Source organism: Amblyraja radiata, chromosome 8, assembly GCF_010909765.2.
Source record: "Amblyraja radiata isolate CabotCenter1 chromosome 8, sAmbRad1.1.pri, whole genome shotgun sequence".
Classification (NCBI taxonomy): domain Eukaryota; kingdom Metazoa; phylum Chordata; class Chondrichthyes; order Rajiformes; family Rajidae; genus Amblyraja; species Amblyraja radiata.
The window spans coordinates 64,227,878-64,297,406 of record NC_045963.1 but is presented as its reverse complement, the minus strand read 5'-3'; the positions used below and the strand labels follow the sequence as shown (position 1 = coordinate 64,297,406).

General features: G+C 45.6%; 1 protein-coding gene across 1 annotated transcript; it reads right to left on the bottom strand.

Moving 5' to 3' along the window:
- Nucleotides 1-26,468: 26,468 nt before the first annotated feature.
- LOC116976514 lies at nucleotides 26,469-51,701 on the bottom strand. The gene is made up of 4 exons (XM_033026406.1): nucleotides 51,437-51,701; nucleotides 36,330-36,677; nucleotides 28,697-28,945; nucleotides 26,469-26,494 (listed from the first exon to the last, which is right to left on the bottom strand). The coding sequence occupies exons 1-4, from the start codon at nucleotides 51,699-51,701 to the stop codon at nucleotides 26,469-26,471; spliced, it is 888 nt and encodes a 295-aa protein (XP_032882297.1).
- Between the last annotated feature and the right edge of the window lie 17,828 nt (nucleotides 51,702-69,529).

The following is a 69,529-nucleotide window of genomic DNA, read 5'->3' as shown; positions in this document are numbered from 1 at the left end:
CCCCCACTGCCGGGTCCCCCTTCATTCTCAGTGGCCCCCCCATCAATGTCCCCCCTCCACCGAGTCCCCCTGTTTTACCCTGTCTTGGCAGCCTTCCTCGCTCAACGGCGGCCTCCCCTTGCTCTCCGACGGCTATCCGACGGGTGAGACAAGAGAACTCTATCCAAAGCAATATCCTTCCTGGCGGGGATGGAGATCAAAGGTGACAAGGTCATCGAGACTGAGCTGCTGCTCAAGGTCACGTTTGGAGACACTTCATCACATCACGGCTAATGGGAATGTCTTGTCATAGATTCATAAGTTAATCAGCACAGACCCGCCCGTCAGCCCAACTCGTCCATACCCACCAGGGTGCTTATCTCAGCAGTCCCATTTCCCTGTATTTGGCCCATATCCTCAAACCATTACTATCCATGGACCGCTCGACGTGAAGCTTGCGGTCAATACCCACCTACCATTTCCTTTGGCACTGTCTCCACACATCCAACAACCTCTGCTTGAATACTTGCCCCTCTAAACCCTTTAATTATGTTTCCCCTCGTCCCTTAAAACTATGCCCTCAGTTTTACCACTCCCAGTTTTAGGAGTGTGAACCTTATCTATGCTCCTCCTGTCCTCTAGGAAAAACATCCCACATACCAATCTCTCCGTATCTCAAACCTTACAATCCCTTCACCTCCTTAGTAAATCATCCTACAACCCTTGTCCAGAGTTAGTGAGGCAGGTCAAATATCCCTGCGCCGCAAGCATTCTGAGTCCTACATGTCATTGTAAAGACATGACACGCGGTCTTTGAGCGGAAGTTTTGTTAGTTTTAAATACCATGCATAAACGTACCTAAAAGTGATTCTGTGTGTCTTAATATCATTACCGATAAGGAGAAATAGATCCTTTCATAGATTATCAAAGGAAGGTGTGATGTGTCACTTAAGTATTAGCATGGAGCAACGTTAAGGAGGAAAGGAGAAGTGGTGCTAAGATCAGAAATGGAAGAGGTGGTTTATTTTTATTATTAGAGATACAGCGCGGAAACAGGTCCGTCGGCCCACGCCGACCTGCACATTAACACTACTCCATGCACACTGGGGACAACTTTACATTTAGACCAAGACAATTAACCTACAAAACCTGTACCTCTTTGGAGTGTGGGAGGAAACCAAAGATCTTGGAGAAAACCCACGCAGGTCACGGGGAGAACGTACAAACTCCATACAGACAAGATCGAGCCTGGGTCTCTGGGTGCTGCAAGGCAGTAGCTCGACACTACGACACTGGACTTGAGAAAAGATAACGGGACAGAACAATATTCACCCTCCAAAGATGAGACACGATGCAAGCAAACACAAGAATATTGGAGCAGCTGTAGGGCCACATGGCCCTCAATCCTGCCCCACCATTCAATATATTCTGACCAGTGGCTCTCAATCCCTCACACATTCAAACCTTCCTCCGACATCTACTTTAAATAATCTGGCCTCTGCAACTCTCTATGGTAAAAAACCATTGACCACCCTATGTGAGAATAAGCATACCTCAGCTTTAAACAATCACGCTCTGACCTTGAAACTGTGTCCCCTTGTTGAGATTTTCCCTTTGGTGAAAACATCTCATCATCCACCCTCCTCTCCATCCCCTCCCCCTTCCCAGTTCTCCCACCAGTCTAACTGTCTCTCGAACTACATTCTATCTCTGTCCCCCCCCCCCCCCCCCCCCCCCCCCCCGCCTAATCTGCAAACCCGCATGTCTTTGGGATGTGGGAAGAAATTGGAACACTTGGATGAAACCCACACAGTATCAGGGAGAACGTACAAACTCCACACAGACAGTACCCGAGCTCAGGATCAAATCCAGGTCTCTGACACTGTGAGGCAGTATCTCTACCAGCTGTGCCACTGTGCTGCCCCAATTACATCCAACGTGAATAAAGCCCACTTATGCCAACTTCCTGTTTTCTATTTGAGGACCAGCTTTAAATCCTTCTTAAAATTCACCCTGTAATACAATGTGCACCATCTTTAGTGTCAAATGCCTTTAGAAATGTAAATACTCTCCATCTACAGGGTCTCCTCCCTTCCCGCTGCTTGTAACATCCTCAAAAAATACAAAAGTATACACACAAAATAAGATCATGTCGACATGGATTAATTAAATCAAACCTTCCTAAATGATGAGCTATTTCTTATTTTACTCAGTGAAGAGATGAGGGCTTTGCAGGCTGAGATAACATTTTATTGCCCATCCCTCATTGCCCTTGAGAAGATGAACTGAACACTATGATCCTGGAGGTCATAACGTCATGTGATCGGAGAAGATGGCCCATCATGGCTACTCCGCCATTCAATCATGGCTGATCTATCTCTTCCCCTCAACCCCTATTCTCCTGCCTTCTCCCCATCGCCCCTTTCACCTGTACTAATCAATGTACACCCACAATGCTATGAGGGAGAGAGAGTTCTAGGTTGTTGAACCAGCAATGGCGAAGGAACATCGTTATTTTTCCAGGTCAGGATGATGTGTGGATTGGAACACAACTTCTAGGTGAGTGGCGTTCCCATGCTTTTGCTGCACTTGTCCTTCTAGCTAGGAGAGATCGAAAGGTCCAGGGTTTGGCAGGTGCTGTCGAAGGAGTCTTGGCGAGTTGCTGCAATGTATCCTGAAGACGCTACAAGCTGCTGCTACTGTGTACCTGTGGTGGAGTGAGTGAATGTTGAGGATGGTTCAATGGTTTTTTTATTCAAGATTCTCCATCACCCTCAAACAGCTCGGCCCGCCGACCAAAGTCCCTCTCCTTGCCCGCCGTCTCTGTGTCTCAGGGAACACTTACTTCAGCCGACCCTGAAGGTGCTGGAGTCAACATCCCGACCTCTCTGCTACCAGCCCAAACCATTCTATTCTCACCCATAAGGTTAAAGGCAAAGTGCTGTGAATTGGGAGAGATAGGGATCTGTGGCAGGTATCCCCATTACCACCAGAGGGCAGTGTTGTTCCATTATTCCATTTGAATTGTTATTTTTCCAAAGATACATTTTATTCTGCTTATCAATTTCCAAAGTAATCTTAAGTGGTTCTCCACTTACCAATGAAATTGCAATAGAAGCATTTTGGATCATAGTTTTTCCCTATTCAAAGCATGATATTTTAACCTTCCTAATATAGGCCGGGACTGCAATAGTTTTAAAGGCTTAGATGGGATGGAATGTGTTGAGTGTGTTCAGAATGGTTTCACCACACATAATAGAGGACTCTGCTATGGAGAGGGCAGAGCTTAACCTACTCTTGGGAAATAAAGCAGGGCAAGTGATTGACGTGTCAGTGAGGTAGTGCTTTGGAAAAATGATCAGATGTCTATTAGTTTAGTTTGGTTTAGTTTAGACAGTGCGGAAACAGGCCCTTTGGCCCACCGAGTCCGCATACTAACACAAGCCTACAAACACTGGAGACTATTTACACATACAGTGACTTCAGATAATATTCAAACCCCTTCACTTTTTCCGCATTTTGTTATCCTGGATATCCTTGTTTCCGCAGATTCCAGCCCTATTCTAAAATTCATGAAATTCATTTTTGTTATCATTTTGTTACCATTAAAAAAAAACAGGTGTTTAGAAACTTTTGCAAAGTAATTAAAAGGAAATAACTGGATTATCACATTTACATAAGTATTCAGACCCTTTACTCAGTATTTTGTTGAGGCACGTTTGGCAGCGATTACAGCCTCAAGTCTTCTTGGGTATGACGCTACAAGCTTGGCAAACCTGTATTTGGGTAATTTATCCCATTCTTCTCTGCAGATCCTCTCAAGCTCTGTCAGGTTAGATGGGGAGCGTCGATGCACAGTTATTTTCAGGTCCCTCCAGAGATGTTCGATCAGGTTCAAGTCCGGGATCTGGCTGGGCCACTCAAGAACATTCACAGACTGGTCACGATGCCACTCCTGCGTTGTCTTGGCTGTGTGCTTCGGGACATTGTCCTGTTGGAAGGTGAATCTCCGCCCCAGTCTGAGGTCCTGAATGCTCTGGAGCAGATTTTCATCAAGGATCTCTCTTTACTTTGCTCAGTTCATCTTTCCTTCAAACCTGACTAGTCTCCCAGTTCCTGCCGCTGAAAAACAGCCCCACAGCATGATGCTGCCACCACCAAGCTTCACCGTAGGTATGGTATTGGCCAGGTGATGAGAGGTGCCTGCTTTCCTCCAGACGTGACGTTTTGCATTCAGGCCAAAGAGTTCAATCTTGGTTTCATCAGACCAGAGAATCTTGTTTCTCATGCCTTTTGGAAAACTCCAAGCTGGCTGTCATGTGCCTTTGACTGAGGAGTGGCTTCCGTCTGGCCACTCTACCATAAAGGTCTGATTGGTGGAGTGTTGCAGATATAGTTGTCCTTCTGAAGGTTCTCCCATCTCCACAGAGGAACTCTGGAGCTCTGTCAGAGTGACCACCGGGTTCTTGGTCACCTCCCTGACCAAGGCCCTTCTCCCCCAATTGCTCAGTTTTGCCGGGCGGCCAGCTCTAATGAAGAGTCGTGGTGGTTCCAAAGTCCTTCCATTTAAGAATGACGGAGACCACTGTGTTCTTCGGGACCTGCAATGTTGCAGAGATTGTTTTATACCCTTGCCCAGATCTGTGCTCGACACAATCCTGTCTCGGAGGTCTACGGACAATTCCTTCGTCTTCATGGCTTGGTTTTTGCTCTGACATGTACTGTCAACTGGGGGACCATATATTGACAGGTGGGTGCCTTTCCAAATCATGTCCAATCAATTTAATGTACCACTGGTGGACTCTAATAAAGTTGTGGAAACATCTCAAGAATAATCATTGGAAACAGTATGCAACCAAGCTCAATTTTGAGTGTCATAGCAAAGGGTCTGAATACTTATGTAAATGTGATATTTCAGTTATTTCTTTTTAATACTGCAAAAATTTCTAAATACCTGTTTTCGCTTTTTTATTATGGGATATTGTGTGTAGTTTGATGATTAAAAAAATAGAATTTTAGTAGAAGGATGTAACGTGACAAAATGTGGAAAAAGTTAAGGGGTCTGAATACTTTCTGAATGCACTATATACCTAGTATGCAAACCAAAGCCAATTAACCAACAAACCTGTACGTCTTTGGAGTGAGGGAGGAAACCGAAGCTCTCGGAGAAAACTCATGTGGTCACGGGGAGAATGTACAAACTCCGTAGGGACAGCACCTGTGGTCGGGATTGAACCCGGGTCTCCAGCGCTGCAAACGGTGTAAGTCAGCAACTCTACTGCTGCGCCACCGTGCCGCCCTGTTTTAAAATAGTGATGGAAAATAACTGATCTGATCACAATTTAAGTTTTAAATTAGGGCAAGGCTAATTTTAACAGTGTTAGATAAGAGCTTGCAAAGGTTAATTGGAGTAAGTCCATGCAAATCATACCACACATGAGTACAATCACACCAGGCACAAGTACAACCGGGAGTGCAAAAATATCAAGCGTACAGAATACAGTGTTACAGACACAGAGAAAGTCCAAATAAAATTGTACAAGGTACCTACCGCAGTGAGGTAGGTTGGGAGATCAAGACTAACTTTATTATGTAGTCCCAAGCTATCTTTGAGTCCTGGCAAAATCCTCGTAAATCTTCTCTGCGCCCATTTTCAGCTTGATAACATCTTTCCCATAACATGTTTACAAAAACTGGAGACAATACACAAAATGCAGCCTCACCAACGTCTTATACGTGTACAACATTACCTCCCAACTTCTATACAGTGCTCTAACTGATGAAGGCCAATGTGCCAAAAGCCTTTTTGACCATCCTATCTACCTGTAATGCCACTTTCAATTACCTATATACCTGTGCTCCTAAATCCCTCTGCTCTACCATTTACTGTGTAGATTCTGCCCATGTTAGTGCTCCAAAATGCAACACCTCACATTTCTCTGTATTAAATTCTATCAACAAATCCTCAGCCCACCTGCCCAATCAACAAGGTCCTGCTGCAACTTTTGATAACCATGTTCACTATCTACAATACCATCCACTTTTGTGTCATCTGCAAACTAGCTTACACCATGCACGTTCTCGTACAAATCATTGATACAGATGACAAACTGCATTGGGCCCAGCAGCAAACCTTGAGGCACACCACCAGTCACAGGCCTCCAGTCTGAAAAAACAACCCTCCACCATCACCCTCTGCTTCTTTCAATGACGTCAATTATCCATCCATTCATCAATATCTCCATGAATCCCATTGGATCTAACCTTCTAGAGCAGCCTACCATGCGATACCTTGTCAAATGCCTTACTAAAATACATGTATACAATGTCCACAGCTCTACCTTCATCAACCTTTTTGGTCACATCCTCAAATAACTCAAACAGATTCGGGCGACACGACCTCCCATGTACAAAACCATGTTGACTAACACTAATCAACCCCTGTCCATCTAAGTGCAGATATATATATCGTATCGTATCCCTCAGAATACTCCCCAGTAACTTTCCAACCACAAATGTTAAGCTCACTGGCCTGTAGTTTTCAGCCTTTTCCCTGCAACCCTTCTTGAATAGAGGCACAGCATTTGCCTCCCTCTACTCTTCCGGCAACTCGTCTGTATTGAACAATGATTCATAAGTCTCTGCAAGGGCTCCTCTTTTCCCAGTGTCCGAGGATATAACTGATCAGACCCGGGAAATTTGTCCATCTTCATACGCTTCAGGTACCTTTAGCACGTCTGCGACATGTTCCCAATGTTGGGGGAGTCCAGAACCAGGGGCCACATAGAACGGAGACGAGGAAACACTTTTTCTCACAGAGAGTTGTGAGTCTGTGGAATTCTCTGCCTCAGAGGGCGGTTCTCTGGATACTTTAAAGAGAGAGCTAGATAGGGCTCTTAAAGGTAGCAGAGTCAGGGGATATGGAGAGAAGGCAGGAACGGGGTACTGATTGGTGATGATCAGCCATTGAATGGCAGTGCAGGCTCGAAGAGCCGAATGGCCAACTCCTGCACCTGTTGTCTATTGACCATAATACTGACTGCTCTCAAGCCACTTCCAGTGACTACCCCAAGATTCCCCATCCTCCTGTCTTTCTCCACGATAAAAACACTTGTTGAAGACCTTTCCTAGGTATGTTACAAAACTTACCTTCAGCGGCGCTGCAGTTCTGCCACTGGCTGTGTGCGCGAATTTGGCGCCTTTGAGAGGAGGGGCGGGATTAAAATACCATTTTCTCCTGCCTGTCGGAGTCGATCTTTCTCAGCCTGTTCAGCTGCTGCAGAAAAATCGCTCCGAGTTCCGTTCTCTTAAGTTTTTTTAAAACATCGCTGGACAATTTAATGGCTGGAGTAAAATAAAATTCGACTTCTAACGCCGTCAACGCCGACAACAGGACAGATCTCCCGTACAGGACAAATAAAGGTAAGCCATTTCTTTTACATATAAACTTGCTTCTTAGGATTACTTTAATCCAAAATTTACGTTGCGAAAAGGTGATTTAGGCCTCATATGAAACAGCAGTGTTTTTCCTGCCGATATGGGGTTTAAATTCACCGCAAACCGCAACGTTCCAAACGATCGCGTTCCACAAAAACCCACTCGCAAGATGATTTAAATGGCCATTAATTTACGGTAATTAAACACTAAATTCCTTCCATTTGGCCTATAAATTCATGACAATGAGATTTAAAAATCATGTTATATTGTGAGTTCTTGTGTGAATGTTACTCGGGCTATTTAAAAATGTTAACCTTTTCTTAAGAAATGGATAGATGTTTATATCTAGTAATTGAATTTTGTAATTAGCTACAATTTCAATTCAATTCAATTCAACTTTAATGTCATTGCACAAATACAAGTATGGGTACAACGAAATGCAGTTTAGCGTCAGTCTGTAGTAATAGTGCAATATAGAAATAAAAATACAGAATAAGCAAACAATGTGGACGGAGAGACTGGAGAAATCTATCGGTGGGACTCCGAGTTCAGCAATGTGATAGTGTTGTTGTAGAAGCTGTTCCTCATCCTACTAGTACGTGACCTGAGGCTCCTGTACCGCCTCCCTGATGGGAGGAGGGCAAACAGTCCATGGTTGGGGTGGGAGGGGTCTTTGATGATCTTCCCGGCCCGTCTCAGACACCGTTTTCGGTGGAGGGCATCCATGGCAGGGAGCGGGGCACCGATGCTGTACTGAGCGGTTTTCACCACCCGTTGTAGTGCCTTCCTGTCCGTTACGGTGCAACTGCTGTACCATACCGTGAAGCAGGTCGTCAGGATGCTTTCGATGGTACAGCGGTAAAAGTTGGTCAGGATCTGGGGGGACAGGTGGGCTTTCTTGAGCCTCCTCAGGAAGTAAAGGCGCTGCTGCGCCTTTTTGATCAGCTTGGAGGTGTTGAGGGACCAGGACAGATCCTCTGAGATGTGTACCCCGAGGAATTTGTAGTTGGAGACGCGCTCCACCTCAGTCCCGTTTATATGGATGGGGGTATGTCAGCCCCCTCTGATCTTCCTGAAGTCAACAATAATTTCCTTCATCTTCTTGGAGTTGAGGACGAGGTTATTGTTGGCACACCAGGTTGTCAGGTGCTGGACCTCATCCCTGTAGGCTGACTCGTCGTTGTCACTTATCAGTCCTACCACCGTGGTGTCGTCGGCATATTTAATGATGGCGTTGGAGCCATTCTTAGGGATGCAGTCATGGGTGAACAGGGAGTAGAGAAGAGGGTTGAGCACACAGCCCTGTGGCACGCCGGTGTTAAGTGTTATAGTGGAGGAGGTGAGGTTGTTGTACAAGTGTTGTACTTCCGGTGGCGCTGGTACCAGCAGCCTCCACCTACAGCCCGGTATCTTTTTGTTTTTTTGTTTATTTAGTTATGTAAAAGTGTGTTTTTTTGTGTTTTTTTTGTGTTTTGATGTGGGGGAAGAGGGTACGGTGCGGGGGATACCGTCCTTCAGCTGCTTCCTGGTGAAGACGCGACTATTATTCGAGTCGCGTCCTCGCCCCCCCCCCCCCCCCCCCCCCCAGCGGCCTACCTACTGGATTGGCGTGGACTTTCCTGCCAGGATCGACCAGAGCTCGAGCAGCGGCGGGACAGCGCTGTAACATCGCGGGGCTGGCGATGCCTTACCGGGGGTCGCCGTCTGGAGCCCGGAGTGCTGGACCTGTGGCACCGACATCATGGAGCTGCGGTTTGCGGGCTCCAAATGCGGGCGGCGCTGATGGACAGCACGGGGTCCTGTGACTCTGCCCGACTCGGGAGCTGCGGACTCGGGAGCTGCGGACTCCGGCTGCGGGAGGCGGCTGATCGGGAGGTCCGGGCCGCTGAGGAGGAGGATGTTCACCGTCGGGGTTCGGCGTCGGCGTTCCACCAGCCCGGCGTGAGGGCCTGAACATCGGGCCACCCGGGGCGGCGACTGCGGGTGCTAGGAAGGCCTCGACCACGGGTGAACATCTGGGAAGAACGGAGTGGAGGCTGGCTGGACTATGGTGCCTTCCTCACCTTGGTGCCACTGTGTTATGTTGTGTCGTGGACTTTCAGTGTTTGTGCTTTTTTTTAAATTCTATTTTAGTTTTAATATGTTTTATTATTTATTATTATTTATTTATTTTTATTTTTATGATACTGCCTGTAAGGGAAATTCATTTCGTTGTCTCTAACTGAGACAATGACAATAAATTTGAATACAATACAATACAATACAATTGTTGACCCTAACAGACTGTGGTCTGTTGGTGAGGAAATCCAGTGTCCAGTTGCAGAGGGAGGTGGAGATGCCAAGTCCGCTGAGTTTGGTGATCAAGCTGGCGGGGATGACAGTGTTAAAGGCAGAGCTGAAATCAATGAACAGCATCCTGATGTAGGTGTTATTGCTGTCCAGGTGGTTCAGGGCAGAGTGTAGGGCCGCCGATATGGCGTCCTCTGTAGACCTGTTGGCCCGGTAGGCAAACTGATGGGGGTCCAGTGTGGGGGGGAGGCTGGCTTTGAGGTGAGCCAAGATCAGCCGCTCAAAGCACTTTGCAATAACAGGGGTGGTAATTAGGTAACTTACGAATTATATGCTTTAATAACAGGTCATCCAAGTAAGATTGTTTCATATTTGTTTTAGAATGCTTCAATCTACAATAACTGAAAATTTCATTCAGTTCTCTTAATTTTTAAGAAAGTTATGGGCTTTTGAGTGTCCTTGATCACAGCTTTCGAGTTAAGTCAATGGAAAAGCAATAGGGAACAAGATGCTAATTTCAGAGTATGAAAATGGCCATAACCTTTTTAATACTGAAGATATGAAAGTGAATTAGGTGTCAAATTTAACTTCTTTTTATGCTTTATCTGATGGGATAAATTTCAGACTTGATTTTTAAAATCTCAAAATTTTGTAACATTGGCTCCACACAGAATTGACCACTTTGATTCCTGAGGGGTCCCACACTTTCGCTGGTTACCCTTTCTCCTTTTATGTGCTTTTAATATCTCTTGGGATTATTCTTAGTGCTATCTACCAGAGCTATCTCCTGTCCCCTTTTTGCCCTTCTGATTTCCCTTTTAAACTTAGTTCCCGAAACTCCTCCATGAAAACACTTGATCTCAGATGCCTAAACCTGTCCAATGCCCTTTTCTTCAAACCCCTGACCATTACAAAAGTACTCTTGACCATATAAAAAAATTGGGACATCAGGTCTCCCGAGGCTGCGTGCTTCAGGAGAGTCGGGGTTCACCAGTGTAGCGGCACGAAACGTGGTGAATAAAGCTGAGACGTCAGGCCGGTTCAAAGAGTAATTTATTCAGTGGTGACACGTTAGGTTGGTGCGCTAACTACATTACGTTGTTGCTGTAGCTGAGCGAGGTTGTTCTCTTGGGCTCAGCTACCGGTTGACTCCTCCTCAAGGTCTCGAGGTGAGATGACCTTAAGTACCAGGACACTACCTCTAGCCCATGACGTCACGTGCCCGCCCTCGTATCTCCTGACGAGGATTCGAGCATGAGTGGCCCGTGTTTAGGCTGACAAATTATTGGTGAGACCACACTTGGAATACTGTGTGCAGTTCCAGTCGCTAGTTATTGGAAAGATGTCACTACGTTGGAGAAGGTGCAGAAGATTCACCAGGATTTTACTGATCCTCACAGGCCTAAGTTATAAAGAGAAGCTGGATTGACTCTGACCTTTTTCCTTTGGAGCATAGGAAGCTGAAGGGTGATCTTTCTGAAGTATGTAAAATGACAAGAGGCATGGATAAGGTGAACACACAGTTTATTTCCCCATGGTACAGGTTGTAAAACTGGAGAACATTGGCTTAAGATGAGAGGGGCGATATTTAAGAGAGACCACAATGCAACATCTCACTCAGCCCTCTCCTATATTATCTTAAAAATAGCTTCACAGTTTAAGCTGCATGTTTATTAGAAAGCAGCAACATCTATATTCAAGCAATTGAACGATTTGAACAATCAATGCAATATTTTAAAGCAGTAAACAATAATGAGGAAGTCTATACAACCATTGCAATGTCTCCATATACTTGATTGTCTTTAAATTCTTATCTTACTTTGGGATGCAACTAACTAGCTGATACATGGCATCCAATCAACCAGCTCCAATGTAGATGCCACTTATTTTTCCTATACTTCTATCAATGGGAGAATGATGTGGAAAGGGATGTTTTATCTTGATGCACAAATCCCAAATGTTCCTTCGAATAAACCAGGGCTGTTTTAACAGCAATATAGGCCCCCGGGCAAAGCAGTGCACTGGGGCCACTACATTTCCAGTTTCTTTATTCCGAATCAAATATGCCGTCATGCACTTGCGATGTTCTTCTCCGTTTTCATGTTCTACAATAACATTCTACAATACATAGATTAGCATGGGGCCCCTATGCTCGTGGGGCCCCGGGCAACAGCCCAACGTGCCCAAGCGTTAAAGCGGCCCTGTAATAAACGTCTCTTGTGTCATACATAAAGCAAATGGAACCTCTGGGACTTATACCTTTACATGTCTGACGTGTCTGCCTGTGCAGAGATCATCCAAACTTCTTTCACCTAAACGAGGACACCGAGACAGTTCAGCTGTGGGATGCTTGTTTGCTGCCTGTTTAAAGAAAATTAAACAGAACCCAGTTACAGAAAGCAAAATGGTGAAGAATGCATGTCTGAATGGTCATCTATCTGTTCATGTTCTCCAGAGATGCTGCCTGACCCCTTGTGATAATACAGCACTTCCTGTGCTTCAATGCATGAGTTCAAATCAGTTCCAGACATTGCCCGAACTGTTCCGTTGAGTGTCTGAACACAGGCCCAATCTATAGTATGTATCTCTGTTCTTGAATAATGTTGAACCCCATGGGATCTTAAAGTCATGGTCACAGAGCTATATAGCATGAAACAGGCCCTTAAGCCCACCTTATCCGTGCCAACCAAGTTGTCATCCTGGGCTAATTCCACTTACCTGCATTTGGCCCTCTTGACCCTTTCTATTCAAATATCTGTCCAAATGTTCTTTGAAAGTCGTAATTGTATCGGATTCTATAGCTTTCTCAGGCAACACATTTGGGAAATGGACTACTGTCTGCATGAAAAAGTTGCCTCTAAAGGTCCCTCAAAAAGTTCTCACCTCTCACCTCACACATATACCCTTTAGTTTTACAATCCTCTACCATGGAAAAAGACTGTAAGCATTCACTTTATCCATGTCCCTCATCATCTTGAACACCACAATAAGACCGACCACCCCTCAGACTCCTACGCTCCTTCGAGATTCCCCACCAGTCCAAGTTGCTTCTCTCTGTCCAGAAAAGTCAGGTTAATTCCCAGGATGGTGGGACTGACATATGATGAAAGAATGGATCGACTGGGCTTATATTCACGCAATCTAGAAGGATGTGAGGGGATCTTATAGAAACATATGAAATTCTTAAGGGATTGGACAGGCTAGATGCAGGAAAAATGTTCCCGATGTTGAGGGAGTCCAGATCCAGGGGTCACAGTTTAAGAATAAGGGGTAGGCCATTTAGGACTGATCTGAGGGGGTGGAAGATTGCAACCTTCACGTGGTCCGCCCTGTTTCGACGAATGCAATCAATCCGGCATGCCCAATCAAATAAGATCAAATAGTACAAGTTGTCCTACAACTTTAGCTGTGCACGCTATGCGTAAGAAGAAGACTGATATCAGGAAAAACATTTTCACCCAGAGAGTTGTGAATCTGTGGAAATCTCTGCTGCAGAAAGCAGTGGAGGCAAATTCAATGGATGTATTCAAGAGAGAGTTAGATATAGCTCTTAGGTCTAATAGAATCAAGGGATATGGGGAGAATTGTGGAAAGGGGTATTGATTTTGGATGATCAACCATGATCATATTGAATGGCGGTGCTGGCTCGAAGGGCTGAATGGCCTACTCCTGCACCTATTTTCTACAGCGCATTCCGAAAGTATTCATATCCATTCACTTTTTCCACATTTTGTTATGTTACAGCTTTATTTTAAAATTGATTAATTTCATTTATTTTATCATCAATCTACACACATACCCCAGAATGAAGAAGCAAAAACAGGTGTTTAGAAATTTTTGCAAAGTAATTAAAAAGAAATAACTGAAATATCACATTTACATAAGACCCTTTGCTATGACACACAAAATTGAGCTTAGGTTCATCCTGTTTCCATTGATTGATTGATTGATTGATTGATTGATTGATTATCCTTGAGATGTTTCTACAACTTGATTAGAGTCCACCAGTGGTAAATTAAGTTGATTGGACATGATTTGGAAAGGCACACACCTGTCTATATAAAGTCCCCCAGATGACAGTACATGTCAGAGCAAAATCCAAGCCATGAAGACGAAGGAATTGTCCGTAGACCTCCGAGACACAATAAACACATAGAAACATAGAAAATAGGTGCAGGAGTAGGCTATTTGGCCCTTTGAGCCTGCACCGCCATTCAATATGATCATGGCTGATCATCCAACTCAGTATCCCGTACCTGCCTTCTCTCCATAACCCCTGATCCCTCTAGCCACAAGGGCCACATCTAATTCCCTCTTAAATATAGACAATAGACAATAGACAATAGGTGCAGGAGTAGGCAATTCGGCCCTTCGAGCCAGCACCGCCATTTAATGTGATCATGGCTGATCATCCCCAATCAGTACCTCGTTCCTGCCTTCTCCCCACATCCCCTTACTCTGCTATTTTTAAGAGCCCTATCTAGCTCTGTCTTGAAAGCATCCAGAGAACCTGCCTCCACCACCCTCCGAGGCAGAGAATTCCACAGACTCACCACTGTCTGTGAGTAAAAAAAATTCTCGTCTCCGTTCTAAATGGCTTACACCTTATTCTTAAATATCTGGGAAGGGTATAAAACAATCTCTGCAGCATTGCAGGTCCTGAAGAGCAAAGTGGCCTCCGTCATTCTTAACTTTGGAACCACCAGGACTCTTCATAGAGCAGGCCGCCCGGCCAAACTGAGCAATCGGGGAGAAGGGCCTTGGTCAGGGAGGTGACCAAGAACCCGATGGTCACTCTGACAGATCCCCAGAGTTCCTCTGTGGAGATGGAAGAACCTTCCAGAAGGACAACTATATCTGCAGCAATCCACCAATATGGTAGATTGGCCAGACGGAAGCCACTCCTCAGTAAAAGGCACATGACAGCCCGCTTGGAGTTTGCCAAAAGGCATGAGAAACAAGATTCGCTGGTCCGATGAAACCAAGATTGAACTCTTTGGCCTGAATGCCAAGCGTCACGTCTGGATGAAACCAGGCACCGCTCATCACCTGCCCAATACCATACCTACTGTGAAGCATGGTGGTGGCAGCATCATGCTGTGGAGATGTTTTTCAGCGGCAGGAACTGGGTGAATAGTAAGGATGGTAAATAAGATGAACGGAACAAAGTACAGAGAGATCCTTGATGAAAACCTGCTCCAGAGTGTTCTGGACCTCAGACTGGGGCGGAGGTTTACCTTCCAACAGGACAACAACCCTAAGCACACAGCCAAGACAACGCAGGAGTGGCTTCGTGACAAGTCTGTGAATGTCCTTGAGTGGCCCAGCCAGAGCCCGGACTTGAACCCGATCGAACATCTCTGGAGGGACCTGAAAATAGCTGTGCATCGACGCTCCCCATCCAACCAGACAGAGCTTGAGAGGATCTGCAGAGAAGAATGGTAGAAATTACCCAAATGCAGGTGTGCCAAACTTGTAGCGTCATAGCCAAGAAGACATGGCTGTAATCGCTGCCAAAACGTGCCACAACAAATTACTAAAGGGTCTGAATACTTATGTAAATGTGATAATTCAGTTATTTCTTTTTCATTACTTTGCAAACATTTCTAAACACCTGTTTTCGCTTTTTTATTATGGGATATTGTGTGTAGATTGATGATAAATAAATGAATTTAATCCACTTTAGAATAAGGCTGTCACATAACAAAATGTGGAAAAAGTGAAGGGTTCTGAATACTTTCTGAATGCTCTGTATGTTTCTATGTTCTATGTTTCTATAGAGAACCCATTAAAAAACGAAAACACTTCAGTAAGTCCCCACTTTCACCACCCAAACTGAAGGCAACTTAAGTCAATTTGTGACTTTTGCCGAAAAAATTAACTCTGCTTCACCCTGACGGTAATTAAGGTAAGAATGAGGTTGAGTTCTTGCTTAGTGACAGATGCCCTCTCTCTGATATCATAGTGACCAATCACTGAAGGATGTGGTCAGGGAATGTGAGTTTCATCTTGATCAATATCGTCAAATCCCCAACAATTCATGGAACAGCTTTTGTTGGAAATGTCAGAGACAATATCTGAAACCAAGGTGGGATAATGAATTAGAAATGGAACTTGCTCTGGATCCTTTCACCCGGATTAAATAAAGTGTTACCAGGATTACAAGGATGCGTGTTCATAGCCAGATAATCCGACTCGGTGATGGGTGTTCATTTATTCTCTGAACCAAACATGTAGTCAGACTGAACTCCTGTCGGCCCAACTCCACGCTTGTCGTTCCTGTCTGAATCCTCAACCATTCTGCTGCAGTTGACAGATATCACATGGTGCAGATGCGCCATTGTCAACAGTTACTGGAACGTACCTCCAAGGTGACCGTAGATGGACTGAGTGGGTCTTTGCAAATCCTAGCAGAAAACAAAGAAATGTTGGAAACAGCAGTTTAGCAACTCGTGCTCATCGAAACGCTTCAACGTCTTAAATGTGACTTTTCTTACCAAGTAGATGGCGTTTGGATCTGCCTGGTGATCTCCTGAGTTCTGCAACACAACACAATCGAACAGTTACTTTGGTCAAAAAGCTGGCTTCAGAATTCACTGCAGTCACCATGTGTAAAAATATTATATAAATTATATTGAAACTCGTCAAGAACAAAACCTGCACATTTTGTTTAAATATGACAAAAACTTCCAATTTTCCGAGTAGAAATTATCCAATCAATGCACGTTTGTCATTGAGGTCGGATGCAAATTGACCAATCCCGCGCTTTGTTTTATGGTCGCTAGGTAGCGAGGACTCTGGGATCATGGCTGCCTCCTCATTACATCAACAGCAATAACAAGGTTTCCAAGGATAAAGGTAATGCTAACCTTGTTGATAATTTTGTTTTTCAATTGATTTATCTATATAAAGTTTGGATGTGAACTGTTAAATAAAAATTATAAATAACAAATGTACAGCTTGGATTAGGATTAGGGTCAAGGTCAGGGTCGGTCGGGCTTGTCGGTAGGCCGATGGATTCTGTGGAGGATTGGTCGGGCTGTCGGACCACTAGTGGATGCTGCGAAGGGTCAGTTGGGCTGCCGGCCAGCTAGTGGATGCTGCGAGGCTTCGGTCAGGCAGTTGATAGGCCGGTGAGTACTGCGAGGGTTCGGTCAGGCTGTTGGCCGGCCAGTATTGCAGCGAGCGAGCGGGCAGACTGACGGGGCTGGAGCTATGGGGGTGCTGAAGGCGGCCGGGTGGTGTGCTCCCCACCATTATCACCACGACGATCGAGAAGGGCATGCTGGCTGAGGTGGACTCGCTGAGCGGCCACACGTACGGAGCCCCCAGCCCGTCCCAAAGCGGCTCCAGCTCCAGCCGTGGGCAGCTCTGCAAGGGGGGCGAGTTAGGGTTAGGGTTTAGCATTTTCCTCAGTGGAAGCTACCTTAGCCTTCCACCAGCCTGGCTCTGCCCCAATCCCACTATGACCATGACCCACACTCTGCACACTGGCAGTCAGTGGGGTTCAGTAAATGGGGGAACCGTGTATATATATATCCGGGACCAGAGGATTTTTCCCACCGATGAAAAATCAGAGAGATATTAATGTTTAAAAAAATTAGCCATTATTTCTGCTGCCCCTGCTGGAGGGAGGGACTATAAAACCAGGAAGTGGTGTGCCTCACTCAGTCTCTGCAAGATGGAGGAAGCCAGAGGGTCACGTCTCTCTGAACTCTGAATAACGCTGAACACATGTTACCCAACTGTGAGTGCCCTTAATGTGGTTTGAAAATGAAAATATGGTTGGTTTGAAGTAAAAATGCACTGCTAATGGTTGTTTGGGTTGAAGTAAAAATGCACTGCTAATTGTTGTTTGGGTTGAAGTAAAAATGCACTGCTAATGGTTGTTTGGGTTGAAGTAAAATGCACTGCTAATTGTTGTTTGGGTTGAAGTAAAAATGCACTGCTAATGGTTGTTTGGGTTGAAGTAAAAATGCACTGCAAATGGTTGTTTGGGTTGAAGTAAAAATGCACTGCTAATGGTTGTTTGGGTTGAAGTAAAAAATGCACTGCTAATAGTTGTTTGGGTTGAAGTAAAAATGCACTGCTAATGGTTGTTTGGGTTGAAGTAAAAAATGCACTGCTAATGGTTGTTTGGGTTGAAGTGAAAATGCACTGCTAATGGTTGTTTGGGGGGGGGGGGGGGTTGGGTTGAAGTGAAAAGGCACTGCAAAGGGTTGTTTGGGGGGGGGGGGGTGGGGGGGGGTTGGGTTGAAGTAAAAATGCACTGCAAATGGTTGTTTTGGTTGAAGTGAAAATGCACTGCTAATGGTTGTTTGGGCGGGTTTTGGGTTGAAGTGAAAAGGCACTGCAAAGGGTTGTTTGTCTAAACTTGACAACTTCCTGTTTGCACTATATTGATTTTAGGTAAAATGCTATTCACACCATGAAGGCCACACCTTTTCCGGTGGAAGGGGGAGGGATTATAAAAACCGGAAGTGTGGGTGTGGCTCAGTCTCTGCAAGATGGGGAGGGAAAGGTCACATATCTGTCTGAGCTGTGAATCAACTGAACACACTGAATGTCTACTGAACTGTGTGGTGTTTTATGGTGTTTTTATGGTGGTTTCATCTAGCTTGAAATGGTATGAAACTGCATTTGAATGTGGTGTCGTTGCACCCTGCATGAAGGTATGAAACTGCATTTTAATTTGGTGGCCTTGCACCCTCCTTGAATGGTATGAAACTGCACTTGAATTTGGTGTCCTTGCACCCTGCTTGAAGTGGTTGGAAACTGCACTTGAATTCGGTGGCCTTGCACCCTGCTTGAAGAAGTAGGAAACTGAACATGAATTTGGTGGCCTTGCATCCTGCTTGAAGTGGTAAGAAACTGCACTTGAATTTGGTGGCCTTGCACCCTGCTTGAAATGGTAGGAAAATGGATTTGAATTTGGTGGACTTGCACTCTGCTTGAAATGGAATTTCAAGGAATAGCCGTGAGTCAACTGCCAGCCCACCAGCCATGAGTGAGCTGCCAGCACATCAGGCTTGAGGGACTGAGCTGCCACCCCAAGAATACATTTGGCCCACAATGTCCATACTAGCCCTCTGGAGACCAGTAGTCCCTGCAGAAAACAACACCCATACCAGCTCTCCAGACCCCCCCTTCACTGGCCACCAATATTGGAATTGGTGGAGAGGTGGAATATTGCATCGGGGGACCAGCCCCCTCATGTGAGCATGGGACCCAATGGATACCACTTAGTATAGTATATATATATATACTTTTTGATCTCATTTTCTAATTAGTTTAATTAATTAATGTGCAACCTTTGGCACTGACGAGTTATGACTTCTCAATTATATTTTATCTAAATCTGTGCAAACTTTCATGTCGTTCCGAGACATGGGTCACGAAAGTTGATTTCTGGACATATTTTTTTATGCTCAGCCCACAGCCTACAATGATCCACAAAGCTAGTGGAGTAAATACCTGATGGAAAGTTAATAGCACACCATCAGGGAGAGGGATCCCAGCACAGGTCTGCTTATCCCAGAAAACTATCAAAACTCACCGGGACATTTCTTGCCACAGATATGTTTTCATAATCTGCTCCTGGAGTCTGATCATCATCCACTCCGGACTGGGCTGTGAAATAGAGAACAAGGTCTCACAATGAGCAGCCCCGGAGCTGTGAATCCCACTTTGCTACCCAACAGCATAATTACGACTTTTTGACAATGACCAGCCCTTCCGATTTCACTAACCACACAGCAATCAGATCAGACTGAATTATTTAGTTAAACATACAGGACTGGTGGCTTCCAGAAGCTCTGCGTCTGATGAGGCAAATGGCTCCAGTAACAGCAAGAAGTCCCAGCACCAAAGGTAGAATGATCCAGGCAAGATACATCACCAGAACTTGATTCTCCTTCATTTGAGAAACTGCAAAGAAATCACATCATTGGGTAAACATCAGGGAAAAGTAATGTCAGTGCAGAAGGAAGCCACTTGGCCCATCGTTCTGTGCCAGCTCTTTGAAAAAGTGGGCCACTGATCCTAACCCACTTATTTCCCCATCCTGCAATAGGTTCTCACTGGAATTTATCCAATTACTAGTGGAATGTTGCTATTCAACTCGCGTCCACCAGCTGACCCAACTGGCCACTGAATAAAGCATAGTCCCCAGAGGCACCCTGTTCCTTCAACCTTCATTGACCATTCTGATATAAATGTACTGTGATAAATGAAGGAAGGGGAGCACCGAGTGTTCACAAGCCAGTGAGTTTACCTGGCCAATTATTGGAATACTTCCTAATGAACCAAATAAGCATTAATTTAGAAACCATTAAATGTCAGCAAGCTTGAATTGGGTCCCAAGTACACAAAATTGCTGGAGAACCTCAGCGGGTGCAGCAGCATCTATGGAGCGAAGGAAATAGGCGACGTTTCGGGCCGAAACCCTTCTTCAGACTGATGGGGGGTGCGGGGGAGAAGGAAGGAAAAGGGGAGGAGGAGGAGGAGGAGCCCGAGGGTGGGAGGATGGGAGGGTGGGAGGAGGGTTAAGGAAGGGGAGGCTAGAGGATTAAGGAAGGGGAGGCTAGAGGGTTAAGGAAGGGGAGGAGACAGCAAGGGCTAGCAAAATTGGGAGAATTCAATGTTAATGCCATCCGGACGCAAGGTCCCCAGACGGAATATGAGGTGCTGTTCCTCCAATTTCCGCTGTTGCTCACTCTGGCAATGGAGGAGACCCAGGACAGAGAGGTCGGATTGGGAATGGGAGGGGGAGTTGAAGTGCTGAGCCACCGGGAGTTCAGGTAGGTTATTGCGGACTGAGCGGAGGTGTTCGGCGAAACGATCGCCCAACCTCCGCCTAGTCTCACCGATGTAAATCAGCTGACATCTAGAGCAGCGGATACAGTAGATGAGGTTGGAGGAGATACAGGTGAACCTTTGTCGCACCTGGAACGACTGCTTGGGTCCTTGAATGGAGTCGAGGGGGGAGGTGAAGGGACAGGTGTTGCATTTCTTGCGGTTGCAACGGAAGGTGCCCGGGGAGGGGGTGGTGCGGGAGGGAAGGGAAGAATTGACGAGGGAGTTGCGGAGGGAGCGGTCTTTGCGGAAGGCAGAGATGGGGGGAGATGGGAAGATGTGGCGAGTGGTGGGGTCACGTTGGAGGTGGCGGAAATGGCGGAGGATTATGTGTTGTATTTGCCGGCTGGTGGGGTGAAAGGTGAGGACCAGAGGGACTCTGCCCTTGTTGCGAGTGCGGGGATGGGGAGAGAGAGCAGTGTTACGGGGTATGGATTAGACCCTGGTGTGAGCTTCATCTATGGTGGCGGAGGGGAATCCCCGTTCCCTGAAGAACGAGGACATTTCCGATGCCCTAGTATGGAATGTCTCATCCTGGGAACAGATGCGGCGTAGGCGGAGGAATTGGGAGTAGGGGATGGAGTCTTTACAGGGGGCAGGGTGGGAAGACGTGTAGTCCAGATAGCCATGTGAGTCAGTGGGTTTGTAATGTATGTCGGCCAGGAGTCTGTCCCCTGCGATGGAGATGGTGAGGTCAAGGAATGGTAGGAAAGTGTCAGAAATGGTCCAGGTGTATTGGAGTGCTGGATGGAAGTTGGTGGTGAAGTGGATAAAGTCAGTCAGTTGTGTGTAGGTGCAGGAGGTGGCCCCAAAGCAGTCGTTAATGTAACGGAGATAGAGGTCGGGGATGGGGCCCTGGTACGTATTGAACAAGGATATTGTTCAACGTACCCGACAAAGAGGCAGGCGTAGCTGGGGCCTATGCGTGTGCCCATAGCTACGCCTTGTGTTTGGAGGAAATGGGAGGAGTCAAATGTAAAGTTGTTGAGGGTGAGGACCAACTCCGCTAAGCGGAGGAGAGTGTCAGTGGCTGGGTATAGGTTGCTCCTCTGGTCGAGGAAGAACCGGAGGGCTCCGAGGCCATCCTGGTGGGGGATGGAGGTGTAGAGTGACCGGACATCTATGGTGAAGATGAGGGGGTGAGGGCCCAGAGAGTGGAGCGTGGAGGTGGCGGAGAGTGTCTGAGGTGTCTAGAACATAGGTGGGAAGGGATATGACCAGGGGGGATAGGATGGAGTCAAGGTATGTGGAGATGAGTTCGGTGGGGCACGAACACGCAGAGACAATGGGTCTGCCGGGAGAGCCGGGTTTGTGGAATTTGGGGAGAAGGTAAAAACGGGCCGTGCGGGGCTGGGGAATGATGAGGTTGGAAGCTTGGTCGGGCAGGGCGTGGGAATTGATGAAGTCGGTGATGGTGCTAGAAATGGTGGCCTGGTGCTCGTCAGTGGGGTCATGGTCCAAGGGTAAGTAGGAGGAGGTGTCCGAGAGTTGGCGCGTGGCCTCAGCTTTGTAGAGATCGACGCGCCAGACTACCACGGCACCTCCCTTGTTGGCTGGTTTGATGACCCAATCTGGGTTTTTGCGGAGTGATTCGATGGCAGTGCGTTCAGACGGCGAAAGATTAGAGTGAGAAAGGGGAGTGGAGAAGTTGAGGCGGTTGACGTCCCGGCGGCAGTTCTGGATAAAGAGTTCCAGAGCCGGGACTTTACGAGAGGTGTTCCACGAGGAGGGGGTGCATTGGAGACGGGAAAAAGGGTCATCATTGGGGGGCGAGGACTCCTTCCCATGGAAGTGCGCTGTGAGGCGGAGACGACGGTAGAAGCGCTCCAAGTCATGGTGGGCACGGAACTCATTGAGATGGGGACGGAGGGGGACAAAGGTAAGACCTCTGCTGAGGACAGACCGTTGGGTGTGGGAGAGGGGGAAGTCGGGGGGGATGGTGAACACCCGGCAGGGGTGGGAGTTGGGGCCAGAGGAAGGCAGGTGGGTGGACTGGGGACGGGGCGATGTGTGGGGGGGGGGGGGTTGTGGGTGTTCAGGGGGTGGAGGGGAGAGAGGGCTGTAATGTGGGTGGGGAAGAGCGGGGGTGACATGGTTGGGGGGGGGGGATGGGGGAGAGTCAGTGGGGCAGCCACTGAGGTTAGCAAGGCTGGGCAGACAGGCACTAGGACCCAGTGGAGTTAAGTCCAGTAGAGAGGGAGTAAGCAGCATGGAGGCTCCAGGCCCAGTGCAGAGTCCAGGCTCCAGGTAAGGCGACGGCTGTGGGTTGCTGGAGGGGGGTGGAGTGGCGCGGGTCACCGGACCCGATGGTCGGAGTCCAGTGGCGCGGGTCACCGGACCCGATGGTCGGAGTCCAGTGGTGGTTGAGTCGGGTCCGCGGGCGATGCGTGGGTGGTCCCGGTGGGCGGAAGGTCGGCAGGTCGGCGGCGAGATGAATCGAGTGCGTTGCGGCGGCCATGTTGGGGGCGCCCCGGTCCGGCGGCGATGCCGGGTAGGTCGGGTCCAGCGGCGATGTCGGAGGAATTGGCGAGGGGGAGATAGTCCGAGTTACCATAGAAGCTGCGAGGCTGGGCGTCATCGGTAGGCAGGTGAGGGTCGGCGGCGGCATCGATGTGGAGGTCGGTGAAGGTGGCGTCCCGGTGAGTATGGAAGTCGCTCCTAGTGGCCAAGATGGCGTCGCGGGACTCGGGCAGGTGATGCGGGCCAGAGTTGGGGCCCGGAGTCTGCGGGCGGTCGAGTCGCGGAGTGTAGGCATCGGGAGCGGCCTGGAGTCGGGATAATTTAAGGTCCTTTGTGGAATTAAGGTAGGCCAGGAATTTTTTATTTAATAGGTGGATCTTCCGGCGGATGAAATACAACTGGGGTCCGTTGCAGGTCTGGGTTAGTGAGGCCTGAAGTCCAGGGAGTGTCGATGTGAGGTCCTGTTGGTGCCGGCGCATCGTGACCATGGTGGATCTCAGTGCCCGGTTGGAGAATTGCTGGGTATGCCGGTGGATGGCCAGTCGGTACCGATGGTCCGGTTGGGGTCCGATCTGGGAGGTAGGGAACTGGAGCTGGAAACCATGGGGTATGAGATGGAGGTGCAGGCAGGCCCCGAGGAAGCAAATGTGGCTGTGGTATCGAGTCTGGGTAAGGATGTGGTCGTACAGTTGGAGGGCACGGGGGATCACAGAGGGTGTGCAGTTAGAGAGGAGGTTGTGAAACTGTCTCCGGAGAGAGGAGGAGAACTTCTTCAAAGTAGGCATACCATGAGGAGATATCGCAGTGGAGTAGACAAAGTGTTCAAGAAGGAACTGCAGATGCTGGAAGATCGAAGGTACACAAAATTGCTGGAGAAACTCAGCGGGTGCAGCAGCATCTATAGAGCGAAGGAAATAGGCGACGTTTCGGGCCGAAACCCTTCTTCAGACTGATGGGGGGTGGGGGGGAGAAGGAAGGAAAAGGGGAGGAGGAGGAGGAGGAGCCCGAGGGTGGGCGGATGGGAGGGTGGGAGGAGACAGCTAGAGGGTTAAGGAAGGAGAGGAGACAGCAAGGGCTAGCAAAATTGGGAGAATTCAATGTTAATGCCATCCGGACGCAAGGTCCCCAGACGGAATATGAGGTGCTGTTCCTCCAATTTCCGCTGTTGCTCACTCTGGCAATGGAGGAGACCCAGGACAGAGAGGTCGGATTGGGAATGGGAGGGGGAGTTCAAGTGCTGAGCCACCGGGAGTTCAGGTAGGTTATTGCAGACTGAGCGGAGGTGTACGGCGAAACGATCGCCCAACCTCTGGTTAGTCTCACCGATGTAAATCAGCTGACATCTAGAGCAGCAGATGCAGTAGATGAGGTTGGAGGAGATACAGGTGAACCTTTGTCGCACCTGGAACGACTGCTTGGGTCCTTGAATGGAGTCGAGGGGGGAGGTGAAGGGACAGGTGTTGCATTTCTTGCAGTTGCAACGGAAGGTGCCCGGGGAGGGGGTGGTGCGGGAGGGAAGGGAAGAATTGACGAGGGAGTTGCGGAGGGAGCGGTCTTTGCTGAAGGCAGACATGGGGGGAGATGGGAAGATGTGGCGAGTGGTGGGGTCACGTTGGAGGTGGCGGAAATGGCGGAGGATTATGTGTTGTATTTGCCGGCTGGTGGGGTGAAAGGTGAGGACCAGAGGGACTCAGCCCTTGTTGCGTGTGTGGGGATGGGGAGAGAGAGCAGTGTTACGGGGTATGGATGAGACCCTGGTGTGAGCTTCATCTATGGTGGCGGAGGGGAATCCCCGTTCCCTGAAGAACGAGGACATTTCCGATGCCCTAGTATGGAATGTCTCATCCTGGGAACAGATGCGGCATAGACGGAGGAATTGGGAGTAGGGATTGGAGTCTTTACAGGGGGCAGGGTGGGAAGAATTGGGTCCCGTTGTAACAGTGCGGAGGTGACACATAGAGAGGTCAGGGTAGCAGTGGAGGGGGATTAAAGTGGTGACAACAGGAAGCACAAGGTCACTCCTGTAGATGGAGTGGAAATACTCCATAAAGCATTCACTCCATCTGTGTAGAAAGGAACTGCAGATGCTGGTTTATGCTGAAGACAGGCACAAAGTGCTGGAGTTACTCAGCGGGTCAGGCAGTATCTCTGGATAAAAAGGATGGGTGACGTTTCAGGTTAGAACCCATGTTTACACCCTGCACTGTTACATTGTGTGAAAAACGTTTCTGACCTGAAACGTCACCCATATTTTGTCACCAGAAATGCTGCCTGACCCGCTGAGTTACTCCAGCACTTTGTGTCAACTATGTTTAATTTCCTCCGTGTGGAAGAGACCACGCAGAGAACACCAAATGCAGTACATCCGTTTGGAAAAATTGCAAGTCATTCACTGCTTAACCTGGAAAGGCCATTTGTGTCCCTGGACGGTGGGAAGGGAAGAGGTGAAAAGTCAAGTGTTGCTTCTCCTGTGTTTTTGCATGGAGACACGGCGTATGAGTGCGAGTGGTTGGTGGGGACGGACGAGGTGGTGACGGGATTTTATTGGATCTGGTGAAAAATGCAAAGAATGATCGGATGAATATGGCAGGTTCCTGGGTGGAAGGTAAGGAGCAGGGAAACTATGTTCTTATCCACTCCTGGAAAGAGGAAGAGTGAGAGCATAGATACGGGAAAATAAATAAGATATGATTAAGGACTCTGTCCACTCCAGTGGAGGAGAAGTCACTGATCAGGATGAAGGAAGACATTTCAGTGGCATCTCTTAGGGTAACATTGTTTTTTCCCCATCATCATTTCGATCTCAGTTTGTCCTGCTACATGTGTCCTTGAGCACACTATTAACAACCCATCTCACAGCCAAGGAAGCATAATATGCTTACAAATCATCACATTGAATTCAAACAGAGATATTTCCTTTGCACTACCCATTCCTTCCTTCTTACAAAAATGTTTTAATTCTGTTTTTCTTTCTCCACAGCTGCTGCCTGGCCTTCTGGTGGTCACAGGGAGAACATATAAACTCCGTACAGACAGCACCCCTAGTCAGGATTGAACCTGGGTCTCTGGCACTATAAGGCAGCAACTCTACCGCTGTGCCACTGTGCCGCCCCAGTGACCATAAATCTGTACATTTCAAAATAGTTAAGTAAAATGACAGAGATAGATTGGAAAAGGGGGCTTACATTGGGGGAGGGTCAATTTCACAACATTAAGTCAGGACCTGGCAAATGTAGACTGTGAAAATGTATTTACCTGCAAGTCAAAATCTGCACAATGGGAAGCATTCGAAGGAGAAAGAACAAGAACTCAAGGTTAACATATTCGTGTAAGGGTGAATGTCAACAATATAGATGGATAGATGCCACTTCCAATGAAGGAATGTTCAACAAGAATAGGGAACCCAGGATGCAGAGGGATGGATAAAGAAAAACATAGGAAGCATATGGCTAACGGGGCCGGAAGCGCAGCGGGCCTGGGGTGTAGAAAGAAAATTAAAGTTTTTAAAGGGAAATACTTTGTCAAATCGACCAAAACTTGTTACTCTACACCCCAGACGAATAGTGAGTAAGTTGGGTCTAAAATTGTTGTGCTATCGTGTACTGTTTTGGCTGAATTTCTGGAACATACATACTGTATTGTATTGTATTGTATTCAAATTTATTGTCATTGTCTCAATTAGAGACAACAAAATGAATTTTCCTTACAGGCAGTATCATAAAAATAAATAATAAATAATAAAACATATTAAAAATAAAATTGAATTAAAAAAAAGAAAAGCACAAACACAGAAAGTCCACGACACAACATAACACAGTGGCACCAAGGTGAGGAAGGCACCATAGTTCAGCCAGCCTCCCCTCCGATCTTCCCAGATGTTCATCCATGGTCTGGGCCTTCCGAGCACCCGCAGTCGCCGCGCCGGGCGGCCCGATGTTCAGGCCCTCACGCCGGGCTGGTGGAACGCCGACGCCGATCCCCGACGGTGAACATCCTCCTCCTCAGCGGCCTGGACCTCCTGATCAGCCGCCTCCCGCAGCCGGAGTCCGCAGCTCCCGGGTCCACAGTCCGAGCCGGGCGGAGTCGCAGGACCCCGCGTTGTTGATCAGCGCCTCCCGCGTTGGGAGCTCCGCAAACCGCAAACCGCAGCTCCATGATTCGGTGCAGCAGATCCAGCACTCCGGGCTCCAGACGGCGATCCCTGGTAAGGCATCGCCAGCCCCGCGATGTTACAGCGCTGTCCCGCCGCTGCTGGAGCTCTGGTCGATCCCGGCAGGAAAGGCCGCGCCAATCCAGGTAGGCCGCTGGGGGGGTGAGGACTTAACTCGAATAATAGTCGCGTCCTCTCCAGGAAGCGACCGAAGGACGGTATCCCCCTTACCGTGCCCTCTTCCCCCACATAAAGACATTTAAAAAAACATAAAAAACACACTTTAACATAACTAAAAAAACAAAAAAAACAAAAAGATACCGGGCTGAAGGTGGAGGCTGCTGGCACCAGCGCCACCGGAAGTACAACGAGTACATACAAACAACAAACAAATATACATACATACAAGACGAGAGTTTTAGTCATATATACTAGACCAAGCGCGGACCTGTTGGGTCCCCGTCCCCCACGCAATATTCCACCACTCACCCATAGCCCCCAACTGCATAGGTGAGTCTGACGGGTTCCTGTTGTGAAGCCAGAGATCCCTGTTGTGACGATAGTCATGGTAACCCTTCCCCAACTACGCAGGCGCAGCTGGCAAGTGGGAGCGCAAATACCAGGTTTAATATAGTTTAAAAAGTAAATAATTTAAAAAATATAACATTATATTTACAACAAGTCAATGGCTGTTGTGTTTTGTTTCTTTTTAAATCTTTTATCCTGTGTTTTCTATGCACACACCGAAGGAAATGCAATGGAATTTCGTGGTACAGTTGTTGTGCAATGACAATAAACGTATTTAATTTAATTTAATTTAATTTAATTTCATTTCATTTAATTCTGAATGAAACTTGTTACGGCAATGTTGAGTAAGGTGGTCCAAACATTTTGAGCTGTCATGTACTGTTTTTGCTGTATTTCGGGAACAAACAAACAAACGGGAGTTTTAGAGAGAGGTAGGTAGGTAGGTAGATAGGTGGGTAGGTGATATAGATGGATAGATGCCACTTCCAATGAAGGAATGTTGACAGTTACTAGAAGGTGTAGTGGTGTAACAGAAAAGAGAGTCTGGGAGGAGCGACTCCAATAGGAAATTATTTAATTTATTGGTGTCCCTGGAAGGTTTTAACGTGCTTGGTTGAAAGATGTGGCCCTGTTCCGTGAGCACAAAATGGTGGGGTCAGATTCAGGCTAACACAATAAGGTGAAGTGTGACTGTAAGCTTGGAGTTAGGAGCCGGGGCCGAAAAGTGATGTTCCACAAATAGCCATCAGATGTGTATTTGTCTGTCCAATTCATCAGAAAGCATAAATAAATGCATGAAAATGAATCGGTATGGGGAAGTTGTGCCTAAGGGCCTGTTTTCATGCCATATGACTATGAAAACTAAAAGATTCAATACTTTTAATGTTTTTAATATTGTAAATTGAAATGAAAATGAAAGTGCAAAATGCTATCCCACCCCTCGCATGCTCTATATCTACACTAACGGAGATCATTCAGTATTGTGTAAACTGAACTTACTAATGACAATCATCTGTGTCCTGTTCCCACTGATATCTCCCCACACTGTGCAGTAATAGATGGCAGAGTCATTGAGCGTCACGTTTGTCACCGTCAGGATGAAGCTGCTGTTGGAGGCGTCTTTGAACGACTGGAACCGCTCAGTGAAGCCTGGTCTCCTTAGTACGCTGCCTCCTGCCTCATGTGTTAAAACCCACTCCATGTCCTGCGCGGGTAGTTCTCGGTACCAGTGGACGTCAGTGTTTTCCACTTCAGGAGTAGAGGTCCTTATGCAGTTGTGCAGGGCCCTATTGAGACCACATCTGGAATATTGTGTGTAGTTTTGGTGTCCTAATTTGAGGAAGGACATCCTTGCTATTGAGGCAGTGCAGCGTAGGTTCACGAGGTTAATCCCTGGGATGGCGGGACTGTCATATGAGGAAAGATTTGAATTCACTTGGCTTGTATTGACTGGAATTTAGAAGGATGAGAGGCGATGTTATAGAAACATATAAAATTATAAAAGGACTGGACAAGCTAGATGCAGGAAAAAATTTCCCAATGTTGGGGGAGTCCAGAACCAGGGCCACAGTTTAAGAATAAAGGGGAGGCCATTTAAAACTGAGATGAGAAAAAACCTTTTCACCCAGAGGGTTGTGAATTTGTGGAATTCTCTGCCACAGAAGAGGAGAGGAAAATCACAGGCAGACTTTACTCAGAGCTGGTGTAGATTTGGAAGCAACAGCAGGAGAAGTTTAGCAAGAGATAAGACTGATTGGCTCTAGCCCAAGTGGGAGGAGAGAAGTGAGTCAGTGCATGGGAAAACAGTTGAAAACTGAGGAATTTGGTTTGTAAATTGGTAAATTAGGCAATTTATCAGTCAATATAAGCAAGACTGGTCTTGGGGAGCGGCCTTGTGAGGGAAGTGCCCTGTGAGTAAAGTGTGAGTCTTTGGTTCGAGAGTCTTCGGCGAGGAAGCTGAGGGGAGGAGACGAAAGAAGGAGATGTCAGTCAAGCTGATTCAGTGCGATGCTTGCAGTATGTGGGAGGTCAAGGACACCGCTGGTGCCTCTGGCTGCTACAAATGTGGCAAGTGCATTCAGGTAGAGCTCCTGAAGGACCATGTTGGGGAACTGGAGAAACAAGTGGATAACATCGGGTTCGTCCGAGAAACTGAGTCGTTCCTCGACAAGTCCTACAGTAAGGTTGTTACACCTAAGGTACTGGAAGAGAGAAGGTGGGAGACAGTGAGAAAGGGAGGGAAGCATGGAATGCCAACGTCCCCGGTGTTGTACCTCTTGTGAACAGGTTCACCCACTTAGAAGCTGTCGGGACAGAAGACGTTTTTACACTGAGCGGCGGACTGGCTTGCGATGCGAATAGGGCTGTTGAGCCAAAACCAAAAAGGCCTAAGTCAGGCAACGCCATTGTAGTGGGAGACTCCATTGTGAGAGGTACGGACAGGGGTTTCTGCAGCAACAGGCGGGATTCGAGGAAGGTGTGCTGCCTTCCTGGCGCCAGGATCCAGGATGTCATGGACAGAGTGCAGAAAATCCTCAAGGGCGAAGGTGAACAGCCGGAAGTGGTAGTGCATGTCGGCACAAACAATGTCGGAAAGAAAAGGATGAATATTCTGCAGCGTGACTTTAGAGAGCTCGGAAAAATGCTGAAAAGCAGGACCTCCAGGGTTGTTATCTCCGGTTTACTTCCAGTTCCTCGTGCTGGCGAGAGCAGGAACAGGGAGATACGGGACCTGAACGTGTGGCTGAGGAACTGGTGCATGGGGCAGGGATTTAGATTCTCAGATCACTGGGATCTGTTTTGGGGTAAGAGGGAACTGTACAAAAGGGACGGATTGCATCTTAACAGGTGGGGGACCAGCATTCTGGCAGGCAGGTTTGCCACTGCTACACGGGTGGTTTTTAACTGAATAAGGGGGGTGGGGTGTCGAATGGGATAGTTGAGGACGGAGTTAAAGGGAAAGGGTTTCTTAAATGTGTGAGCGTAGAGACACAGGGGTGTAAAATGAGGGTAGAAGCAATAGGTAGCAAGGTGAAATGTGGCAGGCAGACAAATCCAGGGCAAAAATCAAAAAGGGCCACTTTTCAACATAATAGTATAAGGGGTAAGAGTGTTGTAAAAACAAGCCTGAAGGCTTTGTGTCTCAATGCAAGGAGCATTCGTAATAAGGTGGATGAGTTGAATGTGCAGATAGCTATTAATGACTATGATATAGTTGGGATCACGGAGACATGGCTCCAGGGTGACCAAGGCTGGGAGCTGAACATCCAGGGATATTCAATATTCAATATTTAGGAGGGATAGACAGAAAGGGAAAGGAGGTGGGGTAGCGTTGCTGGTTAGAGAGCAGATTAACGCAATAGAAAGGAAGGACATTAGCTTGGAGGATGTGGAATCGATATGGGTAGAGCTGCGAAACACTAAGGGGCAGAAAACTCTATTGGGAGTTGTGTACAGGCCACCTAACAGCAGTAGTGGAGTTGGGATGGCATCAAACAGAAAATTAGAAATGCGTGCAACAAAGGTAAAACAGTTATAATGGGTGACTTCAATCTACATATAGATTGGGTGAATCAAATTGGCAAGGGTGCTGAAGAAGAAGATTTCTTGGAATGTATGCGGGATAGGTTTCTAAACCAACATGTAGAGGAACCAACGAGAGAGCAGGCTATTCTAGATTGGGTATTGAGTAATGAGGAAGGGTTAGTTAGCAGTCTTGTTGTGCGTGGCCCCTTGGGCAAGAGTGACCATAATATGGTTGAGTTCTCTATTAGGATGGAGAGTGACATTGTTAAGTCAGAAACAAGGGTCCTGAACTTAAAGAAAGGTAACTTTGAGGGTATGAGACGTGAATTGGCCAAGATAGACTGGCATTTGATTCTTAATGGGTTGACGGTGGATATGCAATGGAAGGCATTTAAAGACTGCATGGATGAACTACAACAATTGTTCATCCCAGTTTGGCAAAAAAATAAATCAGGGAAGGTAGTGCATCCGTGGATAACAAGGGAAATCAGGGATAGTATCTAAACAAAAGATGAAGCGTACAAATTAGCCAGAAAAAGCAGCCTACCAGAGGACTGGGAGAAATTCAGAGTCCAGCAGAGGAGGACGAAGGGCTTAATTAGGAAAGGGAAAATAGATTATGAAAGAAAACTGGCAGGGAACATAAAAACTGACTGCAAAAGCTTTTATAGATATGTCATGAGGAAAAGATTAGTTAAAACAAATGTAGGTCCCTTGCAGTCAGAAACGGGTGAATTGATCATGGGGAACAAGGACATGGCAGACCAATTGAATAACTACTTTGGTTCTGTCTTCACTAAGGAAGGCATAAATAATCTGCCGGAAATAGCAGGGGACCGGGGGTCAAATGAGATGGAGGAACTGAGTGAAATCCAGGTTAGCCGGGAAGTGGTGTTAGGTAAATTGAATGGATTAAAGGCCGATAAATCCCCAGGGCCAGATAGGCTGCATCCCAGAGTACTTAAGGAAATAGCCCCAGAAATAGTGGATGCATTAGTGATAATTTTTCAAAACTCTTTAGATTCTGGAGTAGTTCCTGAGGATTGGAGGGTAGCTAATGTAACCCCACTTTTTAAAAAGGGAGGGAGAGAGAAAACGGGGAATTACAGACCAGTTAGTCTAACGTCGGTAGTGGGGAAACTGCTAGAATCAGTTATTAAAGATGGGATAGCAGCACATTTGGAAAGTGGTGAAATCATTGGACAAAGTCAGCATGGATTTATGAAAGGTAAATCATGTCTGACGAATCTTATAGAATTTTTCGAGGATGTAACTAGTAGAGTGGATAAGGGAGAACCAGTGGATGTGTTATATCTGGACTTTCAGAAGGCTTTCGACAAGGTCCCACATAAGAGATTAGTATACAAACTTAAAGCACACGGTATTGGGGGTTCAGTATTGATGTGGATAGAGAACTGGCTGGCAGACAGGAAGCAAAGAGTAGGAGTAAACGGATCCTTTTCACAATGGCAGGCAGTGACTAGTGGGGTACCGCAAGGCTCAGTGCTGGGACCCCAGCTATTTACGATATATACATGATTTGGACGAGGGAATTGAATGCAACATCTCCAAGTTTGCGGATGACACGAAGCTGGGGGGCAGTGTTAGCTGTGAGGAGGATGCTAGGAGGCTGCAAGGTGACTTGGATAGGCTGGGTGAGTGGGCAAATACATGGCAGATGCAGTATAATGTGGATAAATGTGAGGCTATCCACTTTGGTGGCAAAAACAGGAAAGTAGACTATTATCTGAATGGTGGCCGATTAGGAAAGGGGGAGATGCAACGAGACCTGGTGTCATGGTACACCAGTCATTAAAAGTAGGCATGCAGGTGCAGCAGGCAGTGAAGAAGGCGAATGGTATGTTAGCATTCATAGCAAAAGGATTTGAGTATAGGAGCAGGGAGGTTCTACTGCAGTTGTACAGGGTCTTGGTGAGACCACACCTGGAGTATTGTGTACAGTTTTGGTCTCCTAATCTGAGGAAAGACATTCTTGCCATAGAGGGAGTACAGAGAAGGTTCACCAGACTGATTCCTGTGATGTCCGGACTTTCACATGAAGAAAGACTGGATAGACTCGGTTTGTACTCGCTTGAATTTAGAAGATTGAGGGGGGATCTTATAGAAACTTACAAAATTCTTAAGGGGTTGGACAGGCTGGATGCAGGAAGATTGTTCCCGATGTTGGGGAAGTCCAGAACAAGGGGTCACAGTTTAAGGATAAGGGGGAAATCTTTTAGGACCGAGATGAGGAAAACATTTTTCACACAGAGAGTGGTGAATCTCTGGAATTCTCTGCCACAGAAGGTAGTTGAGGCCAGTTCGTTGGCTATATTTAAGAGGGAGTTAGATGTGGCCCTTGTGGCTAAAGGGATCAGGGGGTATGGAGAGAAGGCAGGTACAGGATACTGAGTTGGATGATCAGCCATGATCATATTGAATGGCGGTGCAGGCTCGAAGGGCCGAATGGCCTACTCCTGCACCCATTTTCTATGTTTCTATGTCTGTTTCTAGAAGGCAGTGGAGGCCAATTCACAGGATGAATTTAAAAGATAGAGCTCTAGGGGCTACGGAATCAAGGGATACGGGGAGAAGGCAAGCAAGGGTTACTGATTGTGGATGATCAGCCACGGTCACAATAAATGGCGGTGCTGGCTCGAAGGGCCAAATGGTCTCCTCCTGCACCTATTTCCTATGTTCTGCATGGAGCACCGTAACCGTGCCGTGTCATCCTCAGTGACATGCTCCAGCCTCGGGAATTGGATGAGGATCAGAGGATTTGCATCTTTAATGGAAAATATGTCTTCTTAAAAAAAAAAAAAACACTCAGCACAACCATGTTTAAAGAGTGCACAGAATCTAACACTAAATTTATAGAATTGTTTAAGCCATTCTATATCATGCAACATGGAGTCCTTTTGATAAGGGCTATGGATGTGTACAGCACAGGAATGGGCCCTTGTGATACTTTAAACCAAAACAATGTTACTGAGTTCAGTGATCCTGCAATATTATATAACCTGTGCATGGGGCCAAACAAAGTTCTAAATGGATTTGTGGAGAGGTTTGCTCGTGCTACTCAAGAGAGTTTAAACTAGTGAGATATAGGGTTGGGACCCAGAATGACAGCGAACTCATATGTAGAAAATAGAACGGGCAAGTATGAGAGGACTGGTAGGTCTAACTGCATTTACTTTAAAGCAAGAAGCACAGCAAGTGAGACGGATGAGTTGAGAGTGTAGATCAGCACACAAGATTATGAGGGGAAGCGTGGAAGAGCTGAAATCTATTATTAATTTATTATTAAGTAAGTGGGGCATTTGGAATATATCAGGACCGGGTGGAGTCAAAAGGTTTTGGAAAGGAAATCATATTCAATAATTGATATTGTATTCAATAATAATTGAGATTGTAGTTAGCAACATGGATAAAGGAAAACTAGCTGATGTGCATTTGGACTTTTAAAAGGCACTAAACAAGCTACAAAGAAGGTGCAGATTAAAAAAACCTCACACATACCTTTCTTTCCATTCGCTAGTCATTACCCACCCCTAGCCAATGTTTCTATATCTGCCACATCTCGTCCCCCTCCACCTTCCGGTTCCGGTCTACCTCACCATCCGCCCTCGGGTTCTACATCTTATTTCACACCTTTTCTTATCAGAATTCTTTATTTGTAATCTTTTGTCTTCCCTGCTTATCACATCTTCGTTAATATCTTCCCCTATCCCTCCTGCACCTCATTCATCTGACAATCAACCCTTCCATATCTGAGTCTACCTATCACTTGCAAGCTCTTGCCCCACCCTTACTCCCTCACCTCTTTCTACCAGCTCTCCTGCTCCATCAGTCTGAACAGTCTTGACCCGAAACACATTTATCTTCCCAGATGTTGGCTGACTTGCTGAGTTCCTCTTGAACGAATATCTACATTGCAGATCCTTGGGCTATCTTTAATCGGATTTCCCTGGCTTTATCTAGCACTAAACGTTATTTATATTATTCCTTTTATCGTGCATCTGTACACTGTGAATGGCTCAATTGTAATTATGTATTGTATTTCCACTGACTGGTGAGCACGCAAAAGCCTTTTACTGTACCTTGTACCTGTACAGCGCGTCGTCAACAGAGCGCAGAGGATCATCGGGACAGAGCTACCAGCCTTGGAGGGCATCTACCACACGCGGTGCCTCAGGAAGGCCCTCAGCATCCATAAGGACTCATCACACCCCTGCCACGGTCTGTTTCAACTACTTCCCTCCGGCAGACGTTACAAGGCCTTCTACGCCCGAACCTCCAGACTCAGGAACAGTTTCATCCCAAGAGCTATAGCGGCTCTGAACCGGCCCTAATGAGTGCCCCCCCACCCACCCCCTTTGGACAGTCTCCCTCAGATGGTCACGTCAATCAATTCAGCTTGTTTATTTATGTATTGTATTTATTTACCTTTCCTGGACATCAGTGGAGCTGCACACTAAATCTCGTTGCACTGACGTGCAATGACAATAAAAGATATATTATTGGTACACGTGACAATAAACTAAACTCAAACTCTAAAACTCAAGCTTGGCTTTTTCTTAAACATTTCATAATATTTCTTCTCCCATGTACTTATACATCTTTTGGATTTTATGGGCTAATCTATTCCTTTTAACAACTCATATCAAGTTATCCTATTTCTCTCCGTATTCTGATTTGTTTCAGGAGGGATATGGGCCAAAAGCAGGCAGATGGGACTAGTGTAGCTGGGACATGTTGGCCGGTGTGGGCAAGTTGGGCAGAAGAGCCTGTTTCCACGCTGTATGACTCTTTTACTTTATGCTATTAGTTGGTAATATCTTCCATCACTGGCAACTCAAACCCAAAGGGTTCATCATCCACAAACCATTTGTAGAGACTTTTGACACTTTTAATTTTTGTTCACTTGTACTCGTCCTTTCACACACTTATCTATTTCCTAGCTGTTGCACTTTACACGCCAAGGATAACTTCCCCACTCTCTGTTTTACTTGGAGTGGTCACAGAGTTCCCATGTGTCGGTGAGTCATTGCGTGAAGGTTGAAGTGTGAGCTGCTGTTATCATCAGTGTAGGCAAACAATGACTTACCAGTTACATTGAGCTGGGACCCTGCTCCATAGATGTAACTCCACACACTGCAGTTGTAGACAGCTGTGTCATTGATGGAGACATTGGCGATGGTCAGAATGTAACTGTTGCTCATGGCATTCCTGAAAGAATTAAAGCGGTCAGAGATGCAGCTGGACCTGGTGACGTTGCCATCCACAAAGTGGCTCATTATCCACTCGCTGTTTTTCCCAGGTCGCTGCTGGTTCCAGTGGACGTCAGTGTCATTCACACCGGCTTTGTGCAAGACACATTGCAACTGCACAGTTACACCCTCTGCCACCTTGCTGACTGACGGAGACTGGATAAGGACCGGATCATCCAGGGGATCTGTGTGAATATACATGGAGCTCAATGGAAGGCATCATATTTCTCCAGCATTTAGTTTCTAACAGTTTCTAAAATTTGAATACCATCACATACTTCCCAGGGAGGCTCAGGATAATTGAAGAGTAAGATTATCGAGGATGTCAGATTTATCCAAGTTCTCCGGATTTGTTGGCTGACCTTTAAAGTTACTCCAACAGCTTTTGCCTTTTGTTTTTTAGTATATTGTTTGCCTTCCAAACTGCTCATTCTATCTACATGTTGAGTTTAAGTTATTTTGTGTATGAGAACACCCAGATTCTTCTGACATTACACTCTCACACCATTCAAAAAAATGCTTTGCATGTCAATTTTTCCTACAGAATGGAGATATAGTCCATCTGACTTGTCCTGCTCTTTATACTTGTCTGTGCCCCTTGCAGCCTCCTCACATGTTGCTTCGCCTACCTACTAACCAGGACATGTTATACTTGGTCTCCTCATCCTCGATTGTGAACAGTGAGGGTCCCAGCACCAAACCCTGCACCACCTCTCACTAGTCACAGCCTCTCAGCTTGAATACCTGCTGTTCATTCCAGTTCCTCCAGGAGATTTTACAAAGAGATACTCCCATCTATGTGTCTGCTTGTGATGAATAATGGCCGATTTCGTCTATAGCTACCGTCTCTGCATGGCGTTGAAAAGCTCAACCCTTCTTTGCTGGGGATTACGTGAAGACGGGGATTACGTGAAGACCCCGTCCAGCACGCATGCGCGACATACTTCAAAGCAGCGGTGTGGAATCACAGAAAACACAATACTTGAAATAAACATAGTAAAGATAAGGAGAACTAAGATACCAGTTGATCTCGATAATTGCGGGTGGAAGCGGAGGGCACGTAATCCCTCATCGTAACTCATAAAACACAGATCAAACTTCAAACTGGTAAGTTCTCGTTTAATCTTACTACTTTACTTCGGAGTCATGCGAGTGACTACGTGAAGATTTTAAAGCTCTGTGATTTCAAACCGTGTAACAGTCCATACTTCACTCGCTGCCGAAGTCATCCAAGGGAGGAAGTATGTTATCGTAATCAAACCTGAATCTGTTTGTAAAACAACAATGGTATTATTTGAAAATAATAACGAAGAAATTAATGCTCCCTCGGGCTAAATTATATATTTTTTGCAGCGTCTAAAATTCTCTCTGCAAGTGAAACAGGTTTTAATGGCTTGTTGTAGAATGTTTGAAAGTTCTTCCCATGGACCACCCCGCTGTTACCAGGTTAGGTCCAGTGGCACATCCATACTGTTAGCCGCCGACGTGGATGCTGCTCTGGTGGAGTGAGATGTGTAAATATCGGTATCCACTCCAGCAGCTCCCAATACCTGTTTGAGCCATCTAGAGATGGTTTGACTCGGTACCCTGACCCAGTGGCTTTTTTGTGGCTGACCCATTTTGTCTCCCTCAGGAATTTATGTTGTGTTGATATATTGTAGAAGGTGAGTCATGACATATAACGGTGGTCAGGTGGGTACGCCTGGAATTCCATAATGAGTCCTGAAGTTCCTGGTCTGCTCTGTTTTACCAGCTCCTGAATGGTGAATGTTATTTGGTCTGATGTTATGACCATATTGTCCAGTCTGAGTAGGTAAAAAGACTGGACCCTTATGCTGAGACTAAGCCATCAGCATGGCCGTATACAAGGTAGCAGTTTTCAGAGTAAGGAATCTGGCTGGTGGCCTTCCCTTAGGTATGTCAGGACAACGCTGACATCCCAGATCTTGGTATATCTAGGACTAGGGATTTTGAATAGAAGGTACCTCTCATTAATTTGGCCACCAGTGGATGAGACCTATGGCCTGTTTCCCTTGGTGCCTGTCTTAGATAGGCTGACAGTGCACTTCTAGCACATTTGATAGTGCTATAGTTCAGACCTTCATCGTGGCGAAGGCTGGCCAGGAACTCCGGTACGTCACCCTAAGTCTGAAGAAGGGTTTCGGCCCGAAACGTCGCCTATTTCCTTCGCTCCATAGATGCTGCTGCACCCGCTGAGTTTCTCCAGCATTTTTGTGTAACTCCGGTACATAGGTATGGTGGTTGATTAGTAGGTTGTCTCTGTTCTCGAGCAGTATGTTTCCCATTTTCTTATACTGGAGGGATATTGTTTCTTGGTGGAGTCGGTGAGATGCTGTCATCGTGTTCATGGTCAAATTTGACAATCCCAGGTCCATCAAAAGGTCTTTTTGGAATCTGCAACCCAGTAGGCTTATTCTGTCATGGCATCGGTGAGTTTCGCCTGATACAGGGTGGATCAGTAGATCTGGTCTGTGGGGAATGGTCATGGGTTTCAATGACCTCAAGGATCACTGGGAAGCATGGCTGTGTAGGCCAGTTGGGTACTACCAAAAAGTCCGAAGCAAAATTCATCTGTATTTTGCGTAGTACCTGACTGATGAGGCAGAAAAGGGGAGAAAATATAGAGATTAGTTCCCCCCCCCCCCCCCAGTTCAGCGAGAATGTATCCATCGCCGCTGCCTCAAGGTCTGGTTCCCTTGCGACATACATCGGTACGTGGTGATTCAGTCGGAATGCAAAGAAATCGATTTCCCAATTCCCAAGTAATTTCCCAATTACTCTTGCCACTTTGTCAAATGGTTGGTTGATTGTTAACCATTAATTTGTTACAGGTTTGTGCCAATTATGCTGATTTTCCATTTGGCAACGTTATAGACATGTGGACTGAGTTAATTGAATACCAGATAGTCCATAGTTGTGGATGGTGTCAACGTAGATTTATCAGGATTGTATGATAAAGCCCAGGCTAAATAAGTTTTTAGTAGCTAATGCTGCTGATTTAGCTAATTCCATGGTTTTGTCTGTTGTTAAATATCATTGAGATATGCCATGACAATATGTTTCCTTAATAGTGTCAGGGCTGGTTTGAATATCTTGGAAAAACAGTTTTGGCTCATATGTAGCCCATTAGTCAATAATTTATAATGTCATAGTTACCCCATCCAGGTAAATTTTAGGTATCTCCGATGATCTTTATGAATGGGTACTGAATAGTATGCATCTTTTAAGTCGATGCCTACCATAAAGTATCCTTAGGAAATCCATGTTTGGCAGTTACAAATGTTTTCCATTAAAGTGTGTATACCTGGTGAAAGTATTCAATGTGGTTAAGTCAATGATGGTGTGACATTCACCATCTTTTTTGTTTTTTTGTTAAATTTAATACGGGTTCCAAATGTTCATATTTAGACTTCTTTATGACCCCTTTGTATGTCTTCTCCAGTTCAACTTGTCCCTCATGTTTCCTTTTTAGTGAGAGGGTAAAACCCCCTTTGGGGTGCATGCTGAACTGGTGGCAAGTTTTTCTTAAATTCAATTTTTGTCCTTGAATACTTTTGGTATATAACTACCAAGTGTGATAGTTCTTCATGCTTCCAAAACCAGGCTGTAATGGCTGTTCCGCTCGCGGTGTTGCCACGTAGCGGTTCACCACACCCAGCAGCTCTTCCTGGTCCTGTACCTCAAGCATACTCCCGATTTTGTTCAGCCAGTGACCCCTCTTCTTGACCAGCCCAGCCCTGGTCGCCAACGCTCCCCTCTGTTGAGGGAGATGCGATGGCCAGTGCTGTTAGTGCACTGGAGCGGGAGTGTTTGTGCTCCCTTGGCGAGCTTGCCACAGCTCCCGGAGCAAGTCTCGCTGGAGCTTTTGCTCCATGAGCCTTTCCATAAGGCTTGAAACGGTCACCTTTAGCCGCTCTCGGGCGGGAGTCTACCATACCGGGCTCTGCTGAGTGAACCGGCCGGTCCGACTTCCGTGTGCCTGCATCCAGCCCGCTGCGGTTGGTCGCCAACGTTCCTTTGAGCTGTGCTAGCGGCACTGGGATTGGCTCGGAATGCTGTAGGTGACTGTGGACCGCAGCTTTGTGCCGGTCGCCCCCCCACTGCTGTAATCCTCCTGGTCCATAGCAGCCCGACGGGGAACGACCTTCATTGGTGTTTTCCCTGTTCTATTCCTATTTAAAATAAAGCAGAACAGGGTTTCGAAAACACCATGTCCTCAGAGTAAGATTTGCTTACCTGAAGGTCCGTTTTCAAATTGTTGCGGGAGAGCTCGTACTCCCGTCCGTCGCTGTGCACTGCATGAGACGCTATGGCACGCATGCGTGCTGGACGGGGACTTCATGTAGTCACTCACGTGATGCCGAAGTAATATGGCCGATTTTGTCTATAGCTACCGTCTCTGCATGGCTTGTTGAAAAACTCAACCCTTCTTTGCTAGTTACAAACATCTAACAACGTGAGCTTTGAAAGATTTCTCACCCATGATGTCCATTTCATACTTCCACGTTGACTCTGTTCTTACACCTACTCTATTTTTCTGCCGTTGTGTCGGATTCTTATCTTTCCTTTGCTGTCGATAATGCAATGAGTTATTTACTTCACTGGAACATGGAAATTATATTGAGGGGGAATTTCAACCGTGCTTCACACTATTTAACATGGATTAGGGACCCGTATCAACACAATGCAGATGAGCAATGACAGATCAATGAACAATGAACTGTCAGCCTGAGAGAGGGCATGGACTCGGGTGATCAACGTGTAACCTGTTTCTTCTAAGCCAGTCCCAGAGCCCTTGAGAATATTCTAGTGTTTAATAAATTATAATGTAAGGTGTTTTATTAAGCAAAGATTAATTTGACTTCTTTGGGTTTTGAGTAAACTGATCTTTGTGATTCTGTGCTGTAGAAGAGCTGGGTGATCAGGAAATTGGAGGCCAGCATTCAAACTGCATTCAAACTGCTTCCTGTTTTGCCCAAGCCAAAAAAAACATTTCAATGGTGGGAGAGGATGTACTTCCTGAGTAGGTGCTGGCTTCTGTAAACAGAAGCCTTGAGCGAGGATGTCTTTCCTTTGGAGTTGGTAGTTTCTGTAACAGAAGCCTTCTGGTTGGTAGCTGACAATCGAAGATTACATTGTTAAGACGGAATTGTAAATGTTTTGCTTCTTGACTAAGTTCCTGTTTCGATGTTTGTGATCCACAGTTTATGATTGATAGTAGCACGGGATGACAAAAGTATTGTCTCAACGACAAGAATTCTTTGAATGGGTAGAGCTGTGATTGATTTGTATTAAACATCATTGCTGTATAAACATGTGACTAAGTTTCCAAAATACTATAAAAATATGCTGTATGTCCTTGTTCATTAGAGTGATGGCCCAGGAGGGTTAAGTATCTGTTGCATACTTGACTTTGAATCCCCGGCACTCTCGCCAGCTAAATGATCAGGAAAGCTTGTGTTGGTTTATTTAACATTGTGAGTTGTCTGTTTTAAGAAATGAACCTTAACATTGGCGTTGTCGGCAGGATTTCGCAGGGACCATCAACAGACGACTGAGTAAGAGCCATAGTTTGACCAGGGTCAGATGGGGGGAAAAAAGTGCACTAGTCAGACCCCTTGAGACCGACCTCCCGAAGAAACTCCCGGGAAAACTTTGGTCTTTCGTAGTAGGTTGATCTGGTGCCCTGTCGAAATCCTTAGATGCAGACAACTATGGGAAGACCAACTGTATTTAAATTTTTGCTACTAGGAAAGTAGTTGGTTAGAGAATTTACTTCAAGAAAAGTAGTTGGTAAGAGTATTTCCTACTAGGAAAGTAGTTGGTGATGTATTTTGCTACTAGGTGAGTAGTCGGCAATTGGCTTCGCAAACTAAAAATGTTTGTCATTCACAAAGCAGCTGGCTGAGAGAGTCTAGCAGCTATGAGGAATAATCTGGATAAAAATGACGGGGAAATGCCCGTATTTTGCTACTAGGAAAGTAGTCGCTGATTGGCTCCGCAGGTAGAAAGCCTGTCGTTCACAATTAAGTAAGTGTTAAAAGACATTGCAATAATGGGTAACAATTTGGACTAAAGTGATAGCCTGTGCAGCACATGTGTTATTTGAATCCTAAAAGTAAGATGAGCCCTGGCCAGTGGGTAGAACAGGGAATGTAAAGATGATTAAAAGAGCAGAGATGTTGATATGGGAAAGAGACGCAGGAAAGAAATGGAAAAAGTGAATTAAGGAATGGAAAGTGGAGACAGAGAAGAAGTATGAGGGGAGAGGGATAGAGTTAAGGAACAAGGATGGTACTATGAAAGGATGGAACTTGTTACAGCTAGAATGCCAGTGGGCAGAGGAACAAGTAAAAATGGCCAAGGTAGAGAGAGAAAGCGCTGACAAGAGTTCAGAAAACAAGCAATTAATGGTTTAGAACAAACCCAGTACCGGTAAGTCCTCTAGAGACCCCTTGTCTGACATGGTGACCCTGTTTATAGAAGAGAGGAATGAAGGAATAAAGTCGGGAATAGTGTAGACCACCTCCCCCATACAAGATCCTGCAGTGAGGTGGAAGCTCCAGCACCCCTACAGGAAAGGGCACCCCCAGACGAAAATGATACTGATAGTGACTCGGAGACTGAAAAGGCAGATGAGAAAGAAGGGAAAAGGGCTGAGGCAGACGAGGAAGAAGCAGTAATTGAATTCAGCAGTGAGAGAGTTAAACAACGCAGATGGCCAGAGAGAGAAACAGCAGATAAATTAAAGAAGATTGAAAGAGGAAAATGAAGCATGATTATTGAGGCTGCTCAAGAACTTTAAATCACAAGCCAACAGCCTGTAAAGTTTAAAACAAACTTGCCTTCGAACTTTGAATCACTTTTGGCACAGAGCTAACCTCTGCTGGAGAGAGAGAAAGACGGAGCAGAGAGTTTGTGAGTGACCCAATGGTTATGGGGTGTGGCAAGATCCTGATTGATAGGGAGTCTGACCAATCACAATCTGATCACTGTCCAATCACAGCGCCCAGGTTCCTGACTGACAGAAAATTGGACCATCTTATTTTGAATCATACCGGCCCGCGCATTCCTAGCAGATGAGGGTTGTGGGCTTGGTTAATTCTTTTCCATTTTTAACTCTCTCATTCCAACAAGAAGAAGACTTTCACAACATAAAGACAACGCCTGACCACTATACTAGCCTCAGCCTTCCCAGTCCACCTAGCCGTTATTAAGTGTAATACCCTTATGAGTGGCCATTACAAAGTCTCCCAGGGGAATGTCTTCGCTTGCGAATAGTGTACATTGGTCCTCATAGAACCAATGATTCTAGTGGACAGAATGGTCTTGTCAGACAAATGAGGGAGGTTTAGGAATTATAGAGGGATGCCTCTATGCGCAATGACTATGGAAACGAGAGGGCTGGGACTTTGATTCCACCACTGTACTCTGGCTCACACCCCTCTTGGACAAATTTGTGTAATTGATGTTTTAATGCCTGTTATTTTATTTTATATACACTCCCTTGCGCATGCTGGTAAGAAGGGAAAACAATAGAGATGCACCTTGCAATTTAAAAACCTAATTGTGATGCCCATTTTCCTTTGTGAAAATTCCATGTTAAGTCAGTAAATGTGTAAAATGGTGGGTAAGCTTACGAATGTATTTGGGTATATCAAACTTTTAAGAGTTAGAATGATTTCCTTGTGGTGTGTATAACTGTGTTCTAATTTTGAGTGAGAACTTTATTGTTTTAAAATATATGAATATCTGTGAGATTTAGCATATTGCATGAGGTGTGGCAACTTGTGAGTGAATGTCACAGAAAAAAAGGTATAAAATAAGTAAGTTTAAAGATTGTTACGTGTTTGTGGAACCGGTTCTGGTGAATGTTGAAATAATCCTATAATTCAGATGAAGTAGGATGTCATTGAATCAGCTTTTGCTCTTTTACATAAGAAATCCTTGTAGAGGCTAATGTGTTTTAAAAAGCACTGAGTGTCTCTTTGTAGACAGTAGTTGTGTGTAGATGGAGCCACACAACGTTATTTTATTTTCCTTTGTTCTTTGCAAAGCGTTAGAAATCTATGAAAATTAACTGTTCATTCTTTATTTTCTCTTAACTTTTAACAGAGGAGAGATGGAAAAATGCAGGTTGTTTGTTTTGTCTTATTGGTGTTTTAAGTTTATTTTCTTCCTATTTTGAATTGAGTTCAAAAGGAGACTTGGATGCCACACTGGCCATGTGTTAGATGAGATTGGAAAAGCCAATATCTCAGACCTAAATTGGCTTTTATTCTTTTATTCTTAAAGAGACTGTTTTCAAGTTTCCAGAATACCACTTGTGCCAGAAGAGTGAGTACTAGCATCTCAGTTATTGATCATCCATGTTATTAATTTGGATTAAAAAACGAGCAAGACAATTTTATAGTCAAATTTGTTAGTGGTGATGAAATAAATTGTTCAAGAAGGAACTGCAGATGCTGGAAAATCGAAGGTACACAAAAATGCTGGAGAAACTCAGCGGGTGCAGGAGCGAAGGAAATAGGTAATGTTTCGGGCCGAAACCCTTCTTCAGACTGGCAGTGAGAAGGAAGGAAAAAAAAGGAGGAGGAGCCCGAGAGCTGGGGGATGGGAGGAGACAGCTCGAGGGCTAAGGAAGGGGAGGAGACAGCAAGGGCTAACAAAATTGGGAGAATTCAATGTTCATGCCCGCCGGATGCAGGCTTCCCAAGCGGAATATGAGGTGCTGTTCCTCCAATTTCCGGTGTTGCTCACTCTGGCGGAGACCCAGGACAGAGAGGTCGGATTGGGAATGGGAGGGGGAGTTGAAGTGCTGAGCCACATAAGATGAAATAAATTTGCTGAGTGTAGGTTGACTGAGGCAGAATTTGGCAGTTGGAGCATAATGTAGGAAAATATATATTTTTTTCATTTAGTGAGGAAGAATAGAAAATAAGAATATTTAAACTTTAGAATGGAGCTGTGCAAGGGGATCTGGGCGTTCTTGTAGTTGAAAAAAGAAGTTAACTTGCTGGTTTAAAAAAAAAAAAAGTGGATCAGGCAGCATTTCAGGAGAACATTTTGGGTCAAGTTGTCAAAAATAAAGGATGAGCAAGTTGGACGTGCACTGTGGAGTTTAGAAGGATGAGAGAAGATGTAAATAAAGCATAGATTGAAGGGCCTGTCCCACTTGGGCAACATTTCCGGTGACAGCCTGAAAATAAGTTGTCACGGCATGGTCGGGGCGTGACGCGGGGTGACGCCCAGTGACGCGGGGTGACGCCCAGTGACGCGGGGTGACGCCCAGTGACGCGGGTGTATAAAGCACCGACTTTCAAAAGTTTTTTTTAGACTTAAGTGGATTATTTGGCTGAAGATAGCCAGGGGCCAAGTGCCCATAAAGAATGGAAGTACAAAGGTACATTATTAAGAACATCTGAAATGATGTTCTTTCTAATGTGGTTAAAATAAAGATCTTTTTGTCCTGTTGAAGTTCATTGGAATTGCTGTACGCACAGTGTTTGTCTTTTAGAATGCAAATGAGGAGCCAGGTTTCCCGTTTCCTGTCTTAAATGTGTTTAAGGAAGCTTGTAACGTGTTTTGTGGTTACATCAGACCATACCTTACAAAGAAGGGAGGAGAGAAATCACTATGGGAAGTAAATGTTGAGAGATAGAGTAGATTGGGGAGGAGAAACATATTTGGACAATAGCAGACAAAAAATATCAACTATCCTGACCTTCTTTCCAGCACTCGGATTCTCATATTTCACTAAACTCTACTATTTGTGCTGTGATAATGAAAAAAGGGTTCTTACGTGGTAGTGACAGACTGGAAGACAGAATGAGAACAGTTGCTTGTTGTTCCACTAGGCAAAGTCCAGTATTAGGTGGGCTGCACTGATGTGCTTAAGAAGTATGTGAATACGTAACATGGGCAGTGGAAATCTTGGAGCCCAACACACTGAGGTTGATTATAGTTTTACAATCTCCCCATAGTATAGTGTGATTTAGAAGCAGGGATGTTCAGGGCAGTATGAGATAATTGCCGTGCCAAATAGAAAAGGAGTATAGCCTGCAGATCAACATAGACAGATAGATTTCGCAGGACCCTTCATCTAGTCAAAAATAAAGGGTACTATTTAATATTGATTGATTGCTTTACCTGCTGGTATTCTTATGCTAAGATAGAACAGCTAGAATTGTGATAAGGAGTCAAAGTAATAATATTTAACTGTGGGTCCCTCTTCAGATTGATCAGGGTAAACGTTTCACAGGGAAGGTGATGAAGGAGGCTCTGCCTCGTCGGTAGTTAGAGTCATTTCATATCTCCCACTAATTGCAAAGTTTTGGATTAGTGGAGAGAATTAATAGGACACTAAAGAGTTTAAGTAAAGCCTTGACTGAAACTGGACAGGCATGGTTTAAAGTATTCAGCTATTTTGATGATTCAGAACAACCCCAGCTAGAGAGGCGGGCTTAACACCTTTTGAATTGATAACAGGATAAGCTGTGAAATTATGAATTTACCTACAGGTCCTCAGCGATTAATTAATTACATTTGCACAGCAATTAACCCATGCCTTGCCAGGTCTGCATTCCCAGGTATGAGAGTCACAGAAGCCACTATCTGTTGAACACAGGGACTTAAGGACCTGTCCCACTGCGGCGACCTAATTTGTGAGTTTAGAAGAATTTGCGCTCGACTCAAACTCATAGCATGGCTGACACGTGGTCCTAGGAGGTCCTACGAGGTCACTGGAACTCTCCTTCATGCTCGAGGGAAGTTCCCGCATACTCGTGGCCTCAGTTTGGTCAAGGAAAATTTTTCAGCATTGGTTGGCATGGTTCTTCCAGGAAGTAGCGGCGCAGCACCTGCAGCTGTGACTCGCCTGAAGTCCATCTGTCTTTTCTTTTATTTTGTTTTCTTTTGTCCTGTTTTAGTTTATTTAGTTTATTTTAGTTATGTATGTGTGGGGGGTGGGAGAAACTTGTTTTTAGTCTCTTTCTTCAGGGCGGATGCGACCTTTTCTTGTCGTATCCCCCGTCTCTGTCTGTGCTGAGGCCTAATTGCGGAGCTGGTGGCCTCCAACTGGGACCGACCTCGAGGCTCCGGAGGCAGAGCCAGGACTTACAAATGCGGGGCTGGATGACTTCGGGGCTGTGGTGGCGTTGCGGCGGCGACCCGACTTCGGAGACTTGGAGGCTCGGCCGCGGGCCCAGTGGATGACAATGTCGGGAGCTCGCAGGTCCCAGGTTGGTGACCGATTCTCCGGAGCTCCCACAACAACAGCTTCGTCCACTGGACTGGAGGGTGGCAGCTTCGACCGCCCCGAGCTGCGGAGTTTGAACCGGCCCGTTCGCGGAGCTCGGATGCGGACGTGGAACTTACCATCACCCGGCAGGGGCCCCAACATAGAAAGCCTGGATTGCCTCAACGCAGAGGGAGAACAAAGGAGGGTAGAGACAAGGGCTTTAAGACTTTTACCTTCCATCACAGTGAGGAGGTGCCTGGTAGACTGTGTCATGGATGTTAAACTGTGTTAATTGTATTTTATGTTATTTTATTCTATGTCATGACTGCAAGGTATGCAATTTCGTTCAGACTGAAATATCTGAATGACAATAAAGGATATTTTACTTTACATTACTTTACTTTTGAACACATAGTGTAGTGGAGTGGGTCGCTAGGTAGTCGAGGTAGCCGTAGGCAATCTCCTTTGCTGACCGGGCATTTTAATTGGCTTTTCAGAACCAAGGAAAACCGACTGATAATGTTAAATTCCCACTAAACGGTATTAAAAGTTGTCTGACTTCTTTAAAAGTGTCTCCACTCTTTCTCCCCCCCCCCCACCCGGGGCAGATGAGACGGTGTGAGGCTTGCAGAATGTGGGAGCCCAGGTGGAGCCTCTGGCTGCTACAACTGTGGCACGTGTGTCCAGCTTCAGCTCCTAAAGGACCATGTGTTTGTGTGCTTGTATGTGTGTGCGGTCGGTCGATCCGGCTCGTGGTTTCATCGCTGACGGTCGGTCCAGCTCGAGGTTTTTCACGTCAGGGCCCTCGAGCTTGAAGGTCGAAGACAGTCACTGAAAAGTCACGTTCAAGGGGCAGGCCCTTTGCTATCAGACTAAGAATTGATATGGCACTGGGATCAGAAGAAATTGAGACTGTTTTGAAAGGGACTGTGGCAGGTGCTACCAACAACATCAACTGCCATGAAGAGGATACATCTGATTGACTGTAACCTGAGAACCAAGAAAGCACAATTGGGCTATTGACCCTCTTTTTTTATTCTGGGGTTGGACCAGATGGACTGGACATGAGGAAATAATTTGTTTATTATTAGTTTTGAATTTGCCCTTCATGATAATAAGTGTATGCTGGCTGTGTACGCACATCCCATATAATGACGGAGGAGAAATACCCCTCTTGACAAAACCCCTTAACCTACTGAGATTCTGGCCTTACACTGTTTTCGCAATAAAACAGCAACTAATGGGTGCTTCAGAATGGAAAACTCAAGGACCCATATTTAAAGGGTGGTATTTGGCCTCTTTTCAGCCAGAATGTAAGGTAAATGAGACCAGGATTTGGGAAATACCATGGCTTAAATTAGTGAATTGCTGAAGAGCCCAGTTAATACTATCTGTTATTGTGACAAAAGAAGTGGCGGAGTATACTTGAGGAACAGCACCTGCACCAAGATTAGTGCTAGTGACCGGTGAGTCCAATAAATGGGACATATCAAGTATGTGGATTCTGGGCATACCCATGGTTACCTGGTATGTACCTGGTGATGAGAAGAACTGGGAAAGGTTGATCAGGCCAACCTACAACTGAAGGGGATGCTGTTATTTGGCCTTTGTTGTCCCCCACATGCGAGCTGTGTAACATCTAACTGAATTGTATATTCCTGATGAGGGCCAAGTGAAGTATATCAGAGTCCGAGCAATTCTGGATGATTGCTTTCCCACTTTACAGGACAGCCAGGGAATTGATTAATATGACCTCTGTATTGGAGAAATTGGTTAATGAAACTGTGAACGCCTTTACCTACAAGCAAAAGGCACTCTCATCCATGATGGTTGAAATGGGTTGCACTTTGCCCTATAGGATAATAGGAGGGACTTGTGCTATTATAGGGGACGAATGCTGCACTTACATTCCCGATGAATCCTCTAACATTACAGATTTAGCAGCACATATCGCCAGAGAAATAAGGAAGATTGCAGAGGCAGGGGAAGAGATGGATAACTTTAATAAAAGTGGAGAATGGTGGCCATTTAGAATGTGTGGAGGAATATGGGGAATGCTAATTCACTATGGATTTATTGTACAACTGATTGTTGTATTAATCTATGTACTGAAATGTCTAAAGTCTTTACTGTGTACCAACCAAGGACTGTAGTGTTATCGTTAAAATCGATAATAGGAGGGAATGAAAATATTTTAGTCAATAATGAATTATAATGTAAGGTATTTTATTAAGTAAAGATTAATTTGACTTATTTGGGTTTTGAGTAAACTGAAGCTTTGTAATTCTGTGCTGTAGAAGAGCTGGGTGATCAGGAAATTGGAGGCCAGCAGTCAAACTGCATCCAAGCTGCTTCCTGTTTTGCCGAAGCAAAAACATATTTAAATGGTGGGAGAGGATGTTCTTCCTGAGAAGGTGCTGGTTTCTGTAAATAGAAGCCTTGAGCGAGGATGTGTTTCCTTTGGAGTTGGTAGTGTCTGTAAACAGAAGCCTTCTGTTGGTAGCTGACAATCAAACATTACATTGTTAAGATGGAATTGTAAATGTTGTGCTTCTTGACTAAGTTCCTGTTTCGATGTTTGGGATTAACAGTTTATGATTGATAGTAGCACGGGATGACGAGAGTATTGTATCAGTGATAAGAATTCTTAGAATGGGTCGAGCTGTGATTAATTTGTATTAAACGTCATTGCTGTATCAACATGTGACTTTGTTTCCAAAATACTATAAAAAGATGCTGTTTATGATGCTGTATGTCTTTGTTCATTCGAGCAGTGATTCCCAACCTGGGGCCATATGGTACATTTCAGGGGGGCCACAGAAATGTTTGGGGATTTAGGGGGCCACAGGTTCAATGAAGGGGGACACTTTTTTTCTGCTAATAATGTCAGGGGGGGCCACAGAAAAATTAAAGAGCCCAAGGGGGCCATGAACTAAAAAAGGTTGGAAACCACTGAATTAGAGTGATGGCCCAGGAGGGTTAAGTATCTGTTGCATACTTGACTTTATATCCCTTGGCACTCTCACCGGCTAAATGATCAATAAAGCTTGTGTTGGTTTATCTAACATTGTGAGTTGTGTGTTTTAAGAAATGAACCTTAGCACCCTGGCCTTGGCTCCAGTGACAGTGTTGTTGTTGCCTCTGCTCTGTGGGTGGTACAAGGATCAGTGGTCGTCGGTTGGCGGGACTGGGAAGCCATCAAAAGGCTGATCGGTTGGCATGACTGGGAGAAAGCTGGAGATGCCAGACACAACACAAGGAGCAGGGGCCAGTGCGAGGTTGAAGCAGGGAAATGTCTCCAGCGCCTTCAGATAGGCTGCTGGAGGCAACCCCGGGATACATAGGTGGCCGGGCAAGGAGAGGGGAGGGACGTCGGTTCGTAGGCTAACTGGATGTTGCACTTTGAATGATGGTGGCAAAACATGGCGGCGCCAGCATGTATAATATGCAAAAAGAATTTCACTGTACAGTTGCATATGTTACAAATAAAGAACTATTGAGCCATTGCAATAAGGGGGCAACATTGGTTAATCTAAAGCCATGATAAGTTGTAGTTCTGCTCTCCTGTACCTCAAGCTCCAGTATGATCTCTTTAATCTTTTACATGTGCCAATTCAAGGGAAGTGAATTACACCCAATATAATTACACATAGGTGAATAAAACCAAATATAATTTGTACTCACTGGTTACGTTGAGCTGGGTTCCGTTCCCTCTGATATCTCCCCACACTGTGCAGTAATAGACGGCAGAGTCATTGAGCGTCACGTTTGTGACCGTCAGGATGAAGCTGCTGTTGGAGGTGTCTTTGAATGGCTGGAACCGCTCAGTGAAGCCTGGTCTCCTTCGTACGCTGCCTCCTGCCTCATGTGTTAAAACCCACTCCATGTCCTGCCCGGGTAGTTCTCGGTACCAGTGGATGTCGGTGTTTCCCACTTCAGCATTCTCCATGGAACACTGTAACCATGCCGTGTGACCCTCAGTGACACGCTCCAGCCTCGGGAATTGGATCAGGATCGGAGGATTTGCAACTTGAAAGGGAAAATATCAACAGATGAACACTAATGTTGGAGTTGCTAAATCCTTGCCCGACCGAGCCTCCAACCTCATCGTTCCCCAGCCCCGCACGGCCCGTCTTTACCTTCTCCCCAAAATCCACAAACCTGACTGTCCCGGCAGACCCATTGTCTCTGCCTGTTCGTGCCCCACCGAACTCATCTCCACATACCTTGACTCCATCATATCCCCCTTGGCCAAATCCCTTCCAACCTATGTTCAAGACACCTCAGACACTCCCTGCCGCCTCCGCGCATTTCATTCTCTAGGCCCTCGCCCCCTCATCTTCACCATGGACGTCCATCATTCTACACCTCCATCCCCCACCAGGATGGCCTCAAAGCCTTCCGGTTCTTCCTCGACCGGAGAAGCAACCTATACCCAGCCACTGACACTCTCCGCCGCCTAGCGGAGCTGGTCCTTACCCTCAATAACTTCACGTTTGACTCCTCCCATTTCCCCCAAATACAAGGCGTAGCTATGGGCACACGCATGGGCCCCAGCTACGCCTGCCTATTTGTCGGGTACGTCTAACAACCCTTGTTCAATATGTACCAGGGCCCCATCCCCAACCTCTACCTCCGTTACATCGACAACTGCTTTGGGGCCACCTCCTGCACCCACACACAACTGACTGACTTCATCCACTTCACCACCAACTTCCATCCGGCACTCAAATACACCTGGACTATTTCCGACACTTCCCTACCATTCCTTGACCTCACTATCTCCATCGCAGGTGATAGACTTCAGACCAACATCTACTATAAACCCACTGACTCCCATGGCTATCTGGTCTACACTTCTTCCCACCCTGCTTCCTGTAAGGACTCCATCCCCTACTCCCAATTCCTCCGCCTACGCCGCATCTGCTCCCAGGATGAGGCATTCCACACCAGGGCATCTGAAATGTCCTCATTCTTCAGGGAACGCGGGTTCCCCTCCTCCACCATAGATGAGGCTCGCACCAGGGTCTCTTCTATACCCCGTAACACTGCTCTCTCTCCCCATCCCCGCACTCGTAACAAGGGCAGAGTCCCCCTAGTCCTCACCTTTCACCCCACCAGCCGTCACATACAACAAATAATCATCCGTCATTTTCGCCACCTCCAACGTGACCCCACCACTCGCCATATCTTCCCATCTCCCCCCATGTCTGCCTTCCACAAAGACCGCTCCCTCTGCAAATCCCTTGTCAATTCTTCCCTTCCCTCCCGTACCCACCCCCTCCCCGGGCACTTTCCATTGCAACCGCAAGAAATGCAACACCTGTCCCTTTACCTCCCCCCTCGACTCCATTCAAGGACCCAAGCAGTCGTTCCAGGTGTGACAGAGGTTCACCTGTATCTCCTCCAACCTCATCTACTGCATCCGCTGCTCTAGATGTCAGCTGATCTACATCGGGGAGACTAAGCGGAGGTTGGGCGATCGTTTCGCCGAACACCTCCGCTCTGCCCGCAAGAACCTACCTGACCTCCTGGCAGCTCAGCACTTCAACTCCCCCTCCCATTCCCAATCCGACCTCTCTGTCCTGGGTCTCCTCCATTGCCAGAGTGAGCAACACCTGAAATTGGAGGAACAGCACCTCATATTTCGCTTGGGGAGTCTGCATCCTGCGGGCATGAACATCGAATTCTCCCAATTTTGTTAGCCCTTGCTGTCTCCTCCCCTTCCTCAGCCCTCGGGCTGTCTCCTCCCATCCCCCAGCCCTCGGGCTCCTCCTCCTCCTTTTTCCTTCCTTCTCCCCACCCACCCCCTATCAGTCTGAAGAAGGGTTTTGGCCCGAAACGTTACCTATGTCCTTCGCTCCATAGATGCTGCTGCACCCGCTGAGTTTCTCCAGCATTTTTGTGTACCCTTGCTAAATACTTCATGTGTTTCAACTTAAAATACATTAATCCTTTGATATTAGACAACCTCATGTAAAAGTGATGCTAACTTGGTTAGCAACTGATATTAAAATCATGATTGCAGCTGATTGCAACTTTCTCCCTGTTCAAGATTATCTTTCACTCTCTCTCTCTCCCTCCATTGTTGGGAGGTGTTGCCTCACAATGGGGATTTCATTTTTCATTTAGCTTTGTTTAGTCGTTTATTTAGTCCTTTGTTGCTACACGGAGATAAGCAGATCTCTGTATATTGGAGGAATAAGAGGGTATGGAGATAGATCATTGAGGTGGTAATGTTTAGTTCACTTTAGTGTAGAGATGCAGCATGGAGACAGGTCCTTCACCCACTGAGCCCATGTTGACCATCGAGTTATTGATCTCAGTGTGGCAGACGGTGCAACTAATAGTGCCTGTGTATAAACTGTGAATGGCACGATTGTAATCATGTATTGTCTTTCCGCTGACTGGTTAGCAGGCAACAAAAGCTTTTCACTGTACCTCGGTAGACGTGACAATAAAGTAAACTCAAGCAAAGTGATTATAAATGAAGAAACTAACCTCCCTATACTGTAATTTCTTTACATTCATCTGTTCACACTATGTGTACGTCTCTGGCAATGCCGGATTACATTCTCCATCCTGATCTCAGAACGCAGTGATGAGTGATCTGCATTATTCAGTTAAAAAATATTTTTGGCCTATTTTCATTCTCCATTTTGCAGCGTGAACTTCTAATGATGTCTGTCTCTGTAAAACTGACAACATGACATCAAGATTCCTCACGATGTTAGGATTGGAAATAGAACCAATTTAAATACTCACTGGTTACATTCAGCTTGGTTCCATTTCCAAATAAATGCCCCCAAATGCCACAGATGTAATTAGCAGAGTCGGTAATCTTCACCTCTCTGATGGTCAGTGAGTAGCTGTTACTGGTGTTGTTCCTGGAAAGCTGAAATCGCTTGGAGAAGCCCGGTGACCTGTAAGTGTGGCCATTCTCATAAAGACTAAGTATGATTCTTCCATTACTTGAGTTGTACCAGTGAACGTGGAATGATTTCACAATGTCATTCACATTGGTGCTGTTCAGGACACACCGCATCTCCACTGTTTCACCTTCACGCACCACCAGAGCTCCTGGGGATTGGATCAGGGACGTGTTTGCCGTTAGACCTGTGGGTAATAACAACCAAAGATCAGAACAGATGATGACCACAAAAATAATTTGAAACAAAAGGCAGCATGAAAGCTCTTGGATATTTATGAACATTCTGCACATGTATCCTCAATTTGTAAACTCTTTTGTTTTCTCCTGAGCTTCGCTCTTTCACTCTGCACTGAAATGACAAACAATACCTTTGGTAAAAGCAACAGCTCAAAAGTACAAACACTGAATATCAAAGGTTAAATCCTGCTCCATGTAAGTGCTTGTTGACTGTACACACTGTGTTAAACTGAGCAGTAAATCAGGAACAAAGCTGGCAGTTCTAGTACCATTCATCTAGTATATGTAAGATTCTGTTGCAGAGTCAGATAAAGAAGACTAAGGAAATTCAGCATGCTTCCAACAGCTCTTACAAATGTCTACACATGGACCACATAAAGCATCCTATTGATTACATCACAGCCTAGTTTGGCAATTACTCTACCCTACACTCCACACTGCCTCGGGAAAGCAACCAACATAGAGAAAGACCATTCACTCCCCTGTCATTCCTACTTGTCCCCTCTCCTGTCGGTCAGATGATACAAAACTTCTCAGCATCTGGCAGCAGTTTTACGATACGAAACGATAACATTTTATTCATCCCCGGAGGGAAATTGTTCTGCCAACAGTCACAACACACAAGGTACACAAATACTTGAAATTAAAAGTGAAAAAAAAGAAAAAGCCAAGCAACTGTTGGCTGGCTGCCGTGTGCACAGCGCCTTAACCAGAACGAACGAATGAACAAACAAAACAAACAAATGCAGAAGAGGATTTTAAAATTAAAGTTCCCACTTTGTTCGCCCACTGTCCCTCAATGCAATCCACCCATGCCGGGTCTCCATTGTTCTTTGCAACAGCCCTCACTTTCCTTGGCTCCTACTCTTTCCCTGGTTACCCTCTTACTCTAATACAATTGTTCAATCCTTGGGATGCTTCTTAATTTTGACTGTCAGTGATATTTTTTCTTGCCCCTTTCCTCTCCTAATTTATATTTAAAGTAGTCTTTTGCTCTCTTTATACCCAAGTGTTTCTCCTGTTTTCTCATCCAGATAACACTATTGATTTGTACGGGTGTCAGATGTTATGGGGAGAAGGCAGGAGAATGGGGTTAGGAGGGAGAGATAGATCAGCCATGATTGAATGGTGGAGTAGACTTGATGGGCTGAATGACCTAATTCTGCTCCTATCACTTATGATCTTATGATATGATAATCATTTATATCAAGCTATCAAACAGGACATAACTTGCAGCTTAATGTTCCCGGTTTTTAATGTTTCATGTGTGGTAGAGAGGGAGGTAAATGTACTGGAGGAGTTGCACTATTAATTGATGAAGGTTAGGCAGTGGATGTTGTAGACATGGATTTTAGTAAGGTTTTTGATAATTTCTCTCATGATAAGCTGATCCAGAAATGCAAGATGTCTGGAATTCACGATGACTTGGTCATATGCATTCAGAAATGGCTTATTCATGGAAGTCAAAGGGGTGTGGAAGGAAGATATACTGGCTGGAGGTCTGTGACTAGTGGGAATCTGCTATTCTAAGCCAATGTCCTTTGCCACAACTGCTCTGTGGGAAAACCCTCATTAACAACGTGGAACTGACATAGGTGGGAGATGAGGACAAGGCGAACACTGTCCTTGTTCTGGGTGGACGGAGAGGGATTGAGAGCAGAAATGTGAGACTTGGTACATGTACAGTTGAGAGTCTTGTCAGCAATCACAGTCTTTTTCACGGACATAGGAGATAGAGAGCTCAGTAATATGGCTTGAAGACGACAACTCCTCCCTCATTGTCAGTGATGATGATGAGGAAACTTTTGTGGATGTTGCCTCCATTTAATTTGCAGAAAGGATTTCATTAGGTTCCAACAATGTTAACACACAAAATATGAGGTAATTTTGTAAAACAAGAGAGAGAGAAGTTCCATGATTTGCTGAGTGTGTCAAATGGAAATCCTTGGTAATCCTTAGGGATCTGCACTTTTAACCAGATGGGAGAATTCAGAATTATATATAAATGCAAAATCAGATCTGAAGGAAAATCCTGGAAGCATTTAGCGGGCCAGACAGCAAAGTGGCGAGTGAAACTCAGTTAATAGTTTAGACAGTGACCGGATGATGTTCACACTTGTTCACGTGATGTTCCATGTTTACAGACACGACTGAATTAGGAAGCAGAGGATGTCGTGCAAATTACAAAGATACAGGCAGAGGCATTGAGTGGCCAGACTATGGAAGATGGAATTTATTGAGGGAAAATATGTCGCCATATATTTTAGATCCATCAATATCAAACCACTCTATCTTCTTAACGCGTCATCCCAGTTATTTTGTACATCGTTTGGTGGTACCTGTATATGTAAATTAATTATTCATGTATCCCAATCTATCATTCATGCCAGAGTTACCTTTACTCACCACTGATTTTAACCAATAGTTTTATCTTTTCAGGATCTTCCAGTGAGCAGTTGCTCTCTAATGCCAATCCCAAAGGAGTGGTGGTGTGCTCTGATCCAGAATGCCCAGATGCCATCAGGGGGTTCGGCTACAAGGAGCTAACCAAGTTGGACCTGCCAAAAATCTCTCACTTCACTCTGTATAGGAAGGAACTGTAGATGCTGGTTTATACCGAAGGTAGACACAAAATACTGGAGTAACTCAGCAACTCTGGAAAAAAGGAATAGGTGACATTTCAGGTCGAGACCCTTCTTCAGCCACAGAGGAGTAGCAGCGAGAAAGGGTGTTGCAGAACTCCCATCAGAGGAGAACCTCTTCGAAATAGGCCTACCTTGAGGAGATTTTGCAGTGGAACAGACAAAGAGTGTAGGAAGGAGCTGCATAAGCTGGTTTACACTAAAGATAGACACAAAATGTTGTGGTAACTCAGCAGGTCAGGAAGCATCTCTGGAGAAAAGGAACAGATGTCATTTTGGGTCGAGACCCTTCTTCTGACACGAAGAAGGTCTGAAGTTGGTCTGAAGAAGGGTCTCGACCCAAAATGTCACCTATCCTTTTCTCCAGAGATACTGCCTGACCCACTGAGTTACTCCAGCATGTTGTGTCCATCGATCACTTCACACTTCTCTGGATTGAATTCCACATGCCACCCAATCAATGGACAATCTAGTGCTGCCCTCCAGTGGCTGCAAACATTCTTCTTCACTATCAGTAACACTGCCAATTTTTGATATTATCTGCAAGATTCATAAATTTGGTATTTTGTGTTCAAATCAAAAGAATCATTTCTAAAGCTCACAAGAAGCAAGAGGATGGGGAGAACCAATCCACAGAGCCTTCCATTCAAAAAACCTCTCAGCATCCATCATCCTGTTTCACTCAAGCAGCTAGTTCTCAACCCCTCCCACTCTGCTAATTTTTTACCCACATCATGCCTCTAATGTTTCTACAATTATTTTTAATTTTGGTTCACTGTGTTTTGATCCCTCAACAAAGAGAAGTAGATAATTCCTAACCAGGCCCCTCAAGCTTCTATCACCATTCAATATGATCATGGCTGATCTGCCCAGAAGTCATCTCATCCTCTGTGCACAATCGACCTCGATCCTCCCGATCCCTCAAAAGGTTGTCTACCTCCACCTTAAGTACTTTAAATGGTCCAACTTCTACAACTCCCTGAGGCAGAGTTTAGTGTAGTTTAGAGATACAGAGCGGAAACAGTCCCTTCAGCCCACTGAGTCCGCACCGACCAGCGATCCCTGCACATTAACATTATCCTAAATAAACACTTAAACCAAGCCAATTAACCTACAAACCTGTACACCTTTGGAGTGTGGGAGGAAATCGAAGATCTCTGAGAAAACCCACACGGTAATGTGGAGAACGTACAAACTCTGTACAGGCAGTACCCGCTCTCGGGATCAAACCCGGGTCTCTGGCGCTGCAAGCACTGTAAGGCAGCAACTCCGCCGCTGCACCACCATGGCGCCCAATTTCAGAAATTCACTACTCTCTGCAAAAATGTCTACACACCTTAGTGTTTTAAATGACCGGGCATTTATTGTAATATGTTCCCTCAGTCAAGATTCTCTCACAAGTGCAAACATCTAAGCATCTACCCCCATCACGCCGGGATCACCAGCTGATGTTGGAATAAAAGAGACCGGAGATGACCGATACTGTACGTGGTAACTTTTAGTAGCGATCTGTATGATTGGTCAAACGGAGATTTGCCGTATGGGGGAAGCTTTAAGCTATCTCTGATTGATTGATTGATATAATTTAATTGCCACACAACCAAGGTCGGTGGTATTTGGGTTGCCAGCAGCGGTACAGTAATAAAGAACCCAACCACAATAAAAATTTTACACAAACATCCACCACAGCATTCATCACTGTGGTGGAAGGCACAGAGCTTGGCCAGTCCTCCTCCATTTTCCCCCGTGGTCGGGACCTCCACCCTCCATAGCCGTTGCTGCGGGCGTCCAGATGGTAAGGGACAAAGTCAAAGTCAAGGTGAGTCCAGGATCGGCTCTTCCCAACCAGAGACCGCGGCTTCAGGCTGGTGTAGGCCGCAGGCCGGCGGTCAAAGTTTTAAAGTACCTGCCGTGCCGCAGCCGGAAGCACCGCAGTCTGCAGGGCTGGCGGTCGAAGCTCCCCTCCAGGGGAGATTGTAAGTCCATACCGCGCCCGCGGTAGAAGACGGCCGTGGGCCGGCGGTGGAAGCTTCTTCTTCCACCCGGGTCCCCAACGTGAGATCCCGGGCTGTGGACGCCGCACCAGCTGGAGTTCTGCAGACCGCGGCTTCAGGCTGCCGGCTGCCGCGGGCCAGCGTAACGGAGCGCTCCCCTCCAGCGAGGTCTCACCCGCTCCGCGCCGAGAGTCCACGCTGCGCCCGCCGCTGAAGCTCCGGGCGCGTCTCCGGGAAAGTCCGCGCCGATCCTGCTGTTAGTCCACGGGGGAGGCGACCTGAAAAAGTCGCCTCTCCATGGAAGAGGCGGCCGAAACGGTTTCCCCCTTACCCCCCCCACACCACCCCCCACACATAACACACAAAGAAACATTAAAAACACACTTTTAAACATACTAAAAAAATAAAAAAAGTTGAAAAAAGATGGACACGCTGCCGACAGGCTGCTGCCAGTGCAGCGCCCCCTACTGAAGAAGATGAAGAAATGGATAGAGATAGTGAAAATACACCAACCCCCAAAGAGGGGGAAGCAGGTGATAAACAAAGAGGGAAATAAGGGTTCTGTGTCTCTAACACAAAGCAGGTGGTAGTGTTGTTAGTTATAGTTGTACTGCTGTATATAACTTTAAGATTAAAGGACAAAATAACGCTTCCGTCCCTCTGGAGCAACAGCAAGGTAACGCCCAACAGGGATGGTATCCAGTCCCGCACTGATACTTTTATAATCTCTAAAACAGACCCACTGACGTTAAGGAAGATTATTCCCGATGTTGGGGATGTCCAGAACTAGGGGTCACAGTTTAAGGATAAGGGGGAAGTCTTTTAGGACCAAGATGAGAAAATATTTTCTACACAGAGAGTGGTGAATCTGTGGAATTCTCAGCCACAGAAGGTAGTTGAGGCCAGTTCATTGGCTATATTTAAGAGGGAGTTAGATGTGGCCCTTGTGGCTAAAGGGATCAGGGGGTATGGAGAGAAGGCAGTGATGGGACAACGAGTTGGATGATCAGCCATGATCGTATTGAATGGCGGTGTAGGCTCGAAGGGCCGAATGGCCTACTCCTGCACCTATTTTCAATGTTTCTATGTTTCTATGTTACTGGGAAGACAGGCTCTGTGCAAACTGGAAGCGGTCTTTCATTGCACCGCAGACGCTATGTTTATGGAACGACCTCAAATTCGGACCCATCAATTGCTCAATTTAATTAATAAGGAAAAACAAGGGCATAGAAACATAGAAAATAGGTGCAGGAGTAGGCCATTTGGCCCTTCGAGCCTGCACCGCCATTCAATATGATCATGGCTGATCATCCAACTCAGTATCCTGTACCTGCCTTTTCTCCATACCCCCTGATCCCTTTAGCCACAAGGGCCACATCTAACTCCCTCTTAAAGATAGCCAATGAACTGGCCTCAACTATCTTCTGTGGCAGAGAATTCCACAGATTCACCGCTCTGTGTAAAAAATGATTTTCTCATCTCAGTCCTAAAAGACATCCCCTTATCCTTAAACTGTGACCCCTTGTTCTGGACTTCCTCAACATCGGGAATAATCTTCCTGCATCTCGCCTGTCCAACCTCTTTTGTAAGTTTCTATATGATCCACCCTCAATCTTCTAATTTCTAGCGAATACAAGCCAGTCTTTCTTCATATGAAAGTCCTACCATCCCAGGAATCAGTCTGGTGAACCTTCTCTGTACTCCCTTTGAGGCAAGAATGTCTTACCTCAGATTAGGAGACCAAAACTGTACGCAATACTCCAGGTGTGGTCTCACCAAGACCCTGTACAACTGCAGTAGAACCTCCCTGCTCTTATACTCAAATCCTATTGCTATGAATGCTAACATACCATTCCCTTTCTTCACTGCCTGCTGCACCTGCATGTCTACTTTCAATGGCTGGTGTACCATGACACCCAGGTCTCGTTGCATCTCCCCTTTTCCTAATCGACCACTATTTAGATGGGCAAAATCCCCCCATCCCATACTGTTGGCAATTGAGTAGCAATCCGTACAGTCAATTAGTCAGCCGACTTCATTGTGCTCTGCAAAGAGTGCAGGATCCAACAGGCCAGTATTTACAGTATCTTGTCGAAACCAGCCGAGAACATAAGCGAACGCATTGCATGGCATTATATACACAAAAAGCTGCAGTAACTCAGTGGGGCAGGCAGCATCCGTGGAGAGAAGGAATGGGTGATTTTTCAGGTCGAGATCTTTCTTCAGATATATATGTATATATACACACACTGAACCCTTTTTCTCGTTTATTATGTTGTTTACAGTATACTATGTTTACATATTCTGTTGTGCTGATGGAATAAAGAATGTTGTTCTATCTGGGACATGTGACAATAAAACACTCTTGACTCTTGACATCTATCCTGCACTCCTATAAACAATCTGGTTGATGGGCACAAATGTGGACATTCTGCCACGATTTCTCCTGAATTTCCCCCACACTTAGAGAATGTTTAAACTTATCCTAGCACCCGAGTTACCGAAAGAAAGAGACCTGCCTTTTACAATTCATATTTTGAAACATTTTTCAAATGTTCCTCATTGCTTAATAGATAGAAAAAGTAACTTGCAAGTCCATTTTAACTCTTGAACTTCTACAGATATACAGTTGAGAACATATTGACTGGTTGCATCAGGGTTCGGCCACTCAAACACCCAGGAGTGAAGAAAATTGCAAAAACTGGTGACCGCTGCCCAGTCCATCATGGGTTCTGACCTCCCCACCATCAAAGGAAGTTATAGGAATCACTGCCTCAAAAAGGCAATAGACAATAGGTGCAGGAGGAGGCCATTCAGCCCATCGAGCCAGCACCGCCATTCAATGTGATCTGGGCTTATCATCCCCAATCAGTACCCGGGTTCCTGCCTTCTTTCCGTATCCCCTGACTCCGCTATCTTCTAGAGTCCTATCAAGCTCTCTCTTGAACGTATCCAGAGAACCGGCCTCCACCGACCTCTGAGGCAGAGAATTCCACAGCTTTTTGTGTCTATCTTTGGTGTAAACCAGCATCTGCACACTTGTATCTTTATGAAGCTGTAGTAACTCAGCAGGTCAGGCAGTATCTTTGGAAAATTAGGTGACATTTTGGGTTGAGACATATCTTCAGACCAAAGAAGCGTCTCAATCCTAAAAAACATCACCTATTCCTTTTCTCCAGAGATGCTGCATGACCCGCTGAGTAACTCCAGCTTTTTGTGTCTATTGAGACACAAATATTAGGCACTGCATTAAAGATTTGCTGGAATTGTGGAAAGCATCCTAGCAAGATGCATCACAGCTTGGTTTGGCATCGTCTACCCAAGATGGCAAGATATTGTGGAGTTGTGGATTACAGTTTATTACAATTCAGCCACCCTCTCCCATCGACTACAACTACACTTCATGCTGCCTTGGGAAGGCAGCTAACATAGTCAAGGATCTTTTTTACCTCAGTTATTCCCTCTTCTTCCCTCTCTCTTCGGGCAGAAGATATAAAAGCTTGAAACTACATACCACCAGATTCAGGAACAAGCTCTTCACCACTGTTATCAGACTACTGAAGAGATCTCCCTTAAACTGGGGTGTCGGCCCAATCTTCCAAATTATCTCATTGCCGATTTTAAGATTTTTTTCTCTGTAACTTCAAGAACCAGAGGACATAGATTTAAGGTGAGGTGGGAAAGATTTACCAGGAATCTGAGGGGCAATGTTTTTTCACAAAGGGTGGTAGGTGTATGGAAGGAGCTGCCAGAGGAGGTAGCTGTCTTTATCACAATGTTTCAAAAATATTTGGACAGGCACTTGAATAGGATGTATAGAGGGATATGGGCCAAACAGAGGCGGGTGGGACTAGTTTAGACGGGGCATGTTGGTTGGCGTGGGCAAGTTGGTCGGTATGACTCCATAACTGTAATGCTATCATGCTGTAACATTATATTCTGTGCTCTGGTAATTTTCTCTTTACACTACCTGTTGTACTTGTGTATGACTGGGCTACCATCGACTCCACAGTCAAAAAGGCACAACATGATGTACTTCCTACGGCAGCTGAGGAAGCACAATCTGCCACAGGCAATGATGGTCCAATTCTACACGGCCATCGAAGAGTCTGGTCTCACCTTCTCCATCATGGTTCGCTGACGACACCACTATTGTGGGGCGTATCACTGATGGGGATGAGTCAGAGTACAGAAGAGAGATCGAGCAACTGTCCATATGGTGCCAGCGCAATAACCTGGCCCTCAACACCAGCAAAACCAAGGAACTGATTGTGGACTTTGGAAGGAGTAGGAGGGGGACCCACAGCCCCATTTATATCAACGGGTCGATGGTTAAAAGGGTCAAGAACTTCAAATTCCTGGGGGTGCACATCTCTGAAGATCTTTCCTGGTCCGAGAACACTAACGCAATTATCAAAAAAGCTCATCAGCGCCTCTACTTCCTGAGAAGATTACGGAGTCGGATTGTCAAGGAAGACTCTCTCTAACTTCTACAGGTGCACAGTCGAGAGCATGCTGACCGGTTGCATCGTGGCTTGGTTCGGAAATTTGAGCGCCCTGGAGAGGAAAAGACTACAAAAAGTAGTAAACACTGCCCAGTCCATCATCAGCTCTGACCTTCCTTCCATCGAGGGGATTTATCGCAGTCGCTGCCTCAAAAAGGCTGGCAGTATCATCAAAGACCCACACCATCCTGGCCACACACTCATCTCCCTGCTACCTTCAGGTAGAAGGTACAGGAGCCTGAAGACTGCAACAACCAGGTTCAGGAATAGCTGCTTCCCCTCAGCCATCAGGCTATTAAACCTGGCTCGGACAAAACTCTGATTATTACAACCACTTTCTGTTATTTGCACTACCAGTTTATTTATTCATGTGTGTATATATTTATATCATGGTATATGGACACATTTATCTGTTTTGTAGTAAATGCCTACTATTTTCTGTGTGCTTAAGCTAAGCAAGAATTTCATTGTCCTATACAGGGACACATGACAATAAACTCACTTGAACTCGAACTTGAACTTGGTCTGGTTTGGCTCAGCCACCAAGCATGACACCTGGAGGCTGCAGCGAATCGTCCCGTCAGCTGAGAAAGTTATTGGCTGCAACCTTCCCTCCATTGATGAACTGTACACTGCAAGAGCCAGGAAGCGAGCGGGCAAGATCATCTCTGACCCATTGATCTCACCCTGGCCACAAACACTTTGAATCACTTCCCTCTGGAAGGTGACTCCGGACTGTCAAAGCTGCCATAGCCAGACATATAACCATATAACCATATAACCATATAACAATTACAGCACGGAAACAGGCCATCTTGACCCTTCTAGTCCGTGCCGAACACGTATTCTCCCCTAGTCCCATATACCTGCGCTCAGACCATAACCCTCCATTCCTTTCCCGTCCATATAACTATCCAATTTATTTTTAAATGATAAAAACTAACCTGCCTCCACCACCTTCACTGGAAGCTCATTCCACACAGCCACCACTCTCTGAGTAAAGAAGTTCACCCTCATGTTACCCCTAAACTTCTGTCCCTTAATTCTCAAGTCATGTCCCCTTGTTTGAAACTTCCCTACTCTCAGTGGGAAAAGCTTATCCACGTCAAGTCTGTCTATCCCTCTCATCATTTTAAAGACCTCTATCAAGTCCCCCCTTAACCTTCTGCGCTCCAAAGAATAAAGGCCTAACTTGTTCAACCTTTCTCTGTAACTTAGTTGCTGAAACCCAGGCAACATTCTAATAAATCTCCTCTGTACTCTCTCTATTTTGTTGACATCCTTCCTATAATTAGGCGACCAAAATTGTACACCATACTCCAGAATTGGCCTCACCAATGCCTTGTACAATTTTAACATTACATCCCAACTTCTATACTCAATGCTCTGATTTATAAAGGCCAGTACACCAAAAGCTTTCTTTACCACCCTATCTACATGAGATTCCACTTTCAGGGTACTGTGCACAGTTATTCCCAGATCCCTCTGTTCACCTGCATTCTTCAATTCCCTACCATTTACCATGTACGTCCTATTTTGATTTGTCCTGACAAGATGTAGCACCTCACACTTATCAGCATTAAACTCCATCTGTCATCTTTCAGCCCACTCTTCCAACTGGCATAAATCTCTCTGTAGACTTTGAAAATCTACTTCATTATCCACAACCCCACCTATCTTAGTATCATCTGCATTCTTACTAATCCAATTTACCACACCATCATCCAGATCATTGATGTACACGACAAACAACAGTGGACCCAACACAGATCCCTGTGGCACCCCACTAGTCACTGGCCTCCAACCTGACAAATAACCATCCACCATTACTCTCTGGCATCTCCCATTCAGCCACTGTTGAATCCATCTTGCTACTCCACCATTAATACCCAACCATTGAACCTTCTTAACCAACCTTCCGTGAGGAACCTTGTCAAAGGCCTTACTGAAGTCCATATATACAACATCCACTGCTTTACCCTCATCAATTTCCTGAGTAACCTCTTCAAAAAATTCAAGAAGATTAGTCAAACATGACTTTCCAGGCACAAATCCATGTTGACTGTTCCTAATCAGACCCTGTTTATCCAGTTGCTTATATATATTATCTCTAAGTATCCTTTCCATTAATTTACCCACCACTGACGTCAAACTAACAGGTCTATAATTGCTAGGTTTACTCTTAGACCCCTTTTTAAACAATGGAACAACATGCGCAGTACGCCAATCCTCTGGCACTATTCCCGTTTCTAATGAGATTTGAAATATTTCTGTCATAGCCCCTGCTATTTCTACACTAACATAAAAACAGATTTTATCCATGAGCTCTACTCAACAGCCAAAAATCTGTGGCCTCCCTTTGATCTGGTATTTTGTTGGTTCACATGCTTGATCAATGGTGTTTTATAATTAATATTTCATCAATTATTAATGTTTAGTGTTTTCTGAGTCATTCGTAACTGTCACTGTATGTCATGTTGTTACGTGGGCGGAGCACCAAGGCAAATTCCTTGTATGTGAATACTTGGCCAATAAACTTACTAACTTACTTACTTACTTATACTCATGGAAATTGTGATTTGTCTGGAAACAAAGCTTTTCATTATATCTCAGCACACACGACAATACTAAACCCATACCGACTTGCCTTCATTGGTGGTAGTGTTGAGTATGAAAGTTGACAAGTCATGTTGCAGCTTTATAAAGCCAGTGAGGCCTCATTTAGTATTGTGTGTACTTCAGGTCGCTCTATTACAGGACAGATGAGGAGGCTTTGGTGAAGGAGCAGGAAAGGTTCACCTGGATCTGTCTGTGTATCAGCTATAAGGAGGACATCATGTTTTGTTTTCTCTGGGGCATTAGGGGCTGAGGGTTGACCTGATAGTTTATAAAATGATGAGAAGTGTAGATAGAGTAGATGAACAGCCCTTTTCGAGAATGAAAACATCAAATATTAGAGGACAAAGCTTTAAGGGTGAGAGGGCGAAAGTTCAAAGGAGATTTACAAGGTAATTTTTTTTACACAGGGTGGTACTGCTGAGGTAAATGGTGAAAGTAGATATGAGAGAATGTTTCAGAGGAATTCAGAAAGACATATCAACAGGCAGGGAATAGAGGGACACCTAGAATGTGCATGAATTGTAGTTAGTTTGGGATTAAGCAAATCCCTTGATGAGTTTAAGGACTCTAGTACACAAGAAGGGAATTTAGAGTTCAAGAAAAGGACATGAGATAGCTTTGGCAGGTAAGTAAATGAGAATCCTAAAAGATTCTGTAAGTACAGTAAATGTAGAGCAAAAGAGTAAAGAGGGAGAGAATATGTCCATTTAAGGAGCAATGTAGTCATCTATACTTGGATTCTTAAGCGGTGTATGAGGTCCTAAATTAATATTTCTCATCGGTACTTACTGTGGAGGAAGTCAAGGAAGCTAAGGAGTTGTGGAATAAACACTGGAAGATTCAGTAAAGTAAGTCAGCTGTTTGAGGTTGGCCGTGAGTAAAGGCAACAGTGGCATGATATAGGGATACCTAAATAATTAATAAGTATATACCAGCTAACAATGTCATAAAATAGCCTTTTGATAAAATGCATTGATGTTGATGGATCTAAATTAGATTTTCCCTCAATAAATTCCATCTTCCACAGTCTGGCCACTCAATGACTCTGTTTGTGTCTTGGTAACTTGCACCACTGCCTAATTCAGTAGTGTCCGTGAACATGGCTGAACTTCATCAGGTCACTGTCTGATCTATTGACTCAGTTTCTCTCATTTCTGTCGCAGTCCCACGGACAAATGTTTTCAGAATATTGGGCCATTCATTCAGTCTACAGCAGCTGATTCTGCTTTTATATATAACTCTGAATTTCCCCATCAGGTTAAAAGTGCAGGTCCCTAAGGATTGACACACCCTGCCAATTATGCAACCTCTCTGTCTCTGATTTTGCAAAGTTACCTCATATTTTGTGTCTTCACATATTAGGAACCTGATGAAATCATTCCAGTAAATTAAATGGAGGCAATATCGATAAAAGTTTCATCACCATTACTGATCATGAGGGAGAAATTGCGGTCTTCACACCATATTACCGAGCTCTCTATCTGTTTCCCCGAAGCTTGTGAAAAAGACTGTGACTGCTGACAAGTCTCACACTACTGCTCTCTTTCCATCTCCATCCTCCCAGAACAAGGATAGGGTTCCTCTTGTCCTCATCTCCCATCCCCGTCAGCCCCATATTATTAATGAGCTTTCCCACGGAGCAATTATGATGAAGGACATTTGCTTAGAAAAGCAAGGTGTAGAATCAGTCAGGGTTGAAGCTTAGAAGCAGCAAGTTCTGCAAGTGCCCTCCATTTCTGCCAGTCATCCAATTGTGACTTTGTCTTAGTTTTTTCTCTCTCCATTAGCACAGCCTGCCCAGCTATCAGCAACACATATATAGACAAGGAAGCACCATCTCTTTCCAACTTGTTGCATCAACCAATTTGGTCTTTCCATATCAGAGATATTCTCTTTGGCCTTTCCATCCCACCCTCGCATTCTCTACGACATAAAACAAACTTTTTTTTCTCTTAAGATAGAACAAATTGCTGGAGCATCTCAGGTGGTCTTGGGTCAAAACCCTTCTTCTGACCTGAAATGTCACCTTTCCAATTTTTCCCCGAGATTCTGCCTGGCCTACTCGAGTTACTACGGCATCTTGTGTCTATATTTGGTATAAACCAGCATCTGCGGTTCCTTATTATTACATTTTATCTTTCCCAGTTCTGAGCAAAGATCGCAGCTTGAAATGTGTACTGTCTCTCTTTCCACAGATGCAGACAGACCTGCTGAGGGTTTCCAGCATTTGGTGGTTTTATTGCACGTTTGCAGAATCGTCAATTTCTTAGTTGTCTTGGATTGGGAAATGCTGATTAGAAAGGATCTTTGATGCATCTAAACATCAGTTACTGAAAGCAAACACGCCCATACGGTGTGGTAACTGTTTTGTTATAGGGCTTCAGTACAAGTACAAGGATAACACAACATTTACACAGGGCCATTTTAATTTTCCAACCCAGGAGTATAATTACCGAATGTAGAAAAGTTTGGAAAATTATAATGTGTCTGCAACTGGCTTGCTTATTTATTTTCATATCCTGGGCATCAAAGGATCAGGTCTTGGGTAATTGTTTGTCCATCAATGTTTCTTCCAAATAATTTATTTTGTATAACTTATGTTAAGCTGGAGAAAGTAAAGAAATTATTTACAAGGAGGTCGCCAGGACTCGAGAGACTGTGTTATAAGGAGAGGTCGGGTAAACAAGTACTTTATTCCACATGGGGATTTCCTTATTCCTGAGAGGTGATCTTATTGAGGTGTACAAAATCATGAGGGACATAGATAGGATGAAAGCACACAGTCTTTTTTTCCCAGGGGAGGGTAATCAAAAACAAGAGAGGATAGGTTTAGAGGGCCTGTAGGTGGT

Excerpts from the sequence above, each read along its gene's own strand:
- LOC116976514 (XM_033026406.1), bottom strand. The coding sequence starts at position 51,701 with ATGGAGAATGCTGAAGTGGGAAACACCGACATCCACTGGTACCGAGAA. Across the intron at positions 36,678-51,436 it reads AACCCAGCTCAACGTAACCA|ATCCCCTGGATGATCCGGTC; the intron begins GTGAGTACAAAT and ends ATATTCACACAG. Across the intron at positions 26,495-28,696 it reads GACACAGATGATTGTCATTA|GCCCGCTGCGCTTCCGGCCC; the intron begins GTAAGTTCAGTT and ends TCTACACCCCAG.